At 46.8% G+C, this 72,089-nt stretch overlaps 1 protein-coding gene across 1 annotated transcript; it reads right to left on the minus strand.

The window, feature by feature from the left end:
- Positions 1 to 24,286: 24,286 nt before the first annotated feature.
- On the minus strand, positions 24,287 to 41,909 carry LOC134615245 (kazal-type serine protease inhibitor domain-containing protein 1-like). Its single transcript, XM_063459731.1, has 4 exons — positions 41,459 to 41,909; positions 35,610 to 35,770; positions 35,373 to 35,520; positions 24,287 to 24,413 (listed from the first exon to the last, which is right to left on the minus strand). Exons 1-4 carry the CDS (start codon positions 41,907 to 41,909, stop codon positions 24,301 to 24,303), a joined length of 873 nt encoding a protein of 290 aa, XP_063315801.1. The 3' UTR covers positions 24,287 to 24,300.
- Between the last annotated feature and the right edge of the window lie 30,180 nt (positions 41,910 to 72,089).

Genomic DNA, 72,089 nt, shown 5'->3' on the forward strand with positions numbered 1-72,089 from the left:
TATTGGGGAATGATCTGGGACCATTGACTTCTGCATATGCTTCTATTGGGCCAGCCAGTGTTAACCCCGTTACCACCCGATCCCAAGCTCGAGCTGTTGACTCCTGTGGCGAAACCGACCTCGCCACGTGTCCTTGGAGGGGGCTGCTTGCCCGCCTCTTGCCTTTGTACTATGGACCAGACTTTATGTGAATGTGTTAACCCAGATAGCTATGCCATGGAGCCCATTCGTGCAGTTAAAGACTTCGGCTCCATGGCAAGTGAACTGTGTGAATAGGATCTGCGCGCTATTCGGTAGTTTTGTGCGCTCAGATCCCAGCTATCTGGGGATATGTGAAATTTCTGTGTGTTATGTGTAAAAGGTGAATTTATGTATTTTAAAGTGTTTTACTGTCTTTGTGTCCCCATGTGCTCAATGGAGTCTGTCTCTGTGCTGGGAGGTAATTGGATTACTTCTCCAGGAGAGAAGGCTCTGTAAAACCGGTGTGAGCTGGAAAGCTAGGGGTTTTAAAAGATACTTTACTAACTTTTGAACCCCTGGTCTGATACATGCCATTTTTAATATGTTGTTCCCCTGAATGGATTGATTGTGGATATGTAATTTTGTGTGAATGTGATGTATGGTTTTGAAGTTATAAATATTGTGTAAAAAGTATATTTTAAACTGTATGAAAAATGGGATTATGTGTCACACTAAGGGGAGGGGATGTGTAGGTTGCACCCGTGATGCTATTGGATATTTTACACCTCCCCTGTGGGCGGTCTTATATGTGTGAGATGGAAATAAAAGCCAGGCTGGATGTGCCAGTCCAGAGTTCCTGCTTAACCCTCAAAGTGAAGTGTCGTCTCATTATTGGGGGAGGATTTATTGTATGCTGTTCCAGTTTGACTGCTAGGAGTGTAAACCTATTCGCATGGTTTTTCCTATTCGGCTGTATACAGCATTCATATGCTAGAGAGGATTCCTATGCTTCTCAGATTCGGTGGTTGTGGTGTCTGCTGCAGTGCTTGAAGTCCTCAGGAGCGCTCGGAGCATCCTTTAACGGAGGTACCCAGTCGGGGTGCCAGGTGATCCATAACAACTCCAATCCACCATTCAGGGAGACCCAGGTAAGACATACTGACGATATGACTGAGACAGTAGCCTGGGCCAACCCCGAGGAGTTTGAGAGAGAAACTAAAATAGACCCCTCACTTACTAAGTACAGGGACAAAAGCAGAGATGGGGAAGGGGGATTAGAGGGAGATAGATTTGTATGGGAGCAAGGCAAGTTATATCGAGTAACTGCCACCCGCAACCACGGGACAGTCCCTTCGCAGAAACGACAGCTGGTAGTGCCACGGAAATACCGGCTGGCGCTCCTGTGAATTGGGCATGACATCCCACTAGCAGGACACCTGGGAGTATCTCGCACAGCCGGGAGAATAACTCAGCACTTTTTCTGGCTAGTGGTCTCCAAGGATGTGCGACATTACTGTAGGACCTGTGATACCTGCCAAAGGATAGGGAAGAGGAGGGACCATCCCAAAGCTCAACTGCTATCCATGCCGATTATTGGGGAGCCGTTTAGTTGGATAGCAGTTGACCTAGTAGGACCCCTCAAGAGAACTAGCCTATCCAGTGAACAATATATTCTTACCGTGGTGGACTATGCCACCCGATACCCAGAAGCCGTAGCCCTCGTGAATATCCAGGCAGATACTGTTGCAAGTGCCCTCGTCGGAATATTCACCAGGGTAGGGTTCCCAAAGGAAATAATATCTGACCAAGGGACTCAGTTTATCATAGACTTAACCCACCATTTATGGGAAGCCTGTCATATTAAGCCCTTGTTCAGTTCCCCATATCACCCCCAGACTAATGGTCTCTGTGAACAATTCAACGAGACCCTCAAACAAATGTTGAAGACCTTCACAGACACCTACAGGGACTGGGAGAGATTCCTGCCACATCTCTTATTCGCCTACTGAGAGATGCCGCAGGAATCCACTGGGTTCTCGCCCTTTGAACTACTAAATGAGAGAAGGGTGCGAGGCCCTTTGATCTCATCCGAGAGCACTGGGAGGGAGAGACTCAGAGGGAAGGGACCCCCATCGTATCCTACGTAGTGGAGCTCAGGGACCATATGGAGCAAAACCTGTCAAGACAGATAAGTTGCAAGTAGCAGGTGGCCTAAAGACAACAAAAATTATGGTATGAACGGGGTGCCCGTCAGCGCACATTTCAGACTGGGCAAAAAGTGTTAGTCTTGAAACCTGTCAAGACAGATAAGTTGCAAGTAGACTGGCAAGGCCCACAGAAAGTGGTAGAACAGCTATGTGACACTACATATGGCATTGCTAGCTGTAAGGATGAGAGAATAAGAAGGTCCTTTCATGTAAATATGTTGAAAGAATACCAAGAAAGACAGGAGGACGTAGCAGCTGTATGTGCCCCAGCTACCGACGACCAAGAGAGTCTACCCTAACCCGACCTCCTAGAGAAGAACCCCAGACTGACCCCATCAGCCAAGTCCAGTTAGACTAAACCCCACATAAAGGTAGCAGGTGCTCCAATTACTAGCAAGTAGATGCCAGACGTTTCCGCAGGAACCGGGCTTTACATTCCTCACCACCCACAAAGTAGAGACCCTGGGCAAAGTCCCCTTAGACAGCCCCCCTACCGGATACCCGAAGACATCAGGGAAGAGATGAGAGGGAAAATACAATAAATGTTGAGGCTAGGCGTCATTGAGCCATCCGATAGCCCTTGGGCATCCCCAGTAGTCCTATTACCAAAGAAGGATGGAACCACCCGGTTCTGTGTGGACTATCGGAGGCTAAATGATAACACCATGACAGAGGCTTACCCCATGCCCAGAGTGGACGAGCCGTTAGACCGCATCGCCAGGAGACGTTATCTGACCACCATCGACCTTTGCAAGGGGTATTGGCAGATTCCCCTAGCCGAAGAGGCTATCCCCAAGTCGGCTTTTGTCACCCCGTTTGGCTTGTACCAATTTAAGGTCATGCCATTCGGGATGAAAAACGTCCCAGCCACTTTCCAACGCTTGGTGGATAGGCTCCTCGATGGCATCCAGGAATTCGCCTATGCGTACCTGGATGACATTGCGGTCTACAGTGACTCCTGGGAAGAACACTTGAGGCATGTTGGGATGGTACTGGATCAGATTTAGGCCACTGGCCTGACCCTGAAGCCAGACAAGTCCAGTATTTGGGACACCGGGTAGGGTGTGGGAAGCAGCGACCCAAGCCCGCTAAGATCAAAGCTGTCACTAAGTGGCCCACACCAAGACCCAAGTACTGGCCTTCCAGGGGACCACAGGGTACTATAGACGGTTCGTACCAGACTATAGCGCAGTGGCCAAACCTCTGACTGATTTGACAAAAAAGAATCTGCCCAGACAGGTCCTGGGGTCTCCCGACTGTGAAAACGCCTTCCAAGCACTAAAGAATGCCTTAGTAAATGCTCCTGTCCTGGCTGCCCCAGTCCCTAACAAACGTTTCATTGTGCACACAGATGCTTCCATGTTCGGACTGGGAGCAGTTTGTGGCAGAACCAACCTCGCCACTGGAGGGGCCTGGTTGCCTGTCTCCTGCCGCTGGTCTATGGCCCCATGTTAAAAACCTTTTATTTTCCCTATGTGAGCAGTGTTACCCCAGATAGCTAAGCCATGGAGCCCATTCGTGTAACGAAAGACTGTATGAAAGACTTTAGCTCCATGGCGATTGAACTGTATGTATGTGATCTGAGTGCCATTCAGTAATAATGTGCGCTCAGACCTATGTTGAATATATATGTTTTATGTAGTAATTGTAACACTGTAATTTTATGTCTTTTTACTAACATGTGGCTAATGGAGTTTTACCTCTGTCCTTGGAGATAATTGGATTACTTTCCAATTATTTCCAGGACAGAGAGGAGGAATTGTGATGCATTGTGGGATTGTAAGCTTGTGATTGGTCAATGTCCAATATGTATCCCAGTTTCCCATCTGGTCCTTTAGGGGAGTGTCCACCAGGTGGGAGACCTGCATAAAAGCCGGGCAGGTAGCCCCAGTAAATCAGTTCCTGCTTGACCCTCAAACGAAATGTCGTCTCGTTCTTGGGGGGAATTGGATTGTATGCTGTTACAGTGCGACTGCCAGGAGTGTAAGCTGTTTGTATGTTTTTTCCTGTTCGGCTGTTTAACAGCATTTGTGTGTTTCCTGTTCGGGAGTTGGAGGATTTGTATGGTTCCAGTTCGGGAGTTGGAGAATTCGTATGGTTCCAGTTCGGGAGTTGGAGAATTCATGTGTGTGCAGTTCGGGAGATTGGTGATTGCAGTAGCTGCCTGTGCATCTGAAAGGGGAATATCGCCTAAACGGTTTTTAACCTGTTGTGTGCAAAACGGTCCGTTACACAGTTCTAAGCCAAATGGGAGAGGATGGAGGAGAACACTCTGTGTAACGGATCGTATTATCCCTGTAGGAAAGATCCTTGTAGCTTCTCCCGAAATTCCAGCTGAAGTAGAGCAGAATAGTGATTATAGCTCTCAATCCCCCAAACATGAATCGAGACTTCATGAAGGGGTAAAACTAAATTTTTAATGAAGGCCACAGTTCGGCCATTTATGCATGTCTTCCAGCAAGGGATACTCCCACAGGGACCTTGTGGAGGACTGAGACACAAGTTACAGTAACCAATCATTTTACATTACAATATAACACACTCCCACATAAACAGTGAAATCCCTCCTCTCTATCCTGGAGATAATTGGGTTAAGTGGCCGGAGCAAACTTAATTATCTCCGGGTAGACAAAATATTTCACTTTTACAAAAGTAACAAAATACATTAAAATATATAACTTTGCTTTTACCGAACAGAACCCCCACATTCGACATATCCCCAGATAGCTTGGGTCAGAGCGCTCAATATAGCCGAACAGAGCTCAGATCCCACGAACACAGTCAAATCACCATTGAGCTAAAGATTCTGTTCACCGAATGTTCGTTAGAAATATACCCAGAATTAGCTCCATGGATTTAGCTATCTGGGTCGGTTCAGTTCATGTGTTCTGAAAGTACCGAACGACACAGCGTTCGAATAAATGGGGATGAAAGAGATGGAAGTTGGATAGCTCCAGCGGTGTTCATGTGAAATTGTGGCCGAAAATAGTTCCACGCGGTCGACGACCAAACACCGCTGGGCATTCGTCAGTTTAAAATGGCTGCCGCCACGTGTTCGTTCAAACTAATGGCGACCACCCAGCCATTCGTCAAATACCTGTGGTTAACCACAGCTTCTGGGCGACTAATGAGCTGCACACTCCCATTGCAGGTGGTCTGGCTGTTCGGTAGTTTGTTCGGTTGTTTAAGAAAGGAATGAAATAGGGCTAAATACACGAACAGCAGACAAAATAAAAGGGTCCTGGTATTCACAAACAGGGATTTTGTCACACCCTGTCGCATATAACAGCAGAAAACTATTACCTCGAGAAGTGAGCTATGTTTCTACTGGCTTTAGTGTGGGCGCTGAAAAAACGGACACCGTATTTGTATGGGAGGGAATTCACATTGATAACGGACCACAATCCATTAGTGTAGCTGAACCGGGTCGCAGGGGACAATGGACGGCTATTGAGATGGAGCTTGGCCCTGCAGCCTTACAATTTTACAATCCAGTATTGACCTGGGAAACAAAATGGCAACGCAGACAAACAGAACTCAGCCCCTAAGCAGAGTCTGGACATCCCCAAACTAACCCGAAAAGGGTTAATCTGGGTCTGCCGGGTGTTCCACAAGAAGTTAGAAATCTATCCTCTGGTTCATCTGTTTGTTCACCTAAAACCCCTTCCATTCCCTTTCTAGTTCGTCTCATTGTTCACCTAAAATACCTTTCATTCACTTTCTGCAAAATGGCACTTCAGTCGAAGTGTCAAAATAGTCGAAGTAGCCGCTATTCGTATAGTCAAACATGTGGCGGCGGCAATCTTATTCAGCCGAACGTATTCAGCGGTGTTTTGTCGTCCAGTTCATGGAACTCAAATCAGACATGCGACGGCACGAACACCGCTGAACAGCTACCTTCCAGAGAACTTCGACTATTCAAACGGGAGTCGAACAGCGTTCGGTGAATTGAACAAGAGGCACACTTTAACTATGACCATTCACCATTCCGTTCGGTAATTCGAACGGTATTTCGACTGTTTTAAATAGACCGGCCGGACAGCCTAATTCTCTGGAACAGTTTTGGGCATGAAACCACGCGTGTGGTCGGTCAAAAGAGACTTGCTCTGATTTTGGTGATGTTTGGATATGTTGTTCGCCCAGATCAGGGCTATCAGGGGATGTGACTTTTATAGGGATATGTTATGTTTTGGGGTGTTTTCTAAAAATGTTTGCATGGGGATAATTAAATTAGTACATTATCTACCTTAATTATATCACAGGCAGAGGGGAGGGATTGTGTGCTGTATGTGGGAGTGTCGGACGTTGGTACATTGTTCTTATTGGTCTGTACAGTTTGTAATTTGGTGCTCCATCAGGTCCAGAGGGTGTTCCTCTGGCCTGAGGAATTGTATATAAAGCCAACCTGTACCATTAAACCTTCTGACTTCTTCACCCTCAATACTGAATTATTTCTCTTATTGTAGTAAACAGCTATATATCACAATCACTAGCTCTTGTAAGAGCTGTTCCTGCTTGTTCCTGCTTGTGGCGAAAGTAACCTTGCCACTGGGTTATGGAGATGCCTGCTTGCAAGCCTCTTGCCCTGTGACTGGGGTGTATTGACATTTAAAAAAACTATTTGTGCATACTGGGACTTAGCACAATGCCGCTTTCAAACATGTGGTGGCCATCTTAAAAATTTATTGAGTGTATGGAACTGTTTTGGGCATGGGACCATGTGCAGGGTGGGACACGGATAAGACTTCCAGGAAATTCCTGATCTGGGTGATTTTTGGATATGTTCACCCAGATCAGGGCTATCAGGGGATGTGACTTTTGTGGGAATATGTTGTTTTATGGGGTACTTTTTGGGGTTTGTAAAAATGTATGTTTTTCTGTTTAGAGTTAATTGAGTTAGCCCATTTTCTTTTTTAATTGTATTAAAAGCAGAGGGGATGGTTTGTGTACATTATCAGGGAGTGTCTAACTGTACAATACTGTTCTGGTTGGCTTTGTGACTTTGTGTCCTGTGCTCCACAAGGTCCACATGGGTGGTAACCTTGTGGACCCTCAGATCTGCTGAGTTCCTGTTTTACCCATGTAGCTGGCAATACCCTTGACCTAATCTTCACTTATGCATGTACAGTATCTAATATCTGCAACACTCCATATCCACTCTCTGATCACCACCTCTTATCATTTGCTCTCACATACCCCCTCACCCAAAAACCTCAGCCTAACCCCCCTCAACTCAGGAGGGACCTTAATTCTCTTGATCTCCAACAGTTGTCAGCTGACATTGATTCACAACTGCTGTCCATCCCTTCCCTCTCCTGTCCTTCACAGGCCATCTCCATATATAACTCTACTCTTACATCTGCCTTGAACACTGCAGCGCCACTCCAAACAAGCACCTCGAGGAGGACCCGCCCCCAACCATGGCATACTAAATCAACGCGCTACCTGCAAAGATGCTCCCGTTGTGCTGAACGCTCCTGGAGGAAGTCTCGTACACAATCAGACTTTCTCCATTATAGATTCATATTGTGTTCATACAGTGCAGCCCTTGCCCTTGCCAAACAGTCCTATTTTTCCCACTCTCATTAGTTCATGTTCCCGCAACCCCAGGCGTCTCTTTCACACCTTTAATTCTCTTCTTCGCCCTGCTGTGGCCACCCCCAAAACTAACCTTACTGCTGATAACTTCGCATGTTACTTCACTGACAAGATTGAACAGCTAAGGAAAGAATTCTCCCCTCCTTGCCTTTCTGTTTCTCAATCACACATAGATCATGCCTTTCCTACCCTTCAGACATTCTCCCCAGCTACTGACCAAGAGGTGGCTGCTCTTCTTTGCTCCTCTCGCCCCACCACTTGCCCGCTCGATCCTGTCCCATCTCACCTTATTAGATCTCTCTCCACTTGTCTCGTGCCTTCTCTAACACACATCTTCAACTGCTCGCTCTCTTCTGGCATCGTCCCTGCTGACCTTAAACATGCCACTGTAGTACCTATACTAAAAAAACCATCCCTCGACCCATCCACCCCCTCTAACTACCGTCCCATATCCCTGCTCCCTTTTTCCTCAAAGCTTCTGGAAAGACTTGTCTTTACCCGTGTGTCTCATTTCCTCAATTCCAACTCTCTCCTTGACCCTCTTCAATCTGGCTTCCGCCCTCTCCACTCTACAGAGACTGCCCTTATCAAAGTTACTAACGACCTAATCGCAGCTAAATCCAAAGGCCACTACTCCATACTAATTCTTCTTGACCTCTCAGCGGCCTTTGACACCGTTGATCATGCTCTCCTTCTTCAAACTCTTCAATCGCTTGGTCTCTGTGACTCTGTCCTCTCGTGGTTTTCCTCTTATCTCTCCCAACGCTCATTCAGTGTCTCCTTTTCTAATGATACCTCCTCCCCTTGCCCTGTCTCAGTTGGAGTTCCCCAAGGCTCCGTCCTTGGTCCCCTTCTATTTTCTCTTTATACTGCCTCTCTTGGCAAACTTATTACCTCTTTTGGATTTCACTACCACCTGTACGCTGATGACACCCAGCTATATCTCTCCTCCCCAGACCTCTCCCCTGCCGTCCTGCAACGTGTCACTGCTTGCCTTTCTTCCATCTCTGACTGGATGTCCTCCCGCTTTCTGAAACTCAATCTCTCAAAAACTGAGCTCCTTGTCTTTCCTCCTCCTAATACTGATCCTCCTCTTTCGCTCTCCCTCCAAGTTTGTGGTACCAACATCAGTCCATCCTTGCAAGCGCGCTGTCTTGGCGTCATACTTGACTCTGGTCTCACCTTTGAGCCTCACATCCAGCATGTTGCCAAATCCTGTAGATTCCATCTTAAAAACATAGCCCGCATCCGCCCCTTTCTTGCACCAGATACTACCAAGGAGCTTGTCCATGCTCTAGTAATTTCCCGCATGGATTATTGTAACCCTCTCCTGATTGGTCTCCCCAATAGCCGTACTGCACCCTTACAGTCCGTAATGAATGCTGCTGCTAGATTGATTTTCCTCTCTAGTCGTTTCTCTCACACCTCACCCCTCTGCCAGTCCTTACATTGGCTTCCTGTATGCTATAGGAGTCAATTCAAGGTACTAACTCACACCTATAAAGCACTGAACAACTCTAGCCCCTCTTATATCTCCTCACAGATCCATAGGTATGTCCCTTCTCGGTCTCTCCGTTCTGCCCGTGACCACCTCCTGTCCGTTGTCCGCACTCGTACGGCCAACTCGCGCTTGCAGGACTTCTCGCGGGCGGCTCCCTTCCTATGGAATAGCCTGCCTACCGCCATCAGACTCTCCCCTAGTCTTGCATCTTTTAAGAAGTGCCTTAAAACCCATCTCTTTAGGAAAGCTTATGGCCTCCAAGACTAACCCTTACCTCACATACCTGTCTCTTGCCCTCTCCTAAAGGGCAGCCCACCTTATTTGATTGTAAATTCCTGTCCTAATGTGTTTTACACCCCACCTCCTATAGAATGTAAGCTCGATCGAGCAGGGTCCTCTTCAACCTATTGTTCCTGTAAGTTTATTTGTAATTGTCCTATTTATAGTTAAATCCCCCTCTCTTAATATTGTAAAGCGCTACGGAATCTGTTGGCGCTATATAAATGGCAATAATAAATAAATAATAAATAAATAAAGGCTGCATCTACCCTGGGGATTGCTATATCACTATACTCCACAGTGATTATAATCACTATGCTCTTTTAAGAGCTTGTTCCTGTTCCTGCTTTACTCTCTGATGGAAGAGGTTCATCCACTGGAGCCTGGAGCCTTGTCATAGGTCCAGGGTGGGTAGGAGATGGCGAGACCCCAAACAAGATGCGGATTAGTTGGATCGGCAGTGCTTATAGTGTCTGGTGCGGTGCTGATGGTCCTTGGTAAGCACTAGGAACATCGATTGACGGAGGCTTCCTAGTGCGAGGTAAAGCATTCTGGAAGACAACGTTCGTGGATTTATAATTTGGGCAATGCTTGTCCCCGTACAGCCCCGTACCCCGTACTGAGGCAGTATGGAACCTGCTAGTTCCTGGACAGCGATCCCCTATGAGGAGGTGGACAACCCAGACTACAGGGATGCATGCCGGAATGCAGTCTGGCGTACGGCCCTGGAAGACGCGGAGTGGGGGCAGGTGAGAGTCTCCCCAGTGAGGAACAGTGGTGGCAGATGCAAATGGCCCTAATGATTCCCCTCCTGGGAGAGCAGGCCCTGGAGGAGTGGGCAAAGGAGCTAGAGCACCGGGTATGGCAGGAGCTGTGGCTAGAGAACGCATACCAAGCTCTCTGGTCGTATACAACTCGGCATACGCCCTGGACGGCGGAGCACGACAGCCCTGAGGGTGATGATTACAATGGCCCTGGTCTGTTGTGGGAGGCCTTTACCGAACCAGAGTTCGGGAGCACTCAGGAGACCCAATTTTGTGAAATCTACAACTACAGGGAGGGTATGCAAGATTGGGCTGAACCCAACAAGATGAGACCAGACCTGACATATCTAGTGACACTGGAGTGGGAGCTGGAACTGGACTACTGACATCTGCTCCGCTCAATTCAGAATACCCTGCAGGAGAGTTGGGTGACAGTCCTAGTCCTGCGGCAGGGAAGACCCAACTGAGGTACCCCCTACTTCACTACCAGCTATAAAGGTAGGGGACCTGATAGACTGGTCCTGGGGGAACCCCATTGGGCAGGTGGAGATGGGATCGAGGTCTTTCCACTGGCCCTGCAGGGATGCTGGGCAGTCAGCCCAGATCGCCAACGGCAGCTGGAGTTTCAGGGAGTAGGGACAGTCGGTCCTGCTCCCCAGCGGCAGGGTGAGTTACAGGGAGAGGAAAGCATCATCCTCCCTCCCCAGCGGCAGTGTACCTTGCAGGGAGAGCAGACAACCAGTCTCTCTCCCCAGCGGCAGACAGTGTTACAGGGAGAGGAGAGCATCGTCCTCCCTCCCCAGTGGCAGTGTACCTTGCAGGGAGAGGAGACAACCTGTCTCTCTCCCCAGCGGCAGTGTACCTTGCAGGGAGAGGAGACAACTGATCCTTCTCCCCAACCACAGGGGGACAGCACCCCTAACCCCCATGGTGCAGATGAGACCGCGGTCTCTGCACCAGACCTACAGGGATGCTGGATGGCCGGTCCAGATCCCCAACCAACCCCGCAGGAATGCCAGGAGGAGGAGGTAAGCAATCCCTCCTCTCCACAGCAGATCCGCAACCAGGTCCTGGGGGTAGGATTCCCAGACTCCATCCCAGCTGAAGAGCTGGCATCTGAGCAGAGCACAGCCGACAAATCGTTCGTATTGGCTCTTCCGAACAGGAAGCAGATAAAACACAGGAATATAACACAACACAGGGGAAAGACGGGGAATAACACATAGTAATTCACGAACAGGCAGCGATCCAGCCACAGTGTGCATTACATGCAGTGTGTGTGCATTATATGCAGTGGCAGTGTGCGCATTACATGCAGTGTGTGCTTAATATGGCGTGTGTGCATAATATGGTGTTGTGACAGATCCCTCTGTCTTGGAACTATAGTGCTTTCCCGGTGGATTTGTGTAATTGCCTGTCCGTACTTCCCCGTTAGTTTATTTGTTAATCTACCAAACAAACTGCTGAACGGCCGGCCACCCAGAAGTGGAGTGTGCTGCTGGTTAACCTATTGGCCCCAATTCGAATGTTGTGGTTAACCGCAGACACCTCCTAATTGAAACCGTATGCTGGGTGGTAGTCGTTCGTATGCCACCACGAGGCAACGGCCATCTTAGATGCACGAATACACAACGGTGTTCGTCGATGAACACATGGAACTCAAAACGGACACTTTTTCCCCGAACACCGCTGACCTCCATTCTTTGTCATCCGGCATACTAACACCGGTGCGTTCGGGACTTTTTATTTCACGAATGGACTTAACCCAGATAGCCATCTCATGGAGCCCTTCGTATACCGAAAGAACAGTGTGAAAGACTTTGGCTCCATGGCGATTGAACTGTGTGTATTGCTACTTTGGAGTATTCTTTCGCCTGTTCCAGGAGACAAGGAGTTCGTATGATTCTCTGTTTGGGAGTTTGGAGCATTCCCTTGTATTTCGTTGGGGAGTTTGGAGCTGTTACGGTACCTCCAGTAGTAAATGCACAAACCGCCGTTTAGTGAATGCTCCCCGGTCGCAATAATGTGGTCTGGTAGCGTACACAGTATAACCATGCAAACCGCCAGCTAGGGAACACTCCAAACTCCCGAACGGTACCTGTACGGCTCTTTCCCTTCTTGAGCTCCAAATGTACGAATTGCCACTTACAGCCGAACGGCAATAGTTTCCAAGCGGCAAATAATCCCAATAAGCAGTCTCTAGTTGCCGGTAATAAAATCCCCCCAATAACGAGACCAAGCTCCGCTTTGAGGGTAAAACACGAACTGAGTTTACTGTGGGCTACCTGCCCGTATTTATGCAGGTCTCCCACTTGGTGGACACTCCCCTAGGGGACCAAATGGGAGACTGGAATAACAGAAGGACATGGGGACATTTCAGACTTACATCCCCATAATATTCCCAACATGCATCACAGTTTCCTCCCCTCTGCTCGGGAGATAATTGGGAAGTAATTCAATTATCTCCCGGAGCAGAGGCACATCGCCATTTTTACTCAAAGTTATAAAACACATTAAAATCTATAACTTTATAACTGCCGAACATATTGCATTCGTATAACACATCCCCAGATAGCCTGGATCTGAGTGCATATTATTGGCGAATAGCGCTCAGATCCCATACGCATAGTTCAATCGCCATGGAGTCAAAGTCTGTTATAGCTCTTCGGTATGTGATTGACTCCATGGGACGGCTATCTGGGTTAAGTCTATTCGTGTTGTTGAATCTCCCGAACGGCCGGTATTCGTATACTTCTGTCGATTGAGAAGCGGAGGTCGTCTGTGGTTAACCTCAACGTTCTAATTGGGATCAATAGGTTAATCAGCAGCACACTTCTCTTCTGGGTGGCCGTCCGTTCGGTAGTTCCGGTCGACAAACAAATACATTCCCTTAACCAAGGCATACGAATGGGGGAATTCATGCAAACGGCAAAACAGACGAACACAGTATTTTTAGTCCATACGGATGGGTCTGTCACACGGCTCCCCCCTTGTGGAACACTCCGGCAGACCCGGCTTGACCCTTTGGTGGGTCAACTTGGGGATGACCAGACTGAGAAGGAATAGGGACGTCTGTTTGCCGGGATAACCCATCCGCATTCCCATTCTGCTTACCGGGTCGGTAGCTGATGGTGAAGTTGTAAGGCTGCAGTGCCAGACTCCACCTCAGCAGTCTGACATTGTCTCCTGAGACCTGGTTAAGCCAGACAAGGGGATTGTGGTCTGTGATGAGGGAAATTTCTTGTCCGTATAAATAAGGGCTCAACTTCTTCAGTGCCCAGACCAGGGCTAAACACTCTTTTTCCACTGCCGCATAACTCACTTCCCGAGGTAGTAACTTTCTGCTGAGATATGCGACAGGGTGCTCTCCTCCATCTTCCCCGACCTGGCACAGCACAGCCCCCAGTCCATACATGGAAGCATCTGTATGTACAAGAAAACGTTTGTTAGGGACTGGGGCAGCCAGGACAGGGGCATTCACAAGAGCTTGCTTCAGGGCCTGAAACGCGGCTTCACAAGCTGGAGACCACAGGACCTGCTTAGGTAAATTCTTCTTAGTCAGGTCAGTCAAGGGCTTGGCAACCGTACTGTATTCGGGGACAAAACGTCGGTAATACCCTGCCGTCTCCAGGAAGGTCAGCACTTGGGTCTTAGGTGGGTGATAGGTGTGGGCCAGTTAGCTACAGCCTCTACCTTGGCTGGCTCTGGTCGCTGGCTCCCACATCCTACCCTGTGACCCAAGCACTGCACTTCTGCCATGCCTAAATGGCACTTGTCTGGCTTCAAGGTCAGGCCTGCGGCCCGCATTTGTCCAGCACCACCCCCACGTGTACTAAATGGTCTTCCCAGGACTCACTGTAGACCGCAATGTCATCCAGGTATGCACATGCAAATTCCTGGAAGCCATCGAGGAGCCTATCCACCATACGCTGGAAGGTAGCCGGAGCATTCTTCATCCCAAATGGCATAACCTTAAACTGGTACAGGCCAAATGGGATGACGAATGCCGACTTAGGGATAGCATCCTCGGCCAGGGGGATCTGGCAATAACCTTTGCACAGGTCAATGGTGGTCAGATAGCGCCCCCTGGCAATGCGGTCTAATAACTCGTCTACCCGGGGCATTGGGTAGGCGTCAGTGGTGGTCCGCTCGTTGAGCCGCCTGTAATCCACACAGAACCGGGTGGTCTCATCTTTCTTAGGCACCAGGACTACAGGCGAGGCCCAAGGGCTGTCTGAGTGCTCGATAACCCCCAGCCGGGTCATCTCTTGTATCTCCTTCCGCATTGCTTCTCGGACTGCTTCAGGGATACGGTATGGGGGTTGTCGTAGGGGGTTCTGTCCGGGTATCTCGACCTTGTGCACAGCTAGGGTGGTGTACCCGGGTTCTTGGGAGAACGTCGCCTGCTTCTCCCACAGAAGCTGTCTTGCCGGGTTTAGCCGGTCTCCTAGCTGCACAAGACTAGTAAGGTTAGTCTGGGTATCCTTCTCTAACAAGTCAGGTAAAGGTAAGTTCTCGGGGTCGTCAGTAGCTGGGGCACATACTGCCACAACATCCTCTGGTCGCTCCTGATACTCCTTCAGCATGTTTACATGAAAGGATCGCTGACTCCTTTCATCTGCACAGCTGGCTATAAGATAGGTAGTATCACACACCTGAGCTAACACTTTATACGGGCCCTGCCAAGATGCTTGCATCTTGTTTGCCTTCACAGGCTTGAGCACTAGAACCTTCTGCCCAACCTGGAAGACCCGCTGTCGGGCACCCCGATCGTACCACTGCTTCTGTCTCCCCTGGGCCGTCTGGAGATTCTCCCTTACCATCAGGGATAGTTTCTCCATGCGGTCCCGGAGTTCCAGGACATATGGTACTATGGGGGTCCCTTCTTGCTCTGTCTCCCCCTCCCAGTGTCCTCTAATGAGATCTAGGGGTCCACGGACCCTTCTCCCATAGAGTAACTCAAAGGGGGAGAACCCAGTAGATTCCTGGGGCACCTCTCTGCATGCAAATAGCAGATGAGGCAGGAATCGCTCCCAGTCTCTGCAAGTGTCAGTAAAGGTCCTCAGCATCTGTTTGAGGGTGCCATTAAATCGTTCGCAGAGACCGTTAGTCTGTGGGTGATAAGGTGAGCTAAGCAGCGGTTTAATGCCGCACACCTTCCACAGCTGCTGGGTAAGCACAGCGGTGAACTGAGTTCCCTGATCAGAGAGGATCTCCTGAGGGAACCCGACCCTAGTGAAAATTTTAACCAGGGCATCAGCAACTGTCTCTGCCTCTATATTAGACAGCGCTACTGCCTCTGGATAACGTGTGGCATAGTCCACCACTGTAAGAATGTATCTCTTACCGGAGGGGCTAGCCCTGGCCAGTGGACCCACAATGTCAACGGCTATGCAGGAAAAGGGTTCTCCAATGATAGGCATCGACTGAAGCCTAGCTTTTGGGTGATCCCCCCGCTTACCTACCCTTTGACAGGTGTCACACGTGCTACAATAAACCCGCACATCTCGGTTAAAATTGGGCCAGAAAATGTTTTGGGTGATTCTATGAGCTGTGCGGCGGGAACCTAGATGGCCCGCTAACGGCACATCATGCCCAATCCGCAGAATCTCCTGCCGGTACTTTGCAGGTACCACTAGCTGTCGTTTCTGCGGAGGGGTACTTGGTTTCTGGGACGGTTTCGGGATCCTGTACAGCCTATCCCCCACCCACTCATAGTGCTCCCCATCTACTCCTTCTCCCCCAGAGTCGGCCCTGGCCCTGTACTTTGCTAACGTCGAGTCTTCCCTAGTTTCCTTCCCGTGCATCTCTGGGGTATCCCAGCCTAAAGGGGCCTGGTCTAAGGTACAAGTCGGGGTAGAGAGTCTTACCTGGGTCTCAGCAGCAGGTGGGCCGGTCTCGGCGGCACGGGTTTGGGCACGGCTCGTGACAGCGTCCACTGCAGCGGGACCCATGGGAGCGAAGGCTGAAACGAGGGGTGATTAGTCATTACCAAGGAGGACATCTGCAGGTAAATCCTTCATGACCCCCACATTTACATGTCTAGCACACACTCCCCAATCCAAATGTACCCGGGCAACGGGTAGACGAAACACGGCACCCCCGGCTACTCGCACTGCGACCATGTCCCCGGTATGTTGGGCTTTGGATACCAGGTGCTTCTGGAGCAAAGTCATGGTTGCACCGGTATCCCGTAGACCACTGACCTCCTTCCCGTTGACCTTTACACATTGCTGGTGGTGCTGTCTGTTATCCCGGTGGGCAGCCTGAATGGGGTCTGCCTCATGCAGGATGCCCCAGCATTCCTCTTCCTCTACACAGTGAGCTGCTGGGAGAGGTGGTCATGGATTGCCCCCTGCGGGTCTCCTCCAGGACTGGTTCTGGTTGGCACTGTTCATCGGGCACTCTGGTCGCTTGTGCCCTAGCTGCTTGCATAGGTAGCACCGAATGGGTTGGGAGTACTCCGGTGAGTTAAACCGGGGTGGCTGTTGATACTGGGCAGACGGAGGGGGTGCTGATGGCCGATTCATTGGAGGCTGATAGATGGTAGCTGCTGTTGGTGCTGCTGGCCTGTATTCCACTCTGGCGGGAGCCTTGCTGATGGAATTGTCCAGTTTGCGGGCATCTGTATACTCATCCGCCAGGCGAGCTGCTTCATGTAGAGTGGAGGGTTTACGGTCCCTTACCCACTCTCTGACCCCTGCTGGTAATTTGTCAAAACAATGTTCCAATAGAAACATCTGTAGCACCTCTTCTCCGGACACAGCCTGGCACCCCGCCATCCAGTGGGCGGCTGTGCGGTGCACCTTACATGCCCATTCAACGTAAGAGTCCCCAGTTGTTTTAACAGTGTCTCGGAACCTCTTCCGGTATGCCTCGGGTGTAACGGCATACCGGGAGAGTAAAGCTTCCCTGACGGCCACATAATCACCGATCTCCTCATCAGGGATGGCCCGAAAAGCCGGACAATATAGTAACCCAGTCTTCCAGGGGTACCTTGTGCAGGGCACATTGCCGCTCAAAATCAGCAAGGTACCCATCAATCTCTCCTTCTGTCTCACTGAAGGCTTTAAATGCCGTAAACGGCACTTTCTTTCTTTCCCCCGGGTTTGCTGTGACTGGGGCTGCTGCAGCACCGCTTTGGCGTAGCAGGTTGGCCTCCACAGCAGCCATGACCTGGGTGATGATCTCTGCAGATGGGTTGGGACCATAATGGGCCAGCCTGATTCTTACCGCCCGGTCAAAGCTTGCCTCCTCGGGGGTTCTGTCAGCTGTGCTGGGTCCATTGGTTCCCGCTGCCGCTGGTACTCCATCCATTTCCAGCAATAACGCAATAATGTCCCTCTTCCTGAGGTTACTGGCCTGTCCGCCTCTTTGTTCTAATAAATCTTTTAGGGTAGCTCTTCTCAGGTTTTGGTATTGTAATTCCATTTAATCCTGGTTGTAGTGGTCTCTTTGGGCGCTGAGGATCATCCCGTCGCTTGCCACCAGTCGTTACGGTACCTCCAGTAGTAAATGCACAAACCGCCATTTAGTGAATGCTCCCCGGTCGCAATAATGTGGTCTGGTAGCGTACACAGTATAACCATGCGAACCGCCAGCTAGGGAACACTCCAAACTCCCGAACGGTACCTGTACGGCTCTTTCCCTTCTTGAGCTCCAAATGTACGAATCGCCACTTACAGCCGAATGGCAATAGTTTCCAAGCGGCAAATAATCCCAATAAGCAGTCTCTAGTCGCCGGTAATAAAGTCCCCCCAATAACGAGACCAAGCTCCGCTTTGAGGGTAAAACACGAACTGAGTTTACTGTGGGCTACCTGCCCGTATTTATGCAGGTCTCCCACTTGGTGGACACTCCCCTAGGGGACCAAATGGGAGACTGGAATAACAGAAGGACATGGGGACATTTCAGACTTACATCCCCATAATATTCCCAACATGCATCACAGTTTCCTCCCCTCTGCTCGGGAGATAATTGGGAAGTAATTCAATTATCTCCCGGAGCAGAGGCACATCGCCATTTTAACTCAAAGTTATAAAACACATTAAAATCTATAACTTTATAACTGCCGAACATATTGCATTCGTATAACACATCCCCAGATAGCCTGGATCTGAGTGCATATTATTGGCGAATAGCGCTCAGATCCCATACGCATAGTTCAATCGCCATGGAGTCAAAGTCTGTTATAGCTCTTCGGTATGCGATTGACTCCATGGGACGGCTATCTGGGTTAAGTCCATTCGTGTTGTTGAATCTCCCGAACGGCCGATATTCGTATACTTCTGTCGATTGAGAAGGGGAGGTCGATGGCTTCAGCGGTGTTCGGTTGAAAAAGTGTCCGTTTTGAGTTCCATGAAATAATCATCGAACACCGCTGGGCTTTCGCATAGTTAAAATGGCCGCCGCCTCATGGTCGACATACGAACAACGACCACCCTGTCTTCGGTTTTAATTGAGAAGTGTCTGTGGTTAACCTCAACGTTCTAATTGGGATCAATAGGTTAACCAGCAGCACACTTCTGGGTGGCCGTCCCTTCGGTAGTTCCGGTCGACAAACAAATACATTCCCTTTATCAAGGCATACGAATGGGGGAATTCATGCAAACGGCAAAACAGACGAACACAGTATTTTTAGTCCATACGGATGGGTCTGTCACAGGAGCATTCCCTTATATTCCGTTCGGGAGTTTGGCGGTCTACAACAACGGTGCCTGTGTCTCTAAAGGGGGGAAGATCTATTAAACGGCGGTTTCACTCATTTATGCCGGGGGTGTCTTAACAGGTGTGTGTGCATTGTATGCAGTATGCGCATTACATGCCGTGTGTGAATTATATGCCGTGTGTGCATTATATGAAGTGTGTTACTTACTGTGAACAATGTATATACAGTTGCCAGATTTGCTATTGTTTGCCACTTGTCAGACTTTAAAAACTTACTTGCAGTGTGCATTATATGCAGTGTGTGCATTACTTGCAGTGTGCATTATATGCAGTGTGTGCATTACTTGCAGTGCGCATTATATGCTGTGTGTGCATTACTCGCAGTGTGTGCATTACTCGCAGTGTGTGCATTACTCGCAGTGTGTGCATTATATGCTGTGTGTGCTTTATAGGCAGAGTTTGTATTACTTGCAGTGCGCATAATATGCAGTGTGTATTACATGCAGTGTGCATTATATGCAGTGTGTGCATTATATGCAGTGTGTGCATTACTTGCAGTGTGCATTATATGCAGTGTGTGCATTACTGGCAGTGCGCATTATATGCAGTGTGTGCATTACTTGCAGTGTGCATTATAAGCAGTGTGTGTATTACTGGCAGTGCGCATTATATGCAGTGTGTGCATTACTTGCAGTGTGTGCATTATATGCAGTGTGTGCATTACTTGCAGTGTGTGCATTATATGCAGTGTGCATTATATGCAGTGTGTGCATTACTTGCAGTGTGTGCATTATATGCAGTGTGTGCATTACTTGCAGTGTGTGCATTACTTGCAGTGTGCATTATATGCAGTGTGTGCATTACTTGCAGTGTGTGCATTATATGCAGTGTGTGCATTACTTGCAGTGTGTGCATTATATGCAGTGTGTGCATTACTTGCAGTGTGCATTATATGCAGTGTGTGCATTACTTGCAGTGTGCATTACTTGCAGTGTGTGCGCATTACTTGCAGTGTGCATTATATGCAGTGTGTGCATTATATGCAGTGTGTGCATTACTTGCAGTGTGCATTATATGTAGTGTGTGCGCATTACTTGCAGTGTGTGCTTTATATGCAGTGTGCATTACTTGCAGTGTGTGCATTACTTGCAGTGTGCATAATATGCAGTGTGCATTACTTGCAGTGTGTGCATTACTTGCAGTGCGCATTATATGCTGTGTGTGCATTACTCGCAGTGTGTGCATTACTCGCAGTGTGTGCATTACTCGCAGTGTGTGCTTTATAGGCAGAGTTTGTATTACTTGCAGTGCGCATAATATGCAGTGTGTATTACATGCAGTATGCATTATATGCAGTGTGTGCATTATATGCAGTGTGTGCATTACTTGCAGCGTGCATTATATGCAGTGTGTGCATTACTGGCAGTGCGCATTATATGCAGTGTGTGCATTACTTGCAGTGTGCATTATATGCAGTGTGTGCATTACTTGCAGTGTGTGCATTATATGAAGTGTGTGCATTATATGCAGTGTGCATTATATGCAGTGTGTGCATTACTTGCAGTTTGTGCATTATATGCAGTGTGTGCATTACTTGCAGTGTGTGCATTATATGCAGTGTGTGCATTACTTGCAGTGTGTGCATTATACGCAGTGTGCATTATATGCAGTGTGTGCATTACTTGCAGTGTGTGCATTATATGCAGTGTGCATTATATGCAGTGTGTGCATTACTTGCAGTGTGTGCATTACTTGCAGTGTGTGCATTACTTGCAGTGTGCATTATATGCAGTGTGTGCATTACTTGCAGTGTGTGCATTATATGCAGTGTGTGCATTACTTGCAGTGTGTGCATTATATGCAGTGTGTGCATTACTTGCAGTGTGCATTATATGCAGTGTGTGCATTACTTGCAGTGTGCATTACTTGCAGTGTGTGCGCATTACTTGCAGTGTGTGCGCATTACTTGCAGTGTGTGCTTTATATGCAGTGTGCATTACTTGCAGTGTGTGCATTACTTGCAGTGTGCATAATATGCAGTGTGTGCATTACTTGCAGTGTGTGCATTATATGCAGTGTGTGCATTATATGCAGTGTGTGCTTTACATGCAGTGTGCGCATTAGTTGCAGTGCGCATAATATGCAGTGTGTGCATTACTTGCAGTGTGCATTATATGCAGTGTGTGCATTAGTTGTAGTGCGCATTATATGCAGTGTGCGCATTACTGTGAACAATGTAAATACAGTTGGCAGATTTGCTATTGTTGTTTGCCACTTGTCAGACTTTAAAAAAAAAAAATAATGATAATAAGCAATATTAACAGAAAATCAAACTCTTTATTTAAACTTTCTTTTTACATATTTACATAGTAGAGAGTTGGCAGACAGCAGGGTCAGGGTCAGCGAGAGAGAGAGAGAGAGAGAGAGAGAGAGAGAGAGAGTTGGCAGACGGCAGGGTCAGAGAGAGAGAGTTGGCAGACAGCAGGGTCAGAGAGAGAGAGTTGGAAGACAGCAGGGTCAGAGAGAGAGAGAGAGAGAGTTGGCAGACAGCAGGGTCAGAGAGAGAGAGAGAGTTGGCAGACAGCAGGGTCAGAGAGAGAGAGAGAGTTGGCAGATGGCAGGGTCAGAGAGAGAGAAAGAGAGAGAGAGTTGGCAGATGGCAGGGTCAGAGAGAGAGAAAGAGAGAGAGAGTTGGCAGACAGCAGGGTCAGAGAGAGAGAGAGTTGGCAGATGGCAGGGTCAGAGAGAGAGAGTTGGAAGATGGCAGGGTCAGAGAGAGAGAGAGTTGGCAGACAGCAGGGTCGGAGAGAGAGAGAGTTGGCAGACAGCAGGGTCAGAGAGAGAGAGTTGGCAGACAGCAGGGTCAGAGAGAGAGAGAGAGTTGGCAGACAGCAGGGTCAGAGAGAGAGAGAACGATAGAGTTGTCAGGGTCAGAGAGAGAGAGAGTTGGCAGACAGCAGGGTCAGAGAGAGAGAGAGTTGGCAGATGGCAGGGTCAGAGAGAGAGAGAGTTGGAAGATGGCAGGGTCAGAGAGAGAGAGTTGGCAGACAGCAGGGTCAGAGAGAGAGAGAGTTGGCAGACAGCAGGGTCAGAGAGAGAGAGAGTTGGAAGATGGCAGGGTCAGAGAGAGAGAGAGAGGTGGCAGACAGCAGGGTCAGAGAGAGAGAGTTGGCAGACGGCAGGGTCAGAGAGAGAGAGAGAGAGAGAGAGAGAGTTGGCAGACGGCAGGGTCAGAGAGAGAGAGAGAGTTGGCAGACAGCAGGGTCAGAGAGAGAGAGAGAACAATAGAGTTGTCAGGGTCAGAGAGAGAGTTGGCAGGGTCAGAGAGAGAGAGAGAGTTGGCAGACGGCAGGGTCAGAGAGAGAGAGAGTGAGAGAGTTGGCAGACAGCAGGGTCAGAGAGAGAGAGAGAGAACGATAGAGTTGTCAGGGTCAGAGAGAGAGAGAGTTGGCAGACAGCAGGGTCAGAGAGAGAGAGAGTTGGCAGATGGCAGGGTCAAAAAGTCCATCCAGCTCTAGATACTGGAGTCTCTTGAGAGATATGCCAGTGGGCCACTACAGACCTGGAGAGCCTTGAGGTTGGGGATACCCGCCAAAGCACAAATCCACACAGAGCTGGGCTAGCAAAGAATCCTTTCACACCTCAAATGCTGTGACTTCCTAACCCCTTTATGCTAGACTGCCTTCTACTTTATTTGCCAGCTCATACCCTGCCAGCTATACCCTACTGGCAAACTATACCCTACCAGTACACTGTACCCTACCGACAAACTATACCCTACCAGTACACTGTACCCTACCGGCAAACTATACCCTACCAGTACACTGTACCCTACCGGCAAACTATACCCTACCAGTACACTGTACCCTACCATCAAACTATACCCTACCAGTACACTGTACCCTACCGGCAAACTATACCCTACCAGTACACTGTACCCAACCAGCAGACTAAGCCCTACCACTACACTGTACCCTACCGGCAAACTAAGCCCTACCAGTACACTGTACCCTACCAGCAGACTAAGCCCTACCACTACACTGTACCCTACCGGCAAACTAAGCCCTACCAGTACACTGTACCCTACCAGCAAACTAAGCCCTACCAGTACACTGTACCCTACCGGCAAACTATACCCTACCAGTACACTGTACCCTACCATCAAACTATACCCTACCAGTACACTGTACCCAACCATCAAACTATACCCAACCAGTACACTGTACCCTACCGGCAAACTATACCCTACCAGTACACTGTACCCTACCGACAAACTATACCCTACCAGTACACTGTACCCTACCGGCAAACTATACCCTACCAGTACACCGGACCCTACCGGCAAACTAAGCCCTACCAGTACACTGTACCCTACCAGCAAACTATACCCTACCAGTACACTGTACCCTACCGGCAAACTATACCCTACCAGTACACTGTACCCTACCGGCAAACTATACCCTACCAGTATACGGTACCCTAACATCAAACTATACCCTACCAGTACACTGTAACCTACCGGCAAACTATACCCTACCAGTACACTGTACCCTACCGGCAAACTATACCCTACCAGTACACTGTACCCTACTGGCAAACTATACCCTACCAGTACACTGTACCCTACCGGCAAACTATACCCTACCAGTACACTGTACCCTACCGGCAAACTATACCCTACCAGTACACTGTACCCTACCATCAAACTAAGCCCTACCAGGACATTATACAAACTGGTTTAGTGGGAGTGGGGGATTTAATGTCAGCTGTCAAGATGATGCTGTAGGTCACACTGAAAATAATCGACCACAACATGAACCACTTCAACAGTTCCCTATTATTTTGGGATTAAATAAAAACACCAATCTACTTTTGCATTTATGGATCTGGGGTTGGAAAACAAGGCATCTTCTAAATGATTGCCATTTGGGAGAGTGTGCCTGAGAAATGTTCAGCAGTTTGATGTCCTTAGATGGCCAGTAACCCAACTGTGACCATCTTTATATATCAAAATTGTCCAGTACCAGGTATGGAGAATAGTCCTTACATATAAAAAAAAAAAGACAGTTCAGATGGCCACAAGGGAGTTGACTTGGCAGAAGGCCTAGATGTCTGGTAATCCTTTAAATGCTGCGTAGTCCATTACTAATCATGCTGATTATTGTAGCGATCAGAGAGATCGCTGCTGGTCATTTAATCATTGACGATCCCGGGAGAGATAGAAAGAAAGCATATCTTCAGTCCCAGTGTCCCAGTGGACTTATTGACACCAAAAGCAGGAGAAAGTAAAAAGAGAATGAAGGGTCGTAATCAGTGTTCATCCTCACTCGTATGATCCAGAGGGGCCTTCCCGATATTTACCATAATCGTCTTCATCATCTGACAAATCAAATATCCCAACACGGTAAGCTGGTACCTCCTCGTTCCGAAGTGAATCTGCACAAAGAAAAGGAGAGTCAGGAGGAAATCAGTGCAGAAACTGGAGCATATTGAGGAAATAAACGCTTACAAGAGGTTTCTGTGGAATTAAAGGAACACAAACATGTATACCTAACGCTATAGGTTTTAAAACCACCATCTGTCTCCCCCTCACTCCCCTAAATATAGTAAACTCTTACTTGTATTTAGGTCTGCAGCTGCTGCCTCTGCCCTTGATCTGCCTGCTTGGCTGACTGTGGCGAAAGTGACCTCTCCACTGGTTTTTGGAGGGGCCTGTTTGTCAGCCTCCTGCCCTGCGACTATGGCCCTGGGTTGTATGGCCCTTCTAGGAACTGATTTGGGCATAATGGATTTTCAGAATGCTGTTTCTGGCCCTTTAATTCCCAGAGAAAGGATTTGTACTTTTAAACTGGCACTTCGGATGCAGTCGAAGTGCCAAAGTCGTCGAAGTGGCCGCCATTCGAAAACCGAACACGTGGCGGCGGCCATTTTAACTCATTCAAACGCGGTCAGCCTTGTGTGCAGCCAAATCTATGGAACTTTTTTCGGGTACCCAATTGCACGAACACCGCTGACCAGTACCTTCTACTCCACTTCGACACTGCGGCTGGAGACTAAGTCCCATTCGAAGATTCGAACGCTCGTTTGAATGGGACTTAGTCATTTTCTCGGTGTAAAATAGACCGACCGCACAGCCTAAATCCATGGAACTGTTTTGGGCAGGAAAATGTGCTTGTGGTCGGTCATAAAGGGACCTCAACCTAACCTTTTAACCCCTGGACGGTTTCATGTGATTTTTACATATGTTGCTCCCCAAGTTATGATGATCACAGAAATATAAGTTTTATTAGTTTGTGATGTAAAATCAGGGAGTTATAAAAATGTATAAAAAGTATAAGTTTTAGCTTGGAGATAATTGAGTAGATACAGTAAGAAACTTGTTACGGTACCACCTTCCGAGCTCCAGACACAGTCGTTAGTCACTTGTATTCCCGGTTCCCCCAATAACGAGACCAAGCTCCATTATGAGGGTAAAACATGAACTGAGGACTGGATCAGCCAGCCTGCCTTTTATTTGCATTTCACACACACAGGCCACACCCAAGGGGAGGCATAAAATAACCACTGGCATCGATGGTACATCCCACACATTCCCTCCCCTTGGTGTGACACATAATCCTATTATACATACAGTTTGAAATATACTTTTATACAACTTTCATAACTTCAAATCCATCCATCATATTCACATAAGAGGCACATATTCAGATTCAGCATACTTAAAACATAAACATTCTCAAAAATCACATCAATCCCTTCAGTGAATAAAAAGTTACGCGAAAGTCCGTTTATGACCGACCGCAGGTACCTTTTCTTGCCCAAAATAGTTCCCTGGATTCGGGCTGTGCGGTCGGTCACTTGCTGGCCTAAAAATGGTTAAGTCCCGTTCGAGGTGGGTCGGTACTTCGACTTTCGTTGAACTGTCGAAGTATCGTCGATAGTATGGGTCGGCGGGTTCGAAGTTAAAATGGCCGCCGCCACGTGGTCCTTTGTCCGATGTCGGCCACCTCGAGGACTTTGGTAGCTTGGGCGTTTCATTAGTTTCCGCTGTACTTGAAATGTCATTTGTACAAAGTCACAACCCTTCGCATAATCTCTCAGGGACCATAAGTACTGGGCAAATCAGACGAACCCAATAGGTTTAGTCCAGACGGATGGGTCTGTCACATGGCTCCCTCCTTGTGGAACACTCCGGCAGACCCGGCTTGACCCTGTGGCGGGTCAACCTGGGGATGACCGGACTTAGGGAGAATAGGGACGTCTGTTTGCCGGGATAACCCATCCGCATTCCCATTCTGCTTACCGGGCCGGTAGCTGATAGTGAAATTGTAAGGCTGCAATGCCAAACTCCACCTCAGCAGTCTGCCATTGTCCCCAGAGACCCGGTTAAGCCAGACAAGGGGGTTGTGGTCTGTTACGAGGGAAAATTCTTGTCCGTATAGGTAAGGGCTCAGTTTCTTCAGTGCCCAGACCAGGGCTAAACACTCTTTCTCTACTGCCGCATAACTCACTTCTCGAGGTAGTAACTTTCTGCTGAGATATGCGACAGGGTGCTCTCCTCCATCCTCCCCGACCTGGCTCAGCACAGCCCCCAGTCCATACATGGAAGCGTCTGTGTGGACAAGAAAACGTTTGTTAGGGACTGGGGCAGCCAGGACAGGGGCATTCACAAGAGCCTGCTTCAGGGCCTGAAACGCGGCTTCACAAGCTGGAGACCACAGGACCTGCCTAGGTAAGTTCTTTTTAGTCAGGTCAGTCAGGGGCTTGGCAATCGTGCTGTAGTCGGGGACAAAACGTCGATAATACCCTGCTGTCCCTAGGAAGGCAAGCACTTGGGTCTTGGTGATAGGTGTGGGCCAGTTAGCTACCGCTTCCACCTTAGCAGGTTCGGGTCTCTGGCTCCCACAACCCACCCGGTGACCCAAGTACTGCACTTCTGCCATGCCTAAATGGCACTTGTCTGGTTTCAGAGTCAGGCCGGCGGCCCGAATCTTGTCCAGCACTACCCCTACGTGTACTAGGTGGTCTTCCCAAGACTCACTGTAGACCGCGATGTCGTCCAGGTAGGCACATGCAAATCCCTGGAAGCCATCGAGGAGCCTATCCACCATACGCTGGAAGGTAGCCGGGGCATTCTTCATCCCGAATGGCATAACCCTAAACTGGTATAGGCCAAACGGGGTGACGAATGCCGACTTGGGGATAGCATCCTCGGCCAGGGGGATCTGCCAGTACCCTTTACATAGGTCAATGGTGGTCAGATAGCGCCCCCTGGCAATGCGGTCTAGTAACTCGTCTATCCGGGGCATCGGGTAGGCGTCAGTGGTAGTCCGCTCGTTGAGCCGCCTGTAATCCACACAGAACCGGGTGGTCCCATCTTTCTTGGGTACTAGGACTACGGGCGACGCCCACGGACTATCTGAGTGCTCAATAACCCCCAGCCGGGTCATCTCCTGTATCTCCTTCCGCATTCCTTCTCGGACTGCTTCCGGGATACGGTATGGGGGTTGTCGTAGGGGGTTTTGTCCGGGTGTCTCGACCTTGTGTATAGCTAGGTTGGTGTACCCGGGTTCTTGGGAGAACGTCGCCTGCTTCTCCCACAGAAGCTGTCTGGCCTGGGTTTTCTCGGCCGGGCTTAGTCGGTCACCTAACTGTACGAGGCTAGTAAGGTCGGTCTGGGGATCCCTTTCTAACAGGTCAGGTAAAGGTAAGTTCTCTGGGTCGTCAGTAGCTGGGGCACAAACTGCTGCAACATCCTCGGGTCGTTCCTGATACTCCTTGAGCATGTTCACATGAAAGGATCGTTGTACCCTTTCATCCGAACAGCTGGCTATAAGATAGGTAGTATCACATACCTGAGCTAACACCTTGTACGGGCCCTGCCAAGATGCTTGCATCTTGTTTGCCTTCACAGGTTTGAGCACTAGGACCTTCTGCCCAACCTGGAAGACCCGCTGTCGAGCGCCCCGATCGTACCATCGCTTCTGTCTCCCCTGGGCCGCCCGGAGATTTTCCCTTACCATCAGGGATAGTTTCTCCATGCGGTCCCGGAGTTCCAGAACATATGGCACTATGGGGGTCCCTTCTTGCTCCGTCTCCCCCTCCCAGTGTCCTCTAATGAGATCTAGGGGTCCACGAACCCTTCTCCCATAGAGTAACTCAAAGGGGGAGAACCCAGTCGATTCCTGGGGCACCTCTCTGTATGCAAATAGCAGATGAGGCAGGAATCGCTCCCAGTCTCTGCAAGTGTCAGTAAAGGTCCTCAGCATCTGTTTGAGTGTGCCATTAAATCGCTCGCAGAGACCGTTAGTCTGTGGGTGATATGGTGAACTAAGTAGCGGGTTGATGCCGCACACCTTCCACAGTTGCTGGGTGAGCACAGCGGTAAACTGGGTTCCCTGATCAGAGAGGGTCTCCTGAGGGAACCCGACCCTAGTAAAGACTTTAACCAGGGCATCAGCAACCGTCTCTGCCTCTATATTAGACAGCGCTACTGCCTCTGGGTAACGGGTGGCGTAGTCTACCACAGTAAGAATATATTTCTTACCAGAGGGACTAGCCCTGGCCAGTGGACCCACAATGTCAACGGCTATGCGGGAAAAGGGCTCTCCAATGATAGGCATCGGCTGTAGCCTAGCTTTTGGATGATCTCCTCGCTTACCTACCCGTTGACAAGTGTCGCACGTGCTACAATACATCCGCACATCTCGGTTAAAATTGGGCCAGAAAAAGTTTTGGGTGATTCTATGGGCTGTGCGGTGGGAACCTAGGTGACCTGCCAATGGTACGTCATGCCCAATCCGCAGAATCTCCTGCCGATACTTTGCAGGTACTACTAGTTGTCGTTTCTGCGGAGGGGCATTCGGTTTCGGGGAAGGTTTCGGGATCCTGTACAGCCTATCCCCCACCCACTCGTAGTGTTCCCCACCTACTCCTTCTTCCCCAGCGTCGGCCCTGTCTCTGTACTTGGCTAACGTCGGGTCCTCCCTAGTTTCTTTCCCGTATATTTCTGGGGTATCCCAGCCGAACGGGGCCTGGTCTAAGGTACAAGTCGGGGTAGAGAGTCTTACCTGGGTCTCAACAGCAGGTGGGCCGGCCTCAGTGGCACGGGTCTGGGCACGGGTCGTAACAGCGTCCACTGCAGCGGGGCCCATGGGAGCAAAGGCCGAAACCAGGGGGGCCAAGTCGTTGCCAAGAAGAACATCAGCGGGTAAATCCTTAATGACCCCCACATTCACGTGTCTAGCGCCCACTCCCCAATCCAAATGTACCCGGGCCACGGGTAGACGAAATACTGCACCCCCGGCTACTCGTACTGCCACGGTATCCCCGGTATGTTGAGCTTCGGACACTAGGTGCTTTTGGAGCAAAGTCAGGGTTGCACCAGTGTCTCGTAGCCCACTGGCTTCCTTTCCGTTGACCTTTACACTCTGTCTGTGGTGTTGTCGATTGTCCTGGTGGGCAGCCTGAACAGGGTCCGCCTCATGTAATATGCCCCAGCATTCCTCTTCCTCTACACAGTGGACTGCTGGGAGAGGTGCTGGGGAAGGGGCCCCCGTGGGTTTCCTCCAGGACTGGTTCCTGTTGGCACGGTTCATCGGGCACTCCTGTCGCCGGTGCCCTAGCTGATTGCACAGGAAGCACCGAAGGGGTTCAGAGTACTCTCGTGCGTTAAACCGGGGTGGACGTTGGTACTGGGCAGCCGGAGGGGGTGCGGATGGTCTGTTTATGGGAGGCTGATACGTGGCAGCGGCTGGTTGGTATTCCGCTCGGGCTGTGGCCTTGGTGATGGAATTGTCCAGTCTGCGAGCGTCAGTGTACTCATCGGCCAAGCGAGCCGCCTCGTGTAGAGTGGAAGGCTTACGGTCTCGTACCCACTCTCTGACCCCTGTCGGCAATTTGTCGAAACAATGTTCCAATAAAAACATCTGCAGCACCTCTTCTCCCGACACCGCCTGGCATCCTGCCATCCAGTGGGCGGCTGTGCGATGTACCTTGCAGGCCCATTCCACGTATGAGTCCCCAGTGGTCTTTGCAGTGTCCCGGAACCTCCTCCGGTATGCCTCGGGTGTAACGGCATACCGGGCAAGTAAAGCTTCCCTGACGGTAACATAATCCCCGATCTCCTCATCCGGAATAGCCCGAAAAGCGTCGTTGGCCCGGCCGGATAACTTGCCGGACAGTATAGCAACCCAGTCTGCCGGGGGTACCTTGTGCAGAGCACATTGCCGCTCAAAATCCGCAAGGTACCCGTCAATCTCTCCTTCGGTCTCACTGAAGGCTTTGAAGGCCGCAAATGGCACTTTCTGTTTGTCCCCCGGGTTTGCTGTGACTGGGGCCGCTGCAGTACCGTTTTGGCGTAGCAGGCTGGCCTCCACAGCGGCTTGAACCTGGGTGATGATCTCTACGGAGGGGTTGGGGCCATAATGGGCCAGCCGAATTCTTACCGCCCGGTCAAATCTTGCCTCCTCGGGGGTTCTGTCGTCTGGGCTGGGTCCATTGGTTCCCTCTGCCGCTGGTACTCCATCCATTTCCAGCAATAAAGCAATAATGTCCCTCTTCTTGAGGTTACTGGCCTGTCCGCCCCTTTGTTCCAATAGGTCTTTTAAGGTAGCTCTTCTCAGGTTTTGGTATTGTAGTTCCATTTTATTCTTGGTCGTAGCGGTTTCTTTGGGCGTTGAAGATCATCCCGTCGCTTGCCACCAGTTGTTACGGTACCACCTTCCGAGCTCCAGACACAGTCGTTAGTCACTTGTATTCCCGGTTCCCCCAATAACGAGACCAAGCTCCATTATGAGGGTAAAACATGAACTGAGGACTGGATCAGCCAGCCTGCCTTTTATTTGCATTTCACACACACAGGCCACACCCAAGGGGAGGCATAAAATAACCACTGGCATCGATGGTACATCCCACACATTCCCTCCCCTTGGTGTGACACATAATCCTATTATACATACAGTTTGAAATATACTTTTATACAACTTTCATAACTTCAAATCCATCCATCATATTCACATAAGAGGCACATATTCAGATTCAGCATACTTAAAACATAAACATTCTCAAAAATCACATCAATCCCTTCAGTGAATAAAAAGTTACGCGAAAGTCCGTTTATGACCGACCGCAGGTACCTTTTCTTGCCCAAAATAGTTCCCTGGATTCGGGCTGTGCGGTCGGTCACTTGCTGGCCTAAAAATGGTTAAGTCCCGTTCGAGGTGGGTCGGTACTTCGACTTTCGTTGAACTGTCGAAGTATCGTCGATAGTATGGGTCGGCGGGTTCGAAGTTAAAATGGCCGCCGCCACGTGGTCCTTTGTCCGATGTCGGCCACCTCGAGGACTTTGGTAGCTTGGGCGTTTCATTAGTTTCCGCTGTACTTGAAATGTCATTTGTACAAAGTCACAACCCTTCGCATAATCTCTCAGGGACCATAAGTACTGGGCAAATCAGACGAACCCAATAGGTTTAGTCCAGACGGATGGGTCTGTCACAAAACTCAATTATCTCCCAAGCAGAGGAGAGGGAATTTGTGGGATGTAACCGATATTTGATTGGTTAATGCCTAATTGCCTGTGGGCGTCTCCCTTGCAGGGGAGCACTGCATAAAAGCAGAGTACCTGCCATTAAACATCAGAGTTCTTCTTCACCCTCAATCTAGAGTCCTGTCTCTTATTGGGGGAATTGCTATATCACTACAAGGGATGCTCTGCATGCTCCCTTGGATAATCACTTCTAAGCTCTTTTAAGAGCTTGTTCCTGTCTTGCTCTCTGAAGGAGTCTACGGTGGTTATGGTGTCGGCTGGAGTGCTTGGAGCCCTCAGGAAGCACAAGGAGCATCCTTCAATGGAGGTACCCAGTCGGGGTTCCAGGTGACATCATCAGAAGTGTTGTTCTGAGCCAATCACAATGCTTCCCCATAGCATTGGCTGAGACTTTCAAGGAGGAAGATTGGGGCAGATCCCGCACAATTCTGTGCATTAAGCTGTATACTGTACAATAAGCTGTATACTGTACAATAAGCTGTATACTGTACAATAAGCTGTAGTTGATCTGATGACTATAGTGTCCCTTTAAGTCTTTAGAGGTTGCGCTCAGGGCACTTTGCATCTCCAGGGGACGGGTTTAGGGGAATTCCATGTTCTCAATGACACCCATCGTAGTGCTTGTCGGTGAGCGAGATGTACGCCATGACAGCATTGCTCCATATTGCTTAGCAGCTGCGGGCCTTAAAGAAACAAATATGGGATAGCAGCAAATAACTGATTTATGCTAAGCAGCTCTGGAGCTACTGGTGTATAACTCCACAGCTCAACAGTGATGGAACAAACAAAGCAAGATCTGAGACATGGCTACTGAGGGATCTGAAAGAGTGATCTGTGTGACTTAGTGCTACGAAGTGAATGAAAAGAGAGATCTGTGACACTGAGTTATGACTGCATAGCGCTGAGAGAGATCTGTGACACTGGGTTAGGACTTCATAGCACTGAGAAAGATCTATGACACTGGGTTAGGACTTCATAGCACTGAGAAAGATCTATGACACTGGGTTAGGACTTCATAGCACAGAGAGAGATCTGTGACACTGGGTTAGGACTTCATAGCACTGAGAGAGATCTGTGACACTGGGTTAGGACTTCATAGCACTGAGAAAGATCTATGACACTGGGTTAGGACTTCATAGCACAGAGAGAGATCTGTGACACTGGGTTAGGACTGCATAGCGCTGAGAGAGATCTGTGACACTGGGTTAGGACTTCATAGCGCTGAGAGAGATCTGTGACACTGTGTTATGACTTCATAGCACAGAGAGAGATCTGTGACACTGGGTTATGACTGCATAGCACAGAGAGAGATCTGTGACACTGGGTTATGACTTCATAGCACAGAGAGAGATCTGTGACACTGGGTTATGACTTCATAGCACAGAGAGAGATCTGTGACACTGGGTTATGACTTCATAGCACAGAGAGAGATCTGTGACACTGGGTTATGACTGCATAGCACTGAGAGAGATCTGTGACACTGTGTTATGACTTCATAGCACAGAGAGAGATCTGTGACACTGGGTTATGACTTCATAGCGCTGAGAGAGATCTGTGACACTGTGTTATGACTTCATAGCACAGAGAGAGATCTGTGACACTGGGTTATGACTGCATAGCACAGAGAGAGATCTGTGACACTGGGTTATGACTGCATAGCGCTGATAGAGATCTGTGACACTGTGTTATGACTTCATAGCACAGAGAGAGATCTGTGACACTGGGTTATGACTTCATATCACAGAGAGAGATCTGTGACACTGGGTTATGACTTCATAGCACTGAGAGAGATCTGTGACACTACGTTATGACTTCATAGCACAGAGAGAGATCTGTGACACTGGGTTATGACTTCATAGCACAGAGAGAGATCTGTGACACTGGGTTAGGACTTCATAGCACAGAGAGAGATCTGTGACACTGGGTTAGGACTTCATAGCACAGAGAGAGATCTGTGACACTGGGTTAGGACTTCATAGCACTGATAGAGATATGTGACACTGTGTTATGACTTCATAGCCCAGAGAGAGATCTGTGACACTGGGTTAGGACTTCATAGCACTGAGAGAGATCTGTGACACTGGGTTATGACTTCATAGCACTGAGAGAGATCTGTGACACTGGGTTATGACTTCATAGCACAGAGAGATCTGTGACACTGGGTTAGGACTTCATAGCACAGAGAGAGATCTGTGACACTGGGTTATGACTTCATAGCACTGAGAGAGATCTGTGACACTGGGTTATGACTTCATAGCACAGAGAGAGATCTGTGACACTGGGTTATGACTTCATAGCACAGAGAGAGATTTGTGACACTGGGTTAGGACTTCATAGCACAGAGAGAGATCTGTGACACTGGGTTAGGACTTCATAGCACAGAGAGAGATCTGTGACACTGGGTTAGGACTTCATAGCACTGATAGAGATATGTGACACTGTGTTATGACTTCATAGCCCAGAGAGAGATCTGTGACACTGGGTTAGGACTTCATAGCACTGAGAGAGATCTGTGACACTGGGTTATGACTTCATAGCACTGAGAGAGATCTGTGACACTGGGTTATGACTTCATAGCACAGAGAGATCTGTGACACTGGGTTAGGACTTCATAGCACTGAGAGAGATATGTGACACTGCGTTATGACTTCATAGCACTGAGAGAGATCTGTGACACTGGGTTATGACTTCATAGCACTGAGAGAGATCTGTGACACTGGGTTATGACTTCATAGCACAGAGAGAGATCTGTGACACCGGGTTAGGACTTCATAGCACTGATAGAGATCTGTGACACTGTGTTATGACTTCATAGCACTGATAGAGATCTGTGACACTGTGTTATGACTTCATAGCCCAGAGAGAGATCTATGACACTGTGTTATGACTTCATAGCACAGAGAGAGATCTGTGACACTGTGTTATACTGTACATTAAGCTGTATACTGTACATTAAGCTGTACACTGTACAATAAGCTGTATACTGTACATTAAGCTGTATACTATACTATAAGCTGTAGTTGATCTGATGACTGAGAGAGATCACTGAGAGAGATCTGTGACACTGTGTTAGGACTTCATAGCACAGAGAGAGATCTGTGACACTGGGTTAGGACTTCATAGCACTGAGAGAGATCTGTGACACTGTGTTAGGACTTCATAGCACTGAGAGAGATCTGTAACACTGGGTTATGACTTCATAGCACTGAGAGAGATCTGTGACACTGGGTTAGGACTTCATAGCACTGAGAGAGATCTGTGATACTGTGTTAGGACTTCATAGCACTGAGAGAGATCTGTGACACTGGGTTAGGACTTCATAGCACTGAGAAAGATCTATGACACTGGGTTAGGACTTCATAGCACTGAGAAAGATCTATGACACTGGGTTAGGACTTCATAGCACAGAGAGAGATCTGTGACACTGGGTTAGGACTTCATAGCACTGAGAGAGATCTGTGACACTGGGTTAGGACTTCATAGCACTGAGAAAGATCTATGACACTGGGTTATGACTTCATAGCACTGAGAGAGATCTGTGACACTGGGTTAGGACTTCATAGCACTGAGAGAGATCTATGACACTGGGTTAGGACTTCATTGCACTGAGAGAGATCTGTGACACTGGGTTATGACTTCATAGCGCTGATCAGTGAAGCAGGAGAAAGGTAGAGATCTGTGCCACCAGTGTATGACTTAGTGCTACGAAGTAAATGAAAAGAGAAAAATCTGCACCAGTGGTTTATGACAAGTACTTGTGCCCCTCATGTTGGGGAATTTTACTCCAAATACGAACAGCAAACTTGGCTGGGATGGTGAGTGAAAGCAGTCTATGCTGGGATACTGACCAGAAGGGATGACTGTCAGCGTTGCGGATGCAGAGATGTTGCCCAGTTGGTTCCATGCTTTGCAGGTATACAGACCGGCGTCACTTGCCCTCACCCAATGAATCTGCAGCCAGCCGGTCACCAAATGGCGCTGTGGTCCACCATGAGTCTAACCAATGAGAAAGGAGATGTGTAGATTAGAGACCATGAAAAGGGGTTACACAGAGTTTGACTGTTTGCCATTCTGCAGTGGGTTACCTGGACGACCATGTGGCTGTTGTGTCCTGGCAGTGCCCCCTCAGTGCCTTCTTTCTTCCACTCTAATTCTGCCAAAGGCTGCGCGGTCACTTCGCAGCCAAGAATAACACTCTGTCCAGCCAGAACCAACGTATCTTGCGGACCACTAAGGACCACTGGAGCTGTGAAGAAAGCGAAGAAACCCCCAGAGCATTAATACTGTGTTACTATTATACATTAATACTCTGTTACTATTATACATTAATACTCTGTAATCCACGCTTCATCTGTTATCGAGGATTACTGACTGTTACTATTATACATTAATACTCTGTTACTATTATACATTAATACTCTGTTACTATTATACATTAATACTCTGTAATCCACGCTTCATCTGTTATCGAGGATTACTGACTGTTACTATTATACATTAATACTCTGTTACTATTATACATTAATACTCTGTTACTATTATACATTAATACTCTGTAATCCACGCTTCATCTGTTATCGAGGATTACTGACGGTTACTATTATACATTAATACTCTGTTACTATTATACATTAATACTCTGTTACTATTATACATTAATACTCTGTAATCCACGCTTCATCTGTTACCGAGGATTACTGACTGTTACTATTATACATTAATACTCTGTTACTATTATACATTAATACTCTGTTACTATTATACATTAATACTCTGTAATCCACGCTTCATCTGTTACCGAGGATTACTGACGGTTACTATTATACATTAATACTCTGTTACTATTATACATTAATACTCTGTAATCCACGCTTCATCTGTTACCGAGGATTACTGACGGTTACTATTATACATTAATACTCTGTTACTATTATACATTAATACTCTGTAATCCACGCTTCATCTGTTACGGAGGATTACTGACTGTTACTATTATACATTAATACTCTGTTACTATTATACATTAATACTCTGTTACTATTATACATTAATACTCTGTAATCCACGCTTCATCTGTTACCGAGGATTACTGACGGTTACTATTATACATTAATACTCTGTTACTATTATACATTAATACTCTGTAATCCACGCTTCATCTGTTACCGAGGATTACTGACGGTTACTATTATACATTAATACTCTGTTATTATTATACATTAATACTCTGTAATCCACGCTTCATCTGTTGCCGAGGATTACTGACGGTTACTATTATGCATTAATACTCTGTTACTATTATACATTAATACTCTGTTACTATTATACATTAATACTCTGTAATCCACGCTTCATCTGTTACCGAGGACTACTGACTGTTACTATTATACATTAATACTCTGTTACTATTATACATTAATACCCTGTTACTATTATACATTAATACTCTGTTACTATTATACATTAATACTCTGTAATCCACGCTTCATCTGTTACCGAGGACTACTGACTGTTACTATTATACATTAATACTCTGTTACTATTATACATTAATACCCTGTTACTATTATACATTAATACTCTGTTACTATTATACATTAATACTCTGTAATCCACGCTTCATCTGTTACCGAGGATTACTGACTGTTACTATTATACATTAATACTCTGTTACTATTATGCATTAATACTCTGTTACTATTATACATTAATACTCTGTAATCCACGCTTCATCTGTTACCGAGGATTACTGACGGTTACTATTATACATTAATACTCTGTTACTATTATACATTAATACTCTGTAATCCACGCTTCATCTGTTACAGAGGATTACTGACGGTTACTATTATACATTAATACTCTGTTACTATTATACATTAATACTCTGTAATCCACGCTTCATCTGTTACCGAGGATTACTGACTGTTACTATTATACATTAATACTCTGTTACTATTATACATTAATACTCTGTAATCCACGCTTCATCTGTTACAGAGGATTACTGACGGTTACTATTATACATTAATACTCTGTTACTATTATACATTAATACTCTGTAATCCACGCTTCATCTGTTACAGAGGATTACTGACGGTTACTATTATACATTAATACTCTGTTACTATTATACATTAATACTCTGTAATCCACGCTTCATCTGTTACCGAGGATTACTGACTGTTACTATTATACATTAATACTCTGTTACTATTATACATTAATACTCTGTTACTATTATACATTAATACTCTGTAATCCACGCTTCATCTGTTACAGAGGATTACTGACGGTTACTATTATACATTAATACTCTGTTACTATTATACATTAATACTCTGTAATCCACGCTTCATCTGTTATCGAGGATTACTGACTGTTACTATTATACATTAATACTCTGTTACTATTATACATTAATACTCTGTAATCCACGCTTCATCTGTTACCGAGGATTACTGACGGTTACTATTATACATTAATACTCTGTTACTATTATACATTAATACTCTGTAATCCACGCTTCATCTGTTACCGAGGATTACTGACTGTTACTATTATACATTAATACTCTGTTACTATTATACATTGATACTCTGTTACTATTATATATTAATACTCTGTTACTATTATACATTAATACTCTGTTACTATTATACATTAATACTCTGTTACTATTATACCTTAATACTCTGTTACTATTATACATTAATACTCTGTTACTATTATACATTAATACTCTGTTACTATTATACATTAATACTCTGTTACTATTATACATTAATACTCTGTTACTATTATACATTAATACTCTGTAATCCACGCTTCATCTGTTACGGAGGATTACTTACTGTTACTATTATACATTAATACTCTGTTACTATTATACATTAATACTCTGTTACTATTATACATTAATACTCTGTAATCCACGCTTCAACTGTTACCGAGGATTACTGACGGTTACTATTATACATTAATACTCTGTTACTATTATACATTAATACTCTGTAATCCACGCTTCAACTGTTACCAAGGATTACTGACGGTTACTATTATGCATTAATACTCTGTTACTATTATACATTAATACTCTGTAATCCACGCTTCATCTGTTACCGAGGACTACTGACTGTTACTATTATGCATTAATACTCTGTTACTATTATACATTAATACTCTGTAATCCACGCTTCAACTGTTGCCGAGGATTACTGACGGTTACTATTATGCATTAATACTCTGTTACTATTATACATTAATACTCTGTAATCCACGCTTCATCTGTTACCGAGGACTACTGACTGTTACTATTATGCATTAATACTCTGTTACTATTATACATTAATACCCTGTAATCCACGCTTCATCTGTTACCGAGGATTACTGACTGTTACTATTATACATTAATACTCTGTTACTATTATACATTAATACTCTGTAATCCACGCTTCAACTGTTACCGAGGATTACTGACGGTTACGATTATACATTAATACTCTGTTACTATTATACATTAATACTCTGTTACTATTATACATTAATACTCTGCAATCCACGCTTCAACTGTTACCGAGGATTACTGACGGTTACTATTATACATTAATACTCTGTTACTATTATACATTAATACTCTGTAATCCACGCTTCATCTGTTACCGAGGATTACTGACGGTTACTATTATACATTAATACTCTGTTACTATTATACATTAATACTCTGTAATCCACGCTTCATCTGTTACCGAGGATTACTGACTGTTACTATTATACATTAATACTCTTACTATTATACATTAATACTCTGTTACTATTATCCATTAATACTCTGTAATCCACGCTTCATCTGTTACAGAGGATTACTGACTGTTACTATTATACATTAATACTCTGTTACTATTATACATTAATACTCTGTAATCCACGCTTCATCTGTTACCGAGGATTACTGACGGTTACTATTATACATTATTACTCTATTACTATTATACATTAATACCCAGTAATCCACGCTTCAACTGTTACCGAGGATTACTGACGGTTACGATTATACATTAATACTCTGTTACTATTATACATTAATACTCTGTAATCCACGCTTCATCTGTTACCGAGGATTACTGACGGTTACTATTATACATTAATACTCTGTTACTATTATACATTGATACTCTGTTACTATTATATATTAATACTCTGTTACTATTATACATTAATACTCTGTAATCCACGCTTCATCTGTTACCAAGGATTACTGACGGTTACTATTATACATTAATACTCTGTTACTATTATACATTAATACTCTGTTACTATTATACATTAATACTCTGTAATCCACACTTCATCTGTTACCGAGGATTACTGACGGTTACTATTATACATTAATACTCTGTTACTATTATACATTAATACTCTGTTACTATTATACATTAATACTCTGTTACTATTATACATTAATACTCTGTTACTATTATACATTAATACTCTGCAATCCACGCTTCAACTGTTACCGAGGATTACTGACGGTTACTATTATACATTAATACTCTGTTACTATTATACATTAATACTCTCAGGACACCTACCTCTCACCCCCTCCTAATACACAGACATCAGGACACTTACCTCTCCCCTCCTCCTAATACACAGACCTCTCACCTCCTCCTAATACACAGACATCAGGACACGTACCTCTCACCTCCTCCTAATACACAGACATCAGGACGCCTACTTCTCACCTCCTCCTAATACACAGACATCAGGACACCTACCTCTCCCCTCCTCCTAATACACAGACATCAGGACACCTACCTCTCACCTCCTCCTAATACACAGACATCAGGACACCTACCTCTCACCTCCTCCTAATACACAGACATCAGGACACCTACCTCTCACCTCCTTCTAATACACAGACATCAGGACACGTACCTCTCACCTCCTCCTAATACACAGACATCAGGACACCTACCTCTCACCTCCTCCTAATACACAGACATCAGGACACCTACCTCTCACCTCCTCCTAATACACAGACATCAGGACACGTACCTCTCACCTCCTCCTAATACACAGACATCAGGACACCTACCTCTCACCTCCTCCTAATACACAGACATCAGGACACCTACCTCTCACCCCCTCCTAATACACAGACATCAGGACACTTACCTCTCCCCTCCTCCTAATACACAGACCTCTCACCTCCTCCTAATACACAGACATCAGGACACGTACCTCTCACCTCCTCCTAATACACAGACATCAGGACGCCTACTTCTCACCTCCTCCTAATACACAGACATCAGGACACCTACCTCTCCCCTCCTCCTAATACACAGACATCAGGACACCTACCTCTCACCTCCTCCTAATACACAGACATCAGGACACCTACCTCTCACCTCCTCCTAATACACAGACATCAGGACACCTACCTCTCACCTCCTCCTAATACACAGACATCAGGACACCTACCTCTCACCTCCTCCTAATACACAGACATCAGGACACCTACCTCTCACCTCCTCCTAATACACAGACATCAGGACACCTACCTCTCACCTCCTTCTAATACACAGACATCAGGACACGTACCTCTCACCTCCTCCTAATACACAGACATCAGGACACCTACCTCTCACCCCTCCTAATACACAGACATCAGGACACCTACCTCTCACCTCCTCCTAATACACAGACATCAGGACACCTACCTCTCACCTCCTCCTAATACACAGACATCAGGACACGTACCTCTCACCTCCTCCTAATACACAGACATCAGGACACCTACCTCTCACCCCTCCTAATACACATAACATCAGGACGCCCACCTCTCACCCCCTTTCTAATACACAGTAATCATTACATGTACCGCGACATACAGAGACATAAGGGGATAGTTTGTAGGATAAGACATTCTCACCTTCCCTGCACGGCCCCGTATGATTAATCCTCAGATCTTTTCTCCACTTGGTGTTGGCTGCTTCCCGAAGTCGACAGCTGTTTTTGTATGTCCGTCTGTCTGTCCCACACACGCTTTCCTGGGTCAGACAGACACATTGCCCTTCCGTGTTCTGCCCACTTTTCATCTGGCATTGTAAACCCTCTCCACATGCCCCATATTGGTGTCTGCTCCGGGGCAAGTCGCACATCTGCCCCTCCACATTGGCGCATTCCCAACAACAGTCACAGCGGTCCTTTACCTTCCCACCTGGGCACCTGTGTGACATAGGTGGGCATTTCTCCTGCTGGCAACGGGAACATGCCTGCAAGTCTGTCTGCTTGTTATTCCACCCTTCCAGGGGTAAATGTCTGGGGTAAACCAGGTCTGAGCAAGCAAGGAGAAGGGAGCCCAGCAGTACGGTGTACAGCATGTTGCAAGGTTGGATGTCTGGCGGTGAGTAGAGCAGTATAGGTTTACCTGGATTATGAGAGACTCCTGCACTGACAATCAGGTTTTATATACGAAGGGTGGGCCACATTAACTCATTGTTTGCTGTGATCTCCAGCAGGGAACCCCCATGGGGATTGTTACCTGAAGCTTATTTCATTTACACAAAACTGGAGGGAGGGGTCCGGGCATCCTAGACACAAGAGCTGACACTCTCCTACTGCCAACCAAACATGGGGCCATATAAACACATAAACCAGGCCTTGCAAAAGGCATTTATCAGAATCTGCTCTATTACAGCTATAAATTATTCATTTCAGTGGTAAAACACTTTATCAGTCTGTAAATCACTTAAATCACAGTAACACACACTGTATCACACTGTATCAGTCTGTAACACACTATAACAGTCTGTAAATCACTATAACACACTGTGTCAGACTGTAAGTCACTATAACACACTGTGTCAGTCTGTAACTCACTATAACACACTGTGTCAGACTGTAACTCACTATAACACACTGTGTCAGTCTGTAACTCACTATAACACACTGTGTCAGTCTGTAAATCACAAACACACTGTGTCAGTCTGTAACTCACTATAACACACTGTGTCAGTCTGTAACTCACTATAACACACTGTGTCAGTCTGTAACTCACTACAACACACTGTGTCAGTCTGTAACTCACTACAACACACTGTGTCAGTCTGTAACTCACTATAACACAGTGTCAGTCTATAAATCACTACAACACACTGTGTCAGTCTATAAATCACTATAACACACTGTGTCAGTCTATAAATCACTATAACACACTGTGTCAGTCTGTAACTCACTGTAACACACTATAACAGTCTGTAACACACTGTGTCAGTCTGTAACTCACTATAACACAATGTGTCAGTCTGTAACTCACTATAACACACTGTGTCAGTCTGTAACTCACTATAACACACTGTGTCAGTCTGTAACTCACTATAACACACTGTCAGTCTGTAACTCACTGTAACACACTATAACAGTCTGTAACACACTATATCTGTCTGTAACTCACTATAACACACTGTGTCAGTCTGTAACTCACTATAACACACTGTGTCAGTCTGTAACTCACTATAACACACTGTGTCAGTCTGTAACTCACTATAACACACTGTGTCAGTCTATAAATCACTATAACACACTGTGTCAGTCTGTAACTCACTATAACACACTGTGTCAGTCTATAAATCACTATAACACACTGTGTCAGTCTATAAATCACTATAACACACTGTGTCAGTCTGTAACTCACTATAACACACTGTGTCAGTCTATAAATCACTATAACAGTCTATAAATCACTATAACACAGTGTGTCAGTCTATAAATCACTATAACACACTGTGTCAGTCTGTAACTCACTACAACACAGTGTGTCAGACTGTAACTCACTACAACACAGTGTGTCAGACTGTAAATCACTATAACACACTGTGTCAGTCTATAAATCACTATAACACACTGTGTCAGTCTGTAACTCACTATAACACAATGTGTCAGTCTGTAACTCACTATAACACACTGTGTCAGTCTATAAAATCACTATAACACAGTGTCAGTCTATAAATCACTATAACACACTGTATCAGTCTGTAACTCAGTATAACACACTGTGTTAGTCTGTAACTCACTACAACACACTGTGTCAGTCTATAAATCACTATAACACAGTGTCAGTCTATAAATCACTATAACACACTGTATCAGTCTGTAACTCACTACAACACACTGTCAGTCTGTAACTCACTACAACACACTGTGTCAGTCTGTAACTCACTATAACACACTGTGTCAGTCTATAAATCACTATAACACACTGTGTCAGTCTATAAATCACTATAACACACTGTGTCAGTCTGTAACCCACAATAACACACTGTGTCAGTCTATAAATCACTACAACACACTGTGTCAGTCTATAAATCACTATAACAGTCTGTATATCACTATAACACACTGTGTCAGTCTATAAATCACTATAACACACTGTGTCAGTCTATAAATCACTATAACACACTGTGTCAGTCTATAAATCACTATAACACACTGTGTCAGTCTATAAATCACTATACCACACTGTGTCAGTCTATAAATCACTATAACACAGTGTCAGTCTATAAATCACTATAACACACTGTAAGTCTGTAACTCACTACAACACACTGTGTCCGTCTATAAATCACTATAACACAGTGTCAGTCTATAAATCACTATAACACACTGTATCAGTCTGTAACTCACTATAACACACTGTGTCAGTCTGTAACTCACTACAACACACTGTGTCAGTCTGTAACTCACTATAACACAGTGTCAGTCTATAAATCACTATAACACACTGTGTCAGTCTGTAACTCACTACAACACACTGTGTCAGTCTGTAACTCACTATAACACACTGTATCAGTCTGTAACCCACAATAACACACTGTGTCAGTCTATAAATCACTACAACACACTGTGTCAGTCTATAAATCACTATAACACACTGTGTCAGTCTGTAACTCACTATAACACACTGTGTCAGTCTGTAACTCACTACAACACACTGTGTCAGTCTGTAACTCACTATAACACACTGTATCAGTCTGTAACCCACAATAACACACTGTGTCAGTCTATAAATCACTACAACACACTGTGTCAGTCTATAAATCACTATAACACACTGTGTCAGTCTATAAATCACTATAACACACAGTGTCAGTCTGTAACTCACTATAACACACTGTATCAGTCTGTAACCCACAATAACACACTGTGTCAGTCTATAAATCACTACAACACACTGTGTCAGTCTATAAATCACTATAACACACTGTGTCAGTCTATAAATCACTATAACACACAGTGTCAGTCTATAAATCACTATAACACACAGTGTCAGTCTATAAATCACTATAACACAGTGTCAGTCTATAAATCACTATAACACACTGTGTCAGTCTATAAATCACTATAACACACTGTAAGTCTGTAACTCACTACAACACACTGTATCAGTCTGTAACTCACTATAACACACTGTGTCAGTCTGTAACTCACTACAACACACTGTGTCAGTCTGTAACTCACTACAACACACTGTATCACTCTGTAACCCACAATAACAGTCTGTAAATCACTATAACACATTATCATATATTATCACAGACTGATTGAAAATTGATACTGTTGATATTTTTAACTAATTTCAGTTCAAATTCAGATCAAATTCTCTGATAAATGTGTCCGGAAGCAGATTTGCCTTCCTTGTTAATGACTAACCCAGGTAGTCATGAAAAATAAAGAAATAAAAACCTACGGGGGTCAAATGACCCCCACATTAGTACAAAGTACTGCAATGCTGGCCTTTTCCCATGCAAGTCGAGAGATGTAAGTCTTGTCTTTTAGAGGACTCTAGTTGGCTTACAAAGAATACATTGCAGATTTACAGGAAAGGCAGAGTGGAGTTACAAAATCAATAAGGGAATGGAAAACATTAAACAGAAAGAAAGACTTGAATTAGTTATTGTCACAGAGTATAATCCTAAAACACAGAGTTTAGGATAGCAAGGAATGGGCAAAGAAATATAAATGTCTAACCGAGCCTTAGAGTGGCCGGACTTAACATTTGACAGAATAAAGTGTAGTCGACATACCAGCCGAGGTCAGGGTAACAGAGAGACAGCGAAAATGAGAACTAGCCAGTGTCAGGTACATGGTAATAATCAGAAGGACAAACAAGACAGGCAAGGGTTAACGAGAAACTCAGAGTCAGGAAACAAAGCCAATACCAGAATACAATACAAATCACTGGGAACGCACTAAAGGGTACTCGGAACAGAAACCACTATAGGGCACAGAATCTAGAGCCAGGTGAGGTTAAATACTTTTATGTTTAATTTGATTGGTCCACATCATGCCTGTGCCCCAAAACGTGCGTGAATGGGGGTGCCGGAATGATGTGGGCCAATGGGAGCTGACCACAAGGTTAGGCTTCTATTTCCTCTTTAACAACATGCTCGCGACACGACCGGCATTCCTAATACTGTACGGACCCTAACGGAGTCAAGATTTCTATTGTCCTGTTTTCTGATTTCTTCTGTCTTGTTTGCGATCCATCTGTTCAGGCATCTAATGAGAAGTATGATTTTTTTACAGGCATTTTGCCTGATTGACCCCACACTATTGTTATGGTGAGGGGTAGGAAGTGTTTTTTTTTATTTGAGTTGGGGGTGACTAGGGACTAGGAAACACCTAGTCAACAAGGGGGTTTAGATATATGTTTTGGGGGGTTGACAGATGCATGTCCACCACTCCTTATGTGTTTAACTAAAGTCCTCACCTTCTGCTCTTAGGTGGGGGCTTATTAGTGTTCTCCCCATTTAGTAATATTCGAGCCCCCATCCATTGCCCATCGGTATAAGCTTGTGGAGGCATTAGGTCCTCCTATGTATTAATATTAGAGTCTCCATCCACAGCTCTTGAGGGCATATTCATTTAATAAGAACAATAGGTTCCCACCCTCTTTGACCATGCTGACCACGATTGGGGAAGGGGGTTACACTAACTGAGCTGATCATCTCATTTAGAGACCCCACTTGCTGGAGGGGGTGACACTCGACGTGCCCCCAGTATCATAATTTAAATTTGTAGCCCTGTGGGAACCTTTTTTATTTTATTTGACGCCCTCACTGGATGACTTCCCAGTAGCTAGCTCAATGTTTAGTAGACATACCCCACTCATGGCACTGTACTAAGGCCCTGCGGATGCTAGCACTGATTTTAGCTGTTGGACTCAATAGGCCCATTCGATGAGCATTAAGCACCTGTTAAATGGATGGATATGCAATTAACTGCTAGAATTAAATTGATCCAAACTGTTACATGCTTTATGGGAACAGATAAAACGGCAAATAATCAAAGCCTTTATTAGAAACACTTTGAAAATGATTTATATAGAAAAAAATCCCCCAGACCTGGCAGCTATAGATAAATCATTTAAAAAGCTTAACCTTGAGAATAAAACACTAAGTGTGAAGGTTCGTGGAATGATCTGAGCAAGTATTTTATGATTTGTTACATATATCTGTAATAATCAGTGCACCGAGGGGGGGGGGGGGGGAGTTACATATATCTGTAATAATCAGTGCACCGAGGGGGGGGGGGGGGAGTTACATATATCTGTAATAATCAGTGCACCGAGGGGGGGGGGGGAGTTACATATATCTGTAATAATGAGTGCACCGGGGGGGGAAGTTACATATATCTGTAATAATCAGTGCACCGGGGGGGGGGGAGTTACATATATCTGCAATAATCAGTGCACCGAGGGGGGGGGGGGGGGGAGTTACATATATCTGTAATAATCAGTTCTCCAGCCGCAGTGTCGAAGGGTAGGGGAAGGTATAGCTCACCGCGTTCGACTGGATTAAAATGGCCGCCACCACGTGTTCGAATGTAATGGCGGCCACTTCGACCAGGGCCATAGTCGCAGGGCAGGAGGCTAGCAACCAGGCTTCTCCAGTTCACTGAGGAAAGTTACATATATCTGTAATAATCAGTGCACCGGGGGGGGGGAAGTTACATATATCTGCAATAATCAGTGCACCGGGGGAGTTATATATATCTGTAATAATCAGTGCACCGGGGGAGTTATATATATCTGTAATAATCAGTGCACCGGGGGAGTTATATATATCTGTAATAATCAGTGCACCGGGGGGGGAAGTTACATATATCTGCAATAATCAGTGCACCGGGGGAGTTATATATATCTGTAATAATCAGTGCACCGGGGGAAGTTACATATATCTGTAATAATCAGTGCACCGAGGGGGGGGGGAGGGGGGAGTTACATATATCTGTAATAATCAGTGCACCGGGGGAAGTTACATATATCTGTAATAATCAGTGCACCGGGGGGAGTTACATATATCTGTAATAATCAGTGCACCGGGGGGAGTTACATATATCTGTAATAATCAGTGCACCGGGGGAAGTTACATATATCTGTAATAATCAGTGCACCGGGGGAAGTTACATATATCTGTAATAATCAGTGCACCGGGGGAAGTTACATATATCTGTAATAATCAGTGCATCGGGGGAGTTACATATATCTGTAATAATCAGTGCACCGGGGGAAGTTACATATATCTGTAATAATCAGTGCACCGGGGGAAGTTACATATATCTGTAATAATCAGTGCACCGGGGGAAGTTACATATATCTGTAATAATCAGTGCACCGGGGGAAGTTACATGTATCTGTAATAATCAGTGCACCGGGGGGAGTTACATATATCTGTAATAATCAGTGCACCGAGGGGGGGGGAGGGGGGAGTTACATATATCTGTAATAATCAGTGCACCGGGGGGAGTTACATATATCTGTAATAATCAGTGCACCGAGAGGGCGGGGGAGGGGGGAGTTACATATATCTGTAATAATCAGTGCACCGGGGGGGAAGTTACATATATCTGTAATAATCAGTGCACCGGGGAAAGTTACATATATCTGTAATAATCAGTGCACCGGGGGGAGTTACATATATCTGTAATAATCAGTGCACCGAGGGGGGGGGGGAGAGGGGGGAGTTACATATATCTGTAATAATCAGTGCACCGGGGGGAGTTACATATATCTGTAATAATCAGTGCACCGAGGGGGGGGGGGGAGTTACATATATCTGTAATAATCAGTGCACCGGGGAAAGTTACATATATCTGTAATAATCAGTGCACCGGGGGGGGAAGTTACATATATCAGTAATAATCAGTGCACCGAGGAAAGTTACATATATCTGTAATAATCAGTGCACCGTGGGAAGTTACGGGGGGGGGGGGAGTTACATATATCTGTAATAATCAGTGCTCAGAGGGGGGGGGGGAGTTACATATATCTGTAATAATCAGTGCACCGAGGTAAGTTACATGTATCTGTAATAATCAGTGCACCAGGGGGAGTTACATATTTCTGTAATAATCAGTGCACCTGGGGGGGGGGGGAAGGGGTGAGTTACATATATCTGTAATAATCAGTGCACCGGGGCAAGTTACATGTATCTGTAATAATCAGTGCACCAGGGGGAGTTACATACATCTGTAATAATCAGTGCACCGGGGGGGGAAGTTACATATATCTGTAATCAGTGCACCGGGGGGGGGAGTTACATACATCTGTAATAATCAGTGCACCTGGGGGAGTTACATACATCTGTAATAATCAGTGCATCGGGGGGAGTTACATACATCTGTAATAATCAGTGCACCGGGGGGGAGTTACATACATCTGTAATAATCAGTGCACCTGGGGGAGTTACATACATCTGTAATAATCAGTGCATCGGGGGGAGTTACATATATCTGTAATAATCAGTGCGGGGGGGGAGGTTGGGAGTTACATATATTTGTAATAATCAGTGCGGGGTGGGTTGGGAGTTACATATATCTGTAATAATCAGTGTGGGGGGGGGGGGTTGGGAGTTACATATATCTGTAATAATCAGTGCACCGGTGGGAGTTACATATATCTGTAATAATCAGTGCACTGGGGGGAGTTACATATATCTGTAATAATCAGTGCACCGGGGGGAGTTACATACATCTGTAATAATCAGTGCACCTGGGGGAGTTACATACATCTATAATAATCAGTGCATCGGGGGAGTTACATATATCTGTAATAATCAGTGCGGGGGGGGAGGTTGGGAGTTACATATATTTGTAATAATCAGTGCGGGGGGGGTTGGGAGATACATATATCTGTAATAATCAGTGCAGGGGGGGGTTGGGAGTTACATATATCTGTAATAATCAGTGCAGGGGGGGTGGGAGTTACATATATCTGTAATAATCAGTGCGGGGGGGTTGGGAGTTACATATATCTGTAATAATCAGTGCACTGGGGGGAGTTACATATATTTGTAATAATCAGTGCGGGGGGGGTTGGGAGTTACATATATCTGTAATAATCAGTGCGGGGGGGGTTGGGAGTTACATATATCTGTAATAATCAGTGCACCGGTGGGAGTTACATATATCTGTAATAATCAGTGCGGGGGGGGGGGGGTTGGGAGTTACATATATCTGTAATAATCAGTGCGGGGGGGGTTGGGAGTTACATATATCTGTAATAATCAGTGCGGGGGGGGGGGTTGGGAGTTACATATATCTGTAATAATCAGTGCACCGGTGGGAGTTGCATATATCTGTAATAATCAGTGCACTGGGAGGAGTTACATATATCTGTAATAATCAGTGCGGGGGGGGGGTGGGAGTTACATATATCTGTAATAATCAGTGCGGGGGGGGGTTGGGAGTTACATATATCTGTAATAATCAGTGCACCGGTGGGAGTTACATATATCTGTAATAATCAGTGCAGGGGGGGGGGGGATTGGGAGTTACATATATCTGTAATAATCAGTGCACTGGGAGGAGTTACATATATCTGTAATAATCAGTGCGGGGGGGGTTTGGGAGTTACATATATCTGTAATAATCAGTGCAGGGGGGGGGGTTGGGAGTTACATATATCTGTAATAATCAGTGCGGGGGGGGAGGTTGGGAGTTACATATATTTGTAATAATCAGTGCGGGGGGGGTTGGGAGTTACATATATCTGTAATAATCAGTGCGGGGGGGGGGGTTGGGAGTTACATATATCTGTAATAATCAGTGCACCGGTGGGAGTTACATATATCTGTAATAATCAGTGCACTGGGGGGAGTTACATATATCTGTAATAATCAGTGCACCGGGGGGAGTTACATACATCTGTAATAATCAGTGCACCTGGGGGAGTTACATACATCTATAATAATCAGTGCATCGGGGGAGTTACATATATCTGTAATAATCAGTGCGGGGGGGGGAGGTTGGGAGTTACATATATTTGTAATAATCAGTGCGGGGGGGGTTGGGAGATACATATATCTGTAATAATCAGTGCAGGGGGGGGTTGGGAGTTACATATATCTGTAATAATCAGTGCAGGGGGGGTGGGAGTTACATATATCTGTAATAATCAGTGCGGGGGGTTGGGAGTTACATATATCTGTAATAATCAGTGCACTGGGGGGAGTTACATATATTTGTAATAATCAGTGCGGGGGGGGGTTGGGAGTTACATATATCTGTAATAATCAGTGCGGGGGGGGTTGGGAGTTACATATATCTGTAATAATCAGTGCACCGGTGGGAGTTACATATATCTGTAATAATCATTGCGGGGGGGGGGGGGGTTGGGAGTTACATATATCTGTAATAATCAGTGCGGGGGGGGGGGTTGGGAGTTACATATATCTGTAATAATCAGTGCGGGGGGGGGGGTTGGGAGTTACATATATCTGTAATAATCAGTGCACCGGTGGGAGTTGCATATATCTGTAATAATCAGTGCACTGGGAGGAGTTACATATATCTGTAATAATCAGTGCGGGGGGGGGGGTGGGAGTTACATATATCTGTAATAATCAGTGCGGGGGGGGGTTGGGAGTTACATATATCTGTAATAATCAGTGCACCGGTGGGAGTTACATATATCTGTAATAATCAGTGCACCGGTGGGAGTTACATATATCTGTAATAATCAGTGCGGGGGGGGGGGGGGTTGGGAGTTACATATATCTGTAATAATCAGTGCAGGGGGGGGGGGGATTGGGAGTTACATATATCTGTAATAATCAGTGCACCGGTGGGAGTTACATATATCTGTAATAATCAGTGCAGGGGGGGGGGGATTGGGAGTTACATATATCTGTAATAATCAGTGCGAGGGGGGGTTGGGAGATACATATATCTGTAATAATCAGTGCAGGGCGGGGGGGATTGGGAGTTACATATATCTGTAATAATCAGTGCACTGGGAGGAGTTACATATATCTGTAATAATCAGTGCGGGGGGGGGGGTTGGGAGTTACATATATCTGTAATAATCAGTGCAGGGGGGGTTGGGAGTTACATATATCTGTAATAATCAGTGCGGGGGGGGGTTGGGAGTTACATATATCTGTAATAATCAGTGCGGGGGGGGAGGTTGGGAGTTACATATATCTGTAATAATCAGTGCAGGGGGGGTTGGGAGTTACATATATCTGTAATAATCAGTGCAGGGGGGGGTGGTAGTTACATATATCTGTAATAATCAGTGCAGGGTGGGGTTGGGAGTTACATATATCTGTAATAATCAGTGCGGGGGGGGTTTGGGAGTTACATATATCTGTAATAATCAGTGCGGGGGGGGTTGGGAGTTACATATATCTGTAATAATCAGTGCAGGGGGGGTTGGGAGTTACATATATCTGTAATAATCAGTGCAGCGGGGGGGGGTTGGGAGTTACATATATCTGTAATAATCAGTGCAGGGGGGGGTTGGGAGTTACATATATCTGTAATAATCAGTGCAGCGGGGGGGGGTTGGGAGTTACATATATCTGTAATAATCAGTGCGTGGGGGTGGTAGTTACATATATCTGTAATAATCAGTGCGGGGGGGGTGGTAGTTGCATATATCTGTAATAATCAGTGCACTGGGAGGAGTTACATATATCTGTAATAATCAGTGCAGGGGGGGGTTGGGAGTTACATATATCTGTAATAATCAGTGCACTGGGAGGAGTTACATATATCTGTAATAATCAGTGCGGGGGGGGGTGGTAGTTGCATATATCTGTAATAATCAGTGCACTGGGAGGAGTTACATATATCTGTAATAATCAGTGCAGGGGGGGGTTGGGAGTTACATATATCTGTAATAATCAGTGCAGGGGGGGGGTTGGGAGTTACATATATCTGTAATAATCAGTGCACTGGGAGGAGTTACATATATCTGTAATAATCAGTGCGGGGGGGTGGTAGTTGCATATATCTGTAATAATCAGTGCACTGGGAGGAGTTACATATATCTGTAATAATCAGTGCAGGGGGGGGTTGGGAGTTACATATATCTGTAATAATCAGTGCGGGGGGGGTGGTAGTTGCATATATCTGTAATAATCAGTGCACTGGGAGGAGTTACATATATCTGTAATAATCAGTGCAGGGGGGGGTTGGGAGTTACATATATCTGTAATAATCAGTGCACTGGGAGGAGTTACATATATCTGTAATAATCAGTGCGGGGGGGGTTGGGAGTTACATATATCTGTAATAATCAGTGCACTGGGAGGAGTTACATATATCTGTAATAATCAGTGCAGGGGGGGGGTTGGGAGTTACATATATCTGTAATAATCAGTGCGGGGGGGTTTGGGAGTTACATATATCTGTAATAATCAGTGCACTGGGAGGAGTTACATATATCTGTAATAATCAGTGCGGGGGGGGTGGGAGTTACATATATCTGTAATAATCAGTGCGGGGGGGGGGTTGGGAGTTACATATATCTGTAATAATCAGTGCAGGGGGGGTTGGGAGTTACATATATCTGTAATAATCAGTGCGGGGGGGGGGTTGGGAGTTACATATATCTGTAATAATCAGTGCGGGGGGGGTTTGGGAGTTACATATATCTGTAATAATCAGTGCGGGGGGGGGGTTGGGAGTTACATATATCTGTAATAATCAGTGCGGGGGGGGTTTGGGAGTTACATATATCTGTAATAATCAGTGCGGGGGGGGTTTGGGAGTTACATATATCTGTAATAATCAGTGCGGGGGGGGGTTGGGAGTTACATATATCTGTAATAATCAGTGCGGGGGGGGGTTGGGAGTTACATATATCTGTAATAATCAGTGCGGGGGGGGTTTGGGAGTTACATATATCTGTAATAATCAGTGCGGGGGGGGGTTGGGAGTTACATATATCTGTAATAATCAGTGCAGGGGGGGGTGGGAGTTACATATATCTGTAATAATCAGTGCGGGGGGGGGGGGAGTTACATATATCTGTAATAATCAGTGCATGTGTCACTCGGAGGCCTGAAAGAGAAAATCGCGTTAAACACAGGCCGTTCGCTGAGTTTGGATTTCTAAGCAGCTAATATAATAAACAGAGACCCCCAGTCGGGCTTGTAGAAGACCCCACAGCTCCTTTTCCAAAATAGATGGTGTTTAACAAAGAAAGCCTTTCCCACCACAATACGAAGGTCACATTGCATTGTGTGAAGCAGTCAGCACCCATGGTCATTCATTGTCTTTTGTTATGTTTATTACCCGGTGTAACTGGTTTTGTTTCAACTGCTCCTAACACATCAGTAAGGCCAATTACACAATCTTCTGTGCCTTAATTAAGCTCAGAGGGGGTTCTTTAAAGAGCTTCTGAAGTTGTGGTTTTTTTTATTCTATAATTTTGTGGTGATGTACATGAATCAGAATAACAATGCGACAACATGTTAGATGATAGCACAAAGCACACAACAACGAGGTATAGATAATTTCAAGGCTATACACCGTGTTTGGTATACATTGACTGAGTATTAGCTATCTTCAATACAAGACTAATAAAATGAGCTATTGGGATATATTAGGATCATCAGGGAAGGTGAGTGATAGCACAGCAGGTATGGCCTATTATGGAATCTGCAACCTCTTACGAGGCTTCCAGCAAGCATTATGTGTGGCCAATGAAAAACGGACAACTACATAACATAAAAAACATAAAACAGAGAAATCACAGATGTCTACAGGCTACAGTAAATGTGAACTAAAAAGGCTGAAAGAAAACAATGTGAAAGAAATCTCTGTGTTTTATTCACCCATTTAATTTACCTTATGGATCTACCGAACACCGACCTCCCCCTGGCTCATTAACATCAAATAAACTACCAACTCATTATAACTGCATTTATAAGGTTATGGTGTAAGGAGGTCCCCTGTCTCCCCGCACACAGTGTATTATAACCGCAGCTATAAGGTAATGGTGTAAGGAGGTCCCCTGTCTCCCCGCACACAGTGTATTATAACTGCAGCTATAAGGTTATGGTGTAAGGAGGTCCCCTGTCTCCCTGCACACAGTGTATTATAACCGCAGCTATAAGGTTATGGTGTAAGGAGGTCCCCTGTCTCCCCGCGCACAGTGTATTATAACTGCATTTATAAGGTTATGGTGTAAGGAGGTCCCCTGTCTTCCCGCACACAGTGTATTATAACTGCAGCTATAAGGTTATGGTGTAAGGAGGTCCCCTGTCTTCCCGCACACAGTGTATTATAACTGCAGCTATAAGGTTATGGTGTAAGGAGGTCCCCTGTCTCCCCGCACACAGTGTATTATAACCGCAGCTATAAGGTTATGGTGTAAGGAGGTCCCCTGTCTCCCCGCACACAGTGTATTATAACTGCAGCTATAAGGTTATGGTGTAAGGAGGTCCCCTGTCTCCCCGCACACAGTGTATTATAACTGCATTTATAAGGTTATGGTGTAAGGAGGTCCCCTGTCTCCCCGCACACAGTGTATTATAACTGCAGCTATAAGGTTATGGTGTAAGGAGGTCCCCTGTCTCCCCGCACACAGTGTATTATAACTGCAGCTATAAGGTTTTGGTGTAGGGAGGTCCCCTGTCTCCCCGCACACAGTGTATTATAACTGCAGCTATAAGGTTATGGTGTAAGGAGGTCCCCTGTCTCCCCGCACACAGTGTATTATAACTGCATTTATAAGGTTATGGTGTAAGGAGGTCCCCTGTCTCCCCGCACACAGTGTATTATAACCACAGCTATAAGGTAATGGTGTAAGGAGGTCCCCTGTCTCCCCGCACACAGTGTATTATAACTGCAGCTATAAGGTTTTGGTGTAGGGAGGTCCCCTGTCTCCCCGCACACAGTGTATTATAACTGCAGCTATAAGGTTATGGTGTAAGGAGGTCCCCTGTCTCCCCACACACAGTGTATTATAACTGCAGCTATAAGGTTATGGTGTAAGGAGGTCCCCTGTCTCCCCGCACACAGTGTATTATAACTGCAGCTATAAGGTTATGGTGTAAGGAGGTCCCCTGTCTCCCCGCACACAGTGTATTATAACTGCATTTATAAGGTTATGGTGTAAGGAGGTCCCCTGTCTCCCCGCACACAGTGTATTATAACTGCAGCTATAAGGTTATGGTGTAAGGAGGTCCCCTGTCTCCCCGCACACAGTGTATTATAACTGCAGCTATAAGGTTTTGGTGTAGGGAGGTCCCCTGTCTCCCCGCACACAGTGTATTATAACTGCATTTATAAGGTTATGGTGTAAGGAGGTCCCCTGTCTCCCCGCACACAGTGTATTATAACTGCAGCTATAAGGTTATGGTGTAAGGAGGTCCCCTGTCTCCCCGCACACAGTGTATTATAACCGCAGCTATAAGGTAATGGTGTAAGGAGGTCCCCTGTCTCCCCGCACACAGTGTATTATAACTGCAGCTATAAGGTTTTGGTGTAGGGAGGTCCCCTGTCTCCCCGCACACAGTGTATTATAACTGCAGCTATAAGGTTATGGTGTAAGGAGGTCCCCTGTCTCCCCACACACAGTGTATTATAACTGCAGCTATAAGGTTATGGTGTAAGGAGGTCCCCTGTCTCCCCGCACACAGTGTATTATAACTGCAGCTATAAGGTTATGGTGTAAGGAGGTCCCCTGTCTCCCCGCACACAGTGTATTATAACTGCATTTATAAGGTTATGGTGTAAGGAGGTCCCCTGTCTCCCCGCACACAGTGTATTATAACTGCAGCTATAAGGTTATGGTGTAAGGAGGTCCCCTGTCTCCCCGCACACAGTGTATTATAACTGCAGCTATAAGGTTTTGGTGTAGGGAGGTCCCCTGTCTCCCCGCACACAGTGTATTATAACTGCAGCTATAAGGTTATGGTGTAAGGAGGTCCCCTGTCTCCCCGCACACAGTGTATTATAACTGCAGCTATAAGGTTATGGTGTAAGGAGGTCCCCTGTCTCCCCGCACACAGTGTATTATAACCGCAGCTATAAGGTAATGGTGTAAGGAGGTCCCCTGTCTCCCCGCACACAGTGTATTATAACTGCAGCTATAAGGTTTTGGTGTAGGGAGGTCCCCTGTCTCCCCGCACACAGTGTATTATAACTGCAGCTATAAGGTTATGGTGTAAGGAGGTCCCCTGTCTCCCCACACACAGTGTATTATAACTGCAGCTATAAGGTTATGGTGTAAGGAGGTCCCCTGTCTCCCCGCACACAGTGTATTATAACTGCAGCTATAAGGTTATGGTGTAAGGAGGTCCCCTGTCTCCCCGCACACAGTGTATTATAACTGTAGCTATAAGGTTATGGTGTAAGAAGGTCCCCTGTCTCCCCGCACACAGTGTATTATAACTGCAGCTATAAGGTTATGGTGTAAGGAGGTCCCTTGTCTCCCCGCACACAGTGTATTATAACTGCAGCTATAAGGTTATGGTGTAAGGAGGTCCCCTGTCTGCCCGCACACAGTGTAGCATAACTGCAGCTATAAGGTTATGGTGTAAGGAGGTCCCCTGTCTCCCCGCACACAGTGTATTATAACCGCAGCTATAAGGTTATGGTGTAAGGAGGTCCCCTGTCTCCCTGCACACAGTGTATTATAACTGCAGCAGTAAGGTTATGGTGTAAGGAGGCCCCTGTCTCCCCGCACACAGTGTATTATAACTGCAGCTATAAGGTTATGGTGTAAGGAGGTCCCCTGTCTCCCCACACACAGTGTATTATAACTGCAGCTATAAGGTTATGGTGTAAGGAGGTCCCCTGTCTCCCCATACACAGTGTATTATAACTGCAGCTATAAGGTTATGGTGTAAGGAGGTCCCCTGTCTCCCCACACAGTGTATTATAACTGCAGCTATAAGGTAATGGTGTAAGGAGGTCCCCCGTCTCCACGCACACAGTGTATTATAACTGCAGCTATAAGGTTATGGTGTAAGGAGGTCCCCTGTCTCCCCGCACACAGTGTTTTATAACGGCAGCTATAAGGTTATGGTGTAAGGAGGTCCCCTGTCTCCCCACACACAGTGTATTATAACTGCAGCTATAAGGTTATGGTGTAAGGAGGTCCCCTGTCTCCCCGCACACAGTGTATTATAACTGCAGCTATAAGGTTATGGTGTAAGGAGGTCCCCTGTCTCCCCACACACAGTGTATTATAACTGCAGCTATAAGGTTATGGTGTAAGGAGGTCCCCTGTCTCCCCACACACAGTGTATTATAACTGCAGCTATAAGGTTATGGTGTACGGAGGTCCCCTGTCTCCCCACACACAGTGTATTATAACTGCAGCTATAAGGTTATGGTGTAAGGAGGTCCCCTGTCTCCCCATACACAGTGTATTATAACTGCAGCTATAAGGTTATGGTGTAAGGAGGTCCCCTGTCTCCCCACACAGTGTATTATAACTGCAGCTATAAGGTAATGGTGTAAGGAGGTCCCCCGTCTCCACGCACACAGTGTATTATAACTGCAGCTATAAGGTAATGGTGTAAGGAGGTCCCCCGTCTCCACGCACACAGTGTATTATAACTGCAGCTATAAGGTTATGGTGTAAGGAGGTCCCCTGTCTCCCCACACAGTGTATTATAACTGCAGCTATAAGGTTATGGTGTAAGGAGGTCCCCTGTCTCCCCACACAGTGTATTATAACTGCATTTATAAGGTTATGGTGTAAGGAGGTCCCCTGTCTCCCCACACACAGTGTATTATAACTGCAGCTATAAGGTTATGGTGTAAGGAGGTCCCCTGTCTCCCCACACACAGTGTATTATAACTGCAGCTATAAGGTTATGGTGTAAGGAGGTCCCTTGTCTCCCCGCACACAGTGTATTATAACTGCAGCTATAAGGTTATGGTGTAAGGAGGTCCCTTGTCTCCCCGCACACAGTGTATTATAACTGCAGCTATAAGGTTATGGTGTAAGGAGGTCCCCTGTCTCCCTGCACACGGTGTATTATAACTGCAGCTATAAGGTTATGGTGTAAGGAGGTCCCCTGTCTCCCTGCACACAGTGTACTTTAACTGCATTTATAAGGTTATGGTGTAAGGAGGTCCCCTGTCTCCCCATACACAGTGTATTATAACTGCAGCTATAAGGTTATGGTGTAAGGAGGTTCCCTGTCTCCCTGCATACAGTGTATTATAACTGCAGCTATAAGGTTATGGTGTAAGGAGATCCCCTGTCTCCCCGCACACAGTGTATTATAACTGCAGCTATAAGGTTATGGTGTAAGGAGGCTCCTGTCTCCTCGTACACAGTGTATTATAACTGCAGCTATAAGGTTATGGTGTAAGGAGGTCCCCTGTCTCCCTGCACACAGTGTATTATAACGGCAGCTATAAGGTTATGGTGTAAGGAGGTCCCCTGTCTCCCCTGCACACAGTACTGCAGCTATAAGGTTATGGTGTAAGGAGGTCCCCTGTCTCCCCGCACACAGTGTTTTATAACGGCAGCTATAAGGTTATGGTGTAAGGAGGTCCCCTGTCTCCACGCACACAGTGTATTATAACCGCAGCTATAAGGTTATGGTGTAAGGAGGTCCCCTGTCTCCCTGCACACAGTGTATTATAACTGCAGCTATAAGGTTATGGTGTCCCTGACTCATCGAACACAGTGCATTATAACCGTCATTCTGCATTGCACACAAACTACTGTAAATGAGACAGTGACCATCCTTTGAGTAGTCTCTGTGGGACGACGGGCGGGCTGTGCTGACAGGGTTAATTAGATAATAGAGAATAACAATAAGCCACTCTCCAGGATAATAGAAGAGCAGCATGTTTGTGCTGGGAGCAAGGCCTTGATTAGCTCAATAAGAGCAATGTGTCTGTAAAAGCTGTTGTTTGTGTAACAGCTACAGGAATTGCCAGCAAGGGGGGGGGGGGGGGCTTTAAACAGCACACAGTGGGAGTGATGTCAGCCTGAGGGTTACAGAGACCCCCACTCACTCTCCATACACAGTTGGTGTACTGGCTGATGGGACAGGATTGAATTACTCCACACGGCTCACTGCTGCCATGTCTGATTCCAATTACTTGGCTGATACACAACCTTTCATGGACTGCAATAACTGCCCGTACACGGCACCACTTAGTGACTGTCCATTCCACTCACCGCACATGGGGAGATTCTCAGGGTAGATGGGCAGAGTCTCAGGGTAGATGGGCAGAGTCTCAGGGATAGATGGGCAGATTCCTGGGATAGATGGGCAGATTCCCGGGGTAGAAAGAAGGTTGTCAGGGTAGATGGCAGATTCCCGGGGTAGATGGCAGATTCCCGGGGTAGATGGCAGATTCCCGGGGTAGATGGTCAGATTCCCGGGGTAGATGGTCAGATTTCCGGGGTAGATGGTCAGATTCCCGGGGTAGATGGTCAGATTCCCGGGGTAGATGGTCAGATTCCCGGGGTAGATGGTCAGATTCCCGGGGCAGATGGTCAGATTCCCGGGGCAGATGGTCAGATTCCCGGGGCAGATGGTCAGATTCCCGGGGCAGATGGTCAGATTCCCGGGGCAGATGGTCAGATTCCCGGGGCAGATGGTCAGATTCCCGGGGCAGATGGTCAGATTCCCGGGGCAGATGGTCAGATTCCCGGGGTAGATGGTCAGATTCCCGGGGTAGATGGTCAGATTCCTGGGGTAGATGGTCAGATTCCCGGGGTAGATGGTCAGATTCCCGGGGTAGATGTTCAGATTCCCGGGGTAGATGGTCAGATTCCCGGGGTAGATGGTCAGATTCCCGGGGTAGATGGTCAGATTCCCGGGGTAGATGGTCAGATTCCCGGGGCAGATGGTCAGATTCCCGGGGCAGATGGTCAGATTCCCGGGGCAGATGGTCAGATTCCCGGGGCAGATGGTCAGATTCCCGGGGTAGATGGTCAGATTCCCGGGGTAGATGGTCAGATTCCCGGGGCAGATGGTCAGATTCCCGGGGCAGATGGTCAGATTCCCGGGGCAGATGGTCAGATTCCCGGGGCAGATGGTCAGATTCCCGGGGCAGATGGTCAGATTCCCGGGGCAGATGGTCAGATTCCCGGGGCAGATGGTCAGATTCCCGGGGTAGATGGTCAGATTCCCGGGGTAGATGGTCAGATTCCTGGGGTAGATGGTCAGATTCCCGGGGTAGATGGTCAGATTCCCGGGGTAGATGTTCAGATTCCCGGGGTAGATGGTCAGATTCCCGGGGTAGATGGTCAGATTCCCGGGGTAGATGGTCAGATTCCCGGGGTAGATGGTCAGATTCCTGGGGTAGATGGGCAGATTTTCAGGGTAGATGGGCAGTTTCTCAGGGCAGATGGGCAGTTTCTCAGGGCAGATGGGCAGTTTCTCAGGGCAGATGGGCAGGTTATCAGGGCAGATAGGCAGGTTATCAGGGCAGATGGGGAGTGTGACGAAACCCCTGTTTGGACAGACTCAGGGAAACAGCATTTCATATGATATTCGTATGTTTGGCTATTTTGTGTTGTTTGTAAAAGAGCCGAACAAACTCCTGAACCACCCGAACCCCACCAGGGTTGTGTGCAGCTCATTAACCACCCAGACCTTGCGGTTAACTGCAAGTAATTGTGGAAAGTCTTGGTGGTCCGCGTTCATTTGCCGAACACGTGGCGGTGGCCATTTTAAAATCGAACGCTCAGCGGTAGATGGTCGTCGACGCCCTGGAACTGTTTTCAGACACTTATTTAGCCGCACACCACTGAAGCGTAGCAAGTTCCAGTCCATTCGTCTAATAACACACGAACACTCTACCGTTCGGGACTTTCCTACCATACGAACTAGACCGACCCTAGGAAGCTGCAGTTATGGAACTCATTTTGGATTCAATTGCATGAACAAGCGGTGAACTAAAAACTTTACTCGAGGGTATGGAGAACTGTGTTCGTGGGATCTGAGCACTATTTGTCTATATTGTGCGCTCAGATCCAAGCTATCTGGGTGTATGTGGAACATGGAGACCACGCTCGGCGAAATATAAGTTATGGATTATAATACAGTTTTGTCAAAATGTAAAAAGGACATGTGTCTCTCTACCTGGAGATAATTAGGGTAGATGGTCAGATTCCAACCACTTAAGTTAATTATCTCCAGGATAGAGAGGAGGGGTTGCACTGTTACTGTGGGTGTGTTAAATAATTGTACTGTAAACTGATTGGTTTTGTATTTTGTGTCACAGTTTTCCACAAGGTCCCCTGTGGGAGTTTCTTTGCTGGGAGACCATCATAAAAGGCAGAGTGTGGCCAGCATTAAAGCAGATCGTTTTACCCCTTTTAACGGAGTTTGCCATGTATTCTTGGAGGGGGCTGCTGGCCCGCCTCCTACCCAGTGATTATGGTCCCAAGAAGATGTGGCCCTTTAAATACAATATTTGGGCATATTGTATTTGTATGGTGCTGCTAGCCCTTTAACCCCTTAAGGACACATGACATGTGTGACATGTCATGATTCCCTTTTATTCCAGAAGTTTGGTCCTTAAGGGGTTAAGAACCATTTTGGGGCATGGTGAAAATTTGGGACAATGCCCCTTTAAATCTGTGTCCCCAGACCTATTTGGGACAAGGCCCCTTTAAGACGGTGTCCCCAGTGTCCCCAGATTTTGGAAATAACTTTTTCCCTTATGGTTTGGTAATTGGGGCTTACGGAGCTGTTACGACACTCACTGCCGAAATAAGTGAAGCCGCGGCTTAGTCGATAATCCCCCTTTTTAGAAATGCAGGCTTTGCACAGCTGACCGCCAAACTCCCGAACGGAATGTAGGGAAGTGCGGTATCTCACGAACATCCAATCAGCTGAACTCCCTTCACGGCTAGAATAAACGAAATACACTTTCCTAGTTGCAATTCCCCCACAAACGAGACCAAGCTCCGTCTTGAGGGTAAAACAGGATTCTGTTTAATGGGGGCTACCTGCCCGGTATTTATGCAGGTCTCCCACAAGCTGGACACTCCCCTAGGCCTAGGGGACCAGATGGAAGACTGGGACATTTATTGGACAGTAGCCAAGCGCAGTGGCTTAGGTGTAAGCCCTCCCCATACATACATAAATCCCTCCTCTCTATCCTGGAGATAATTGGGAAGAAACCTAATTATCTCCAGGGATAGAGGCAAATCGCCATTTTAAATATAACAATAAAAATACATTAAAATACATAATCATAAAAAAAACGAATGTAGGTGCTTCGTGTAACGTATCCCCAGATAGCCTGGATCTGAGTGCATATTTCTACCGAATAGCGCTCAGATCCAATGTACACAGTTCAATCGCCATGGAGTCAAAGTCTTTCACAAGTCTTTCGTTACATGATTGACTCCATGGGATGGCTATCTGGGTTAAGTCCATGCGTACGTTACAAACTCCCGAACGGACCGGTGTTCGTATGCCTCGACGAAATAGACGGCGGTCGGTAGTTTTCAGCGCTGTTCGGTAGAATCCTCGCCGAACACCGCTGGTCCTTCGCGTGTTCCAAAATGGCCGCCGCCTCGTGGTCGGCATACGAACTATGACCACCCATACAAATAGAATAGAGAGGTGTCTGCGGTTAACCACAACGTTCTAATTGGGGCCAAGAGGTTAACCAGCAGCACACTCCTCTCCTGGGTGGCCGTCCGTTCGGTAGTTTCAATCGGTACTTAGAGAAAAACACGAACAGGGGCATACGGACAGGCAATTAAACGGAATAGAGGCAAACAGATGAACCAGCAATCTTAGTCCCTGCAGATGGATCTGTCACACGAGCCATTTACTGCACAGACAGACCACCCAGAACTGGAAGTGTGCAGGCAATTTACCACCCAGGCTGGGAGTCTACTGTAGGTAAAATTTTGAACGCTGGGGGGCCGTTCGTGCAAACCAACATGTGGCGGCGGCCATCTTTTTTTCATTCAATGTGGTCAGCGGTGTGTGGAGCAAAATTCATGGAACTGAAATCGGCTACACAGTTCCGCGAACACCGCTGAGCTTTACCTTCTCCCACAATGATATTGCAGCTGCAGAGACCAAGTCCCATACTTTTTTTCATCCTGAAATAGACCGACCGCACAGCCCAAATTTCTGGAACTGTTTTGGGCATGAAAAAGTGCTTGCGGTCGGTCAAAAGGGGACCTCCAGCTAACTTTTTAACCCCTGGATGGAATTGGCTGAATTTTGGATATGTTTATAATTAAAGTGTGCTGAGTTTATGTTTGTGGGATGTATATTTTGGAAGTTATTAAAATTTTGAAAAAACGCATATTTTCTGCCTGTGATAATTAAGTTAGTCTATTGTGTTGAGATAATTGTATCACAGGCAGAGGGGAGGAGATGTGTGGGAGGTAACATGTATCCGATTGGTGAATGTACTAATTATTGTGGGTGTCTCCCTTGCATGGGAGCATTGCATAAAAACAGGGAATGTGAAATTAAACCTCAGTTAAGTTCTGCTCCTAATACTGTGTGTCGTCCAGTTATTGGGAAGGTGACGGGATATTACTGGATTATATTGCTGATTGTGCTTGTTATGCTGCTGGATTATTCTCTCACTGTGAGTACTGTGCCTGGGATTATTGCTTGTTCCTGAGCCACACCTGGACTACCAGCGGAAATAGTCTGTGAGAGACCAGCGTTCCGCTACATCCTTTATGATGTCTCGACTCATGTTTGGGGAATTGGGAGCTATAATAACTACTTAGCTATTATTCTTCTGGGATTTCGATAGAAGCTGCAAGGATCGGTCCTACAGGGATAACAGGATGCTTTACAGGGAGATTCTCAGGGCAGATAAGGAGATTCTCAGGGTCGATGGGCAGATTGTCAGGGTAGATGGAGAGATTGTCAGGGTAGATGGAGAGATTGTCAGGGTAGATGGAGAGATTGTCAGGGTAGATGGAGAGATTGTCAGGGTAGATGGAGAGATTGTCAGGGTAGATGGAGAGATTGTCAGGGTAGATGGGAAGATTGTCAGTGTAGATGGGAAGATTGTCAGGGTAGATGGTCGAGAAGTCTCCATTACGGCGCAAATTTGGATAGAGTGCCCACTAAACTCCACCCCATCCAAGCCCAACGCAGCCAACCCAAAACAAAAAACGCTGATAAATTGAAAGTGGGAGAGGACGCTCCCATCCTTGTACACATGTAGCGGGCTAGACATTGCAGGCGAACCCCGCAAAACTTCCAAAAAGACAAGACCGGGCAGGTGACAAACCCAGGGACCTACGCCAGCTGAACCCACTTACCCTTCCTTAACACGTCAGTCTTGGAGCGGTGAATCTTAAAGGAAACCCGGTCCTGCCCCTCCTGAACATCATAGAAAAGGATCCCCCCAACACACGACCTGCTCTGACACACCAACTCCCCATTCCTCATGGCCCCAAAGAATGTGAACAAAAACGCGAGGCGAAACAGCCGCACCTAAATGTCCGAGAAACACACCTGTGAGAGCACCTGGCATAACTGTGCCAGGAGGGCACCCGATACCGGCCAAGTATCAGTGCAACAACATGACCCCAAGATTACCCCAAAGCTGATGGAACCCACAGCATCAATATAGAGGTGAAGATCCGAACTGGACACCTCATGCTCTTGCCAATAAGACCTCCCATCATACACAGCCAGGAAGGAATCCCAGACTGCCAGGTCATCCCGTAACCTCGCCACCCCATTTGTCGCTGCTGCCAGGCGCCTGCTGTACACCCGCCCCATGAGCATGATACGACAGGTGAAATTCAATTTCCCCAAAATAAACTGCAACAACTGTATCTTATGCAAGCCCCAGGCCACCGCAACATCCCGGTGCAGCATTTGCACCTTATCCTGAGGCAAACGGCACACCATGGCCATCAAATCAATTTCCATGCTAAGGCATGTCACCGGCCCCACCATCTTGTCATGAGCTAGGGGAACCCCGAAGCGGCAAACACCCTTTCCACTGTGTCGATCAATATTTGACAAGCCAGGGAATTCATCAGGCCAACAGGCGGTCCGTCACAGTGGTGCCAGGCAGTGTAGAAGAGCATCGGAAGCCATTGAGGGGTTGAGGCACTCAGTGAAGATAAAATAAAAAAATAAATAAATAAGTAAATAAAATAAAATCTATGTATTAACTCCCGCCCACCCCTCCAGGACCGTGGACGTACCTAGTATGGGGTTTCCATGGGTTTTGGAGGTTCTTTTGGGGTGTTGGAAAAAGTGAGTTTTTTTTGTACCAGGAGATAATTGAGTTTATCTATATCAAACAAATATAAATGCTAGCTTTGGCCAGTGTTTGTGACTAAGTGGCTACTAAAAATTACTGGACATACCCCATATTAAATACCCTGGGTTGTCTACTTTAAAAAAATATGTACATGTGAGGTGTGATTCAGAGATTTATGACAGATGTCACTATTGATACATTTTAAAAATATATATTGATGAAAATAATGGCATATTTAGAAAAAAACATTTAATGGCGAGAAAAACGGTATATAAAATGGGTGAGTACAGTAATTGAGTAAGAGGAAAATTACAGCTAAACACAAACACCGCAGAAATGTAAAAAGAGCCCGGGTCCATAACGGTAAGAAAATTGAAAAGTGGTCTGGCCACTAAGGGGCTAAAGAAGAACTGGAAGTGAGACCCCCACTAAATAATACAGAAGGCTTCTCATTCAGCTAGATCATTTGGTCCAGTAAGAGCCCACCATCTCTCCTACCATTTCAATACAAGGATTATTCTTTCATCAGCACTTATTAGCATATAATACTAATTACACAGATGGAGAGGCACTAGTTTTTACTTTCCATTTTTGCCTTGCTAACACTACAGGATTAAAGAACGTTGTTTCTATCAAACCATATAATCTACGCTGATAAACGAATGTATACAATATGTCCATCCTTGTTCCCTAGACTGTGTCCAGAGCAATGGGAGAGCTAATGCTTGGCCAACGGAAAATGTGGGGCTATCTAAAAATGACAGTTATTGAATGCCTTTTGCTTTCAATCGGGAATATTATTATTATATCTCGCTGCAAAGGGGTTAACTGCGACTCTAAGTGTTCCTGATCTCCCCAGACATCACTTGTGGAGTGTAATGAGCAAATAGGCAGTAATTGGGACAGTAATGAGATATAGCTTCCAATTAACTCTGCACAGAGCATCCCCTTCCTTCATTACGAAGCACAGTATCATTACCCAGGCTCCAGTCTGACGGAGGCACAAGCTGTTCCAAAATATCTCCCAATATGACGCTTTCTGCCCCCCTCCACCCTATATACAGTCTCTGTCCTATAAAATTCTACCTGCTCTCTCTCTGCCAATACACAGAATCCGTGCTCTCTGTCTCTCCCTATTAGAATTCAGTACCAAATAAATAGCAATATGTCTGAATTTTGGGCAATCTGCAGGTCAGCCGAATACTGTACCTCCCAAGAACCATATTACTATCATAATATAGATATATATTACAATGGGTGGACTAACAAACATGTAATTGTAACCAGACAACTTTGACGCACAGGAACAGAGGGCTAGCTTACATGCTAGAGGGAGTGGGGTAAAGGGACACAAAAGTTAAGGGAAGTATTAGGGAAGTAGATTGAAAAAAAAATTGATTCTAAGTTCCGTACGTGGCACCAAAAAAAAATGAGATGATTGAAGTGAGAAGACAGCAACTGAGGGGAAACAAAGGAGGAGCACTACAAAAGTAAATATATATATATATATGGGGAATCAGACCTAACACTGTGACTGATTACCTCCATTAGGTTGACTTCCTCACTGCTAGCAAAGGACACTGGAGCACATCAGACGGGGTTAGAGGTCTCTGTGGTGGTTATAGCTCCCTGCGGTGGTTATAGCTCCCTGCGGTGGTTGTAGCTCCCTGCGGTGGTTGTAGCTCCCTGCGGTGGTTGTAGCTCCCTGCGGTGGTTGTAGCTCCCTGCGGTGGTTGTAGCTCCCTGCGGTGGTTATAGCTCCCTGCGGTGGTTATAGCTCCCTGCGGTGGTTGTAGCTCCCTGCGGTGGTTGTAGCTCCCTGCGGTGGTTGTAGCTCCCTGCGGTGGTTGTAGCTCCCTGCGGTGGTTGTAGTTCCCTGCGGTGGTTGTAGCTCCCTGCGGTGGTTATAGCTCCCTGCGGTGGTTATAGCTCCCTGCGGTGGTTATAGCTCCCTGCGGTGGTTATAGCTCCCTGCGGTGGTTGTAGCTCCCTGCGGTGGTTGTAGCTCCCTGCGGTGGTTGTAGCTCCCTGCGGTGGTTATAGCTCCCTGCGGTGGTTATAGCTCCCTGCGGTGGTTGTAGCTCCCTGCGGTGGTTGTAGCTCCCTGCGGTGGTTATAGCTCCCTGCGGTGGTTATAGCTCCCTGCGGTGGTTATAGCTCCCTGCGGTGGTTATAGCTCCCTGCCGTGGTTACAGCTCCCTGCCGTGGTTACAGCTCCCTGCCGTGGTTATCGCTCCCTGCCGTGGTTACAGCTCCCTGCCGTGGTTACAGCTCCCTGCCGTGGTTACAGCTCCCTGCCGTGGTTACAGCTCCCTGCCGTGGTTACTGCTCCCTGCCGTGGTTACTGCTCCCTGCCGTGGTTACAGCTCCCTGCCGTGGTTATGGAACTGAAACTGGACACCGAAACTCCCGGACACCGCTAGACTTCTATAATCGCCTGCGTTCGGTTCTATACAAGTTAGAAGGGCACTATTCTGTGGAATCGTTCCCACGAACAAGGGTTAACAAGCTACACATGTTAACTATGGATTTTGTTTGGTATTTTATGCACTTTTATACTCCCAAAAGGGACCAACCATTAGCACTAATTTCATGGAACTGTTTTGGGCATAGGACCATGTGTGCAGTCGGTCAAATAATTTTATAACATGACAGGAGGCTTCCTATTTTGCATTAACTCTCTTTACTAAACTCCATAGCAGTAAAGAAAAACGTAAAGAGTACAATAAATCAATGAGCAGCATAGTGCAGCGGTTCCCAAAGTGTGGGTCGCGACCCACTGGTGGGTCGCAGGGCGATTCCCAGTGGGTCGCGCTGACCCACACATCCAGGGCCGCCGGGCAGTTAGGCAGACTGACACCAGGAGGGAGCCCGGCGGTTTGCCCAGTATGCCGCCGGGCTCCCTCCAGTCAGTCTGCCCAGCAGCTCCGGTCTGCAGCTCCGCCGGGTGCAGAGCTGCAGACTGTGTGATAGAAGTCTCGCGAGCTCCCAGAGCGTTACCATGGCAACACTCTGGGAGCTCGCGAGACTTTTATTACACGGCCTGCAGCTCAGCACCCGGCGGAGCTCAGACCGGAGAGGTAACCCACCGGACCACCAGGGAGACACTGGACCACCAGGGCTGTCTAATGAAGGTAGGGCACAGAGCCCAAACAATGCCCCCCAACCCTAATGTAACCCCTTCTCTGCCCCCCCCCCCACTCCAATGTAACCCCTTCTCTGCCCCCCCCCACCCTAATGTAACCCCTTCTCTGCCCCCCCACTCCAATGTAACCCCTTCTCTGCCCCCCCACTCCAATGTAACCCCTTCTCTGCCTGCCCCCCCTACCCCAATGTAACCCCTTCTCTGCCCCCCCCCACTCCAATGTAACCCCTTCTCTGCCCCCCCATTCCAATGTAACCCCTTCTCTGCCCCCCCGCCCTAATGTAACCCCTTCTCTGCCCCCCCACCACTCCAATGTAACCCCTTCTCTGCCCCCCCACTCCAATGTAACCCCTTCTCTGCCTGCCCCCCCACCCCAATGTAACCCCTTCTCTGCCTGCCCCCCCTACCCCAATGTAACCCCCTTCTCTGCCCCCCCACCCCAATGTAACCCCTTCTCTGCCTGCCCCCTCACCCCAATGTAACCCCTTCTCTGCCTGCCCCCCTACCCCAATGTAACCCCCTTCTCTGCCCCCCCACCCCAATGTAACCCCTTCTCTGCCTGCCCCCTCACCCCAATGTAACCCCTTCTCTGCCTACCCTCCCCCCACTGTAACCCCTTCTCTGCCTGCCCTCCTCCCCCCACTGTAACCCCTTCTCTGCCTGCCCTCCACCCCCCACTGTAACCCCTTCTCTGCCTGCCCCCCTGTAACCCCTTCTCTGCCTACTCTCCCCCCCGACTGCAACCCCTTCTCTGCCTGCCCCCTCCCCCCACTGTAACCCCTTCTCTGCCTGCCCCCCTCCCCCCTGTAACGCCTTCTCTGCCTCCTCTCCCCCCCTGTAACCCCTTCTCTGCCTGCCCCTCCCCCTGTAACCCCTTCACTGCCTACCCTCCCCCCACTGCAACCCCTTCTCTGCCTGTCCTCCCCCCCACAGTAACCTCTTCTCTGCCTATCCTCCCCCCCCACTGCAACCCCTTCTCCGCCTGCCCTCCTCCCCCCACTGTAACCCCTTCTCTGCCTGCCCTCCTCCCCCTCACTGTAACCCCTTCTCTGCCTGCCCTCCTCCCCCTCACTGTAACCCCTTCTCTGCCTGCCCTCCCCCCCTGTAACCCCTTCTCTGCCTGCCCTCCTCCCCCCCACTGTAACCCCTTCTCTGCCTGCCCTCCCCCCACTGTAACCCCTTCTCTGCCTGCCCCCCCAATGTAACCCCTTTTCTGTCTGCCCCCCTCCCCCCTGTAACCCCTTCTCTGCCTGCCCTCCACCCCCCACTGTAACCCCTTCTCTGCCTGCCCCTCTCCCCCCCTGTAACCCCATCTCTGCCTACCCTCCACCCCCCACTGTAACCCCTTCTCTGCCTGCCCCTCTCCCCCCCTGTAACCCCATCTCTGCCTACCCTCCCCCCAACTGCAACCCCTTCTCTGCCTGCCCCCCTCCCCCCACTGTAACGCCTTCTCTGCCTGCCCTCCCCCCTTCTCTCCCTGCCCCTCTCCCCACACTGTAACCTTTTCTCCCCCTGCCCCCCCACTGTCGCCTTTTCTCCCCCTGCCCCCCCCCACACTGTAACCCTTTCTCCCCATGCCTGCCTACTGTAACCCTTTCTCCCCCTGCCTGCCTACTGTAACCCTTTCTCCCCCTGCCTGCCCACTGTAACCCTTTCTCCCCCTGCCTGCCCACTGTAACCCTTTCTCCCCATGCCCACCCACTGTAACCCTTTCTCACACTGCCCCCCACACTGTTACCAGTACACACACTCCCTCCCACACTGTCACCCTCACCTCCTGTCTCTGTGTGTCCTTTTGTGTCAGTGTGTGTGTGTATTTGTGTGTCTGTGTGTATCTGTGTACATGAGTGTCTGTGTATGGGAAACTAAGTGTCATTGTGTGTATCGCTGTGTATTTGTGTGTCTGTGTGTGTGTGTATACACTGCACACATACTCCATACAAAAAAACATGCTTACATTGAAACACACATTGTGTATATGTATATTTTATAAACACAATATACACACACTGCATCCACTACACACACGCACACACTGCAATCAAACGCAAACATTACATACAAACACACCCCTGCATTAAAACACTAAAATGATCTACAAACACCCCTTCATTCAAACACCAACACTACACACAAAAAGCACACCTGCATTTAAAGTCCTACACTACATTTACAAATTTCAGATGCAAACATTACAAACAAGTACACCACTACATTCCAATAGCAACAGTACATACAAATACATGACAGGTGTATAGTCGCCATTTGGGCAGTCGGAATCCAGGACAAACCACCCCCATATCCTAACCCAATAACACACAGACACTAAGTAATATGGGGAAATTTGTCCACAGCTTTATTAACCAATAATTAATTAATAATAATAATAATAATAATAATAATAACAATAATAAATTAACAGATAAACATGGGTCATTGCCCCCCATACTCCGCCCCCTCGCATCCTGTTCCTTCGGCTACCATACAAAAGGCAATGACCCCCATATAATAACACATATACATATTTATAACATATTTATAACATACACCAACATTCCAAAGTGCCAACCATCCATTAACCACGGCAGGGGTATACCCGGACACCCCTGCCCCACCAGGTTCTGAGCCACCTCCAGGACTCGAAACCTCTCAACCACCGATGACCACAATCTGTTTATTCCACCTCACGTTCATCCAGGGGAGCCTATTTCCTCTCCTTCAGCTCCCCGTCCCGCCGCTGTGAAAGAAACGGGTTAAATAAACACATAACAAACAAAGGGAGGGTGGGTGGGACAAACTCAACCAGGTAGAAAGTTAGAATGACTCACCTAAAATGGCTGCTCATTTAAATAGCCAATCCTACTTACCCATAATTCCAACCCTTGCTTACTTCCTCCTAAGCCCGCCTCCTAACCCCTGT

This window comes from Pelobates fuscus, chromosome 6, assembly GCF_036172605.1.
Source record: "Pelobates fuscus isolate aPelFus1 chromosome 6, aPelFus1.pri, whole genome shotgun sequence".
NCBI classification, from domain to species: Eukaryota; Metazoa; Chordata; class Amphibia; order Anura; family Pelobatidae; genus Pelobates; species Pelobates fuscus.

Excerpts from the sequence above, each read along its gene's own strand:
- LOC134615245 (XM_063459731.1), bottom strand. The coding sequence starts at position 41,909 with ATGCTGTACACCGTACTGCTGGGCTCCCTTCTCCTTGCTTGCTCAGAC. Across the intron at positions 35,771-41,458 it reads TACGGGGCCGTGCAGGGAAG|CTCCAGTGGTCCTTAGTGGT; the intron begins GTGAGAATGTCT and ends CTTTCTTCACAG. Across the intron at positions 24,414-35,372 it reads GCTGACAGTCATCCCTTCTG|ATTCACTTCGGAACGAGGAG; the intron begins GTCAGTATCCCA and ends TTCTTTGTGCAG.